This window comes from Tasmannia lanceolata, unplaced genomic scaffold (assembly GCF_043159265.1).
Source record: "Tasmannia lanceolata isolate RefF3 unplaced genomic scaffold, GAP_Taslan_0.1 ptg000013l, whole genome shotgun sequence".
Taxonomy (NCBI): Eukaryota; Viridiplantae; Streptophyta; class Magnoliopsida; order Canellales; family Winteraceae; genus Tasmannia; species Tasmannia lanceolata.
The window spans coordinates 50,867,288-50,920,033 of record NW_027518690.1 but is presented as its reverse complement, the minus strand read 5'-3'; the positions used below and the strand labels follow the sequence as shown (position 1 = coordinate 50,920,033).

Below are 52,746 nucleotides of genomic sequence, written 5' to 3'. Positions count from 1 at the left end.
GAATCCAGACTGTAGACTTTCTGCGTGAAAGGGAGATGATGACTATTGATCATTGCGCTCTTTGCATTGAGGCTGGAGAATCGACGGACCACATCTTTATTCATTAAAGGATGGCCGGGCAGGTAAGGAGCCATATCTTGAGAAGATTCAGGATTTTTTGGGTCTTCCCTGAAAAGCTTATAGATGTCTTGGAAGGTGGTTGGTTGTCTCGTGGCCATGGAAGAAAAAGGAAAAATTCTTTGGAACGTTTCATTGCTGGCAATCTTGTGGGTATTATGGCAGGAAAGGAATGCCAAAGTGCTCGAGAGATGCTCTAAAAATTTCTCCTCTCTCTCTACTTTAAAGTGCTTGTTCTTGTCTAATATGGGGTAAGGATTCTCTTGTGCTTTATGTTTGTGTTTGTCTTTTACCAATGTAATGGGTGGCAAGAAATTTGTTTTAGCATATATCATCACCCAAAGGTATTGTTGGAGTGGGAACCCCCACCGTTGGGGTTCCTTAAACTGAATTTGATGGATCCCGGTCCGGCTGGTATTGGTGGTGTGCTGAGAGACAATGTTGAGTCTGTCATTTGGGCTTTTGCGAGCCCGATAGGATCCAATGATGGAAGCGAGGCGGAGGTGAGGGCTGGCCACCAAGGTATTAAGTTATTAGCTGCTAGTAGATGGTACAAAATTGTGGTGGAGGGGGATCCCCTCAACATGATAAGATGGCTTCGCAGCTCTCAGAGTCGCCCTTGGAGATTTGATCATTTCCTTTTTTTTATGAGATTTGTAACTAGACGGTGGTATTGGAGCTATCCTTCCATCATGTAAAGAGGTCTGCGAGGTCTGCAAATGAAGTTTCAGATACCCTTGCGAGGGGAGGGGTTTCTAGGGAGGACACGATGATTTACCCCCTTGAGTTGATACTTGCTCCCCATGTCTTTTGTTGTTTTATATCTATATTTTCTTTATGTATTTTCTTTATTATTTTGTTGTTCTCTTGTAGTGACCATCTCGGTCCACTTATTCCATCAATTGAAAGCTCTAGCCATCCAAAAAAGGGAAGAGAAAGTTTCTTCAAGTTTTTGGTCACCGGTTCTTTTCTTTGGAGTTAATCTTGGATTTTTCTCTTGGGTGTTTTCTCGGTTTCTCTTTGTAGGATCTTGTCGGACCATGTAAATCTTGGTGTTCAACTTGTGGGTTGTATTAATTTATCTTTTATCTTTTCCATTTAATTTGTGCACGATCGGATTGGTTTTGCCTGACGAATTTTCTCAATAAGTGGTATTAGAGCTCAAGTTAAAGCGATCGTTGAGGCCGGGTGGAGTGATCATGGGTGTTATGATTGGATCGTGGTTACAGTGGTAGTTGAAGGGTAGAAAGATTATCCAAGAAATTTTCATTCGAGACAGAGCTTCGCAACGAGGGTGATCTAAAATGACGATAAAATCAAGTACTACCGGGTTCAACATCGACAAGTTTGACGGAAATGGTAATTTTACCCTATGGCAGATGAGGGTGAAATACATCTTAGTTCAGCAAGGATTAACTAAGGAGTTAAAGGAAACAGATGGGGAGCTAGAGAAGATGATAGATGCCGAGTGAGAAGACACTGCGTTGAAGGCGGTCAACACAATTCGGCTATGTCTTGCAAATAATGTTATGTTTAACGTTATGGAAAAAGAAAAAAAGTGCCTAAATTATGGGAGAAATTGGAAAAGCTTTGCATGTCAAAAAGCTTGGCCAACTGACTATATCTAAAGAGGTAGTTGTACGAGTTGAAGATGTAGGAAGACAGAAATTTTATGGAACACATTACGGTATTCAACATGTTTGTGGGTCACCTCCATATGGTTGATAGAAAGTTAAAGGAAGAAGACAAGGCCCTTTTACTTCATACTTTGTTTCCTAATTTGTATCACAACTTAGTGTCGACTTTATTGTGTAGAAATGGCGAAGTTATAAGAAGTAATGACGTCGCTCTTATCGAATGAGATGCTGAAGAAATATGTTCTTGATGGGAGTTAAGTGCATGGACTAGTTGTTCACGATGAGAATCAAAGAGAAATGTTGTCTGGCAAGGGATTATGAAAAGGCAGTTCAAGATCCAGGTTCAGTTGAAAAGGAGTGCAATGTTATCGTTGTAGGGTATTCAGTCACATCAAGCGAGATTGTTTGAAGCGAGCTGCCTAGTCAGACAATGGTGCTAGGATACGGTGGTGACGGTAATGGATGAGCAAAGCGAAGTCATGGGGGATGTTCTCACAGTCTCCACATATAATCACACTTATCCTGATGAGTGGATTCTACGTCCCAAGAGACAAGGGCAGGTGTATTGTCCTTCGGTGACAGGTTTATTTGTGATGTCATGGGAATTGGTTGTGAAGATCAAGATTTTCGATGGAGTAGTCTATACTTTGGGTGGTGTAGTTAGACACGGCAAGAAGTGACCCGGACCTGCAGGTCGACTTGGCCCGCCCGTATTTTCCGGGTCCGGGTCACTCATTTGTGACCCGTTTGAAAATGACCCGCGGGTCCACTCGGCCCGAAAAAACTGGGCCGGTCTGGGTGGACCCACGGGTGCCCGTAGGAGAAGTGAAACAATGTTTTTTATTTTGGGCCTTTTTCCCGTAGTTTTTAGATTTTTTCTGTAGTTTTTCTATAGAGGTACCTTCTTTCGGTAGTTTTTCTAATTTGAAGCCTGTTTCCTGTAATTTTTCTCCTAGACCTTACCCTCATGATTATCATGAAGGGATTTGCTAGCCTCCTTTGCAGAAAGCTACTTCTGCCCACCCTTTGCATATGATGATAGCCATGCCACTGAATAAGACAAATCTGGCAAAAAGTCAACATAAATGGCATCATCAAATGATCACATGCAAAGGATGGATATGAAGTAGCCATTTGCGAAGGTGGCTAGTAAATCCCTATAAAAACAACAAAAGTCTTTAAAAAACAAAACAAAAAAAACAAAAATTCATTACCAAAAAAACGGGTAACCCTCAGGTGCACCCGGCCTGTATGGGTGGGGTCCGGGTCAACCATTTTGTGACCTGTAAATTTCCGGGACATTTTTTACCCAGCTCGTTTGACCTAGACACGTACGGGTCAGGTGAAACTTGGCCCGGCCCACCCATTTTCCAGGTCTAGGTGTAGTGTATGTCCCAAAGATACAAAATAATCTATTGTCACTTGGTCGATTGGATTCCAAGGGTTGCAGGCATTTGGCCTAGGTGGGCCATGAAAATCACAGACTGTTGTATGATTCTGATGAAAGGAGAGAAGTGTGATAGAATATATCGTCTAATCGGGGACACAGCGACTAGTGTTCCTAAGGTCTCGACGGCTAGTTGGAAACAGAGTGGTAATGCGTGCACGCGTTGGGTCTCATTTGCAGTTGGTGCATGTTTTCAGGCTACATATGATGATGAGAAGGATGAAGTACCTGTGTTGGGAGGATGGAACGAGATCCCTCTATAAGGTTGACTAGGTGAGTCAACGGGTTATCAGCTATACTCGTGCATTGGCCATGTCTTCGGAAGGCCAGTGACAGTTTGCGGTAACCAAAGTTTTAAATTTCGGTTTCAGTACCGATTTCGGACCCCACCGAAATCCGAAATTTCAGGCCAAAATTTGGTAATAATTAAAAAACATCTTTCGGACCGAAATTCTCGAGATTCCGAAATTTCAGCCGAAATTTGGTAAAGTCTGAAATTCAGAATTTCGCCAAATTTCAGTTTCGGTCTCCACCAAAATCTAAAACCATGGCGGTAACCACGGACTAGTGACAATAATGAAAAATCTCCCGGTGGCTGGAAAACAAGCAAGGTGGAGATTGTAGGAAAAGTTTCTTGTTTCCCAAGATATTGTGTCGTTTCACAGTAGGAAGGAAAAAATAGAAAGTTGTTTTTTAGGTTTTAGAAAAAACTAGGAATTAAAACCCATTTTCTCCAACGAGAAAGGTGAGGCGGGAAGAAACTTTGACGACTAGAGAATGGTATGATAGAGAGAGAGAGAGAGAGAGAGAGAGAGAGAGAGAGACCAAAATCTGGAGCCCACCGAAATCCGAAATTTTGGGCCAAAATTTGGTAATAATTAAAAAACATCATTTCAGACCGAAATTCTCGAGATTCCGAAATTTCAGCCGAAATTTGGTAAAGTCTGAAATTCCGAATTTCGCCAAATTTCGGTTTCGGTCTCCACTGAAATCTAAAACCATAGCGGTAACCACGGACTGGTGACAATAATGAAAGGTCTCCCGGTGGCTGGAAAACAAGCCAAGGTGGAGATTGTAGGAAAAGTGTCTTGTTTCCCAAGATATTGTGTCGTTTCACGGTAGGAAGGAAAAAGTAGAAAGTTTGTTTTTTAGGTTTTAGAAAAAACTAGGTATTAAAACCCATTTTCTCCAACGAGAAAGGTGAGGCGGGAAGAAACTTCGACGGCTAGAGAATGGTACGAGAGAGAGAGAGAGAGAGAGAGAGAGAGAGAGAGAGAGAGAGAGAGAGAGAGCTTCTTTGGGTTTTCTCTCATGGGTTATTTTCTTTCGGATTGCTCTTGGGTTTTTCTCTCGCATGTTTTCTCAAGTTTCTCTTGTGTATGATCTTGGGTGAGAGGGCAAGGAAAGGATTGCGGGTTTGTGTGTAACCCTAGTATATTGTTTTCTCACAGTAGAAGATTGTGTTCTCACCCGTGGATGTAGGTAGCTTGCCGAACCATGCACATCCCGGTGTTCATCTCCTGGCTTGTGTTTACCTTTTATCCTTTTCGTTTAATTTGTGCATGAACGAATCAGATTTGCCTAACAAATTTTCTCAGTAGGGAGGAATAAAAAACCAAAGAACTTGAGTGTATGCACGAATATTTATAGGAATTGAAGAGCAATTTGAATGGACACTTTTCTTCAATTTGTAGACACCCCATTTTGACAGCGCCCTAAACCCGTGTATCCGAATGAAATCCCGAGGTCAGGCGGAAAATGAATGGAATTAATCTGAGCCTAACCCGATTGGCAGTTGGAAATCTCAACCCGAATTTCACGAATCAACCCAGGTCGCACCCCAACCCGTGTCTCGAGCTCGAGCCGGGCGTAGCTTAAAGAAATATAAAAGGGAGGGTGAATTAGCAGGGCATGGGTGTGTCAATACTAGCTTACCATAGGCAAATCAAAAAATTTTTATTTTATTCCGCCCCCCCTTTTCTACCCGAGCCCCCCCCTGTAAGGATAAGAGTAGTTAAAATACACTGGATAGGGCTGTCTAGAGCAAAAAGGGGGGGTCAATCATATCATTCCTCAAAATAAGGGTTTGGGCAAAGAGGAAATCAACCCATCTTTAAGGGTATTCTTGGATGTTCTCATTGCTTGCTTGAGAAGCAATGAGTCTAAGCCATAGGATCAAAGAGGAAAATGTATGGGTAGGATGAGGTGAGGAAGATATTTTCTAGGGTTTGTAAAGGCAATGGAGGAGATCAAGGGTGGAGATCACCCAAGGAGAGGAAGATGCCCCATAGAGGGTTAGGATTAGAGTTAGGGATTCAACCCTAAGTATAAAACAAAGAGGGTTCTTGCATGAAGGAGGAGGCTTAATTCAAAAAAAAAATAAAAAGAAAAGAAAAATCAATCAACAGAGGGGAGGGAGGTTTTTCTTTCAAAGAAAAAAACCAAGAACAGAGGGAGGGGAGCTGATTCTCGTTGAAGAAAACACAGAGAGAAAGAGGCAGAGAAAAAAAAAAAAAAATCCGCAGCCGCCACCTTCTTCTCCGGCAAGCTTGCCGGAATCCGGCAAGCCTACCCCCCACCTTCTTCTTCTTCCCTTCTTCCATTGCCAACCACCACCACCATCCACCCACAGCCGCCACCTCCTCCTCCATCCTCTCCATTCTCTGCAACCTCCACCACCAGCAAGCTTCCCCATCCTCCACACACCTCCACCATCGTCTACCTCCAGCCACCACCACCCAACCCTTCGAAAATCCCCTCCATCTCCATCCTCACCTCCCTCCAAACCTAAAACCGAAATCCCCTTCCTCTACACCCCAAAAAAAACGAAACCCATTTCAAATTAAAAAAAAAAACCAAAAAGCCACCACCGGACTATTACCTCTGCAAATCCGGCAAGCCTCCCCCTTTGCCTCCACCAACCCACCTTCTTCCACCTCCAACCCACTCCACCGAGCCACCACCTCCATCGGCCGCGACCTCCACCATTGCAGCCACCATCATCAAAAAACAAAAAAAAATCCGAAACCCATCCACCATTAAAACCAACCTCCACCGCACCAGCCGCACCAGCCGCCATCCTCAATCCCCAAGACCCAAACCCATTTTCTCCACTCCATCCACCTTCTTCCACCTCCAACCACCACCACCCTCGAACCACTTTTTTTGAGCTCCAAACCCCATCCCCATCGATTCCGGCGACTTTGCCGGAATCCAACCCACCGGCCATCCTCTCCTCCCTCATCTCCATTGACCACCGCCACCACCGGTCACCCTCTGTCATTTTTCCGAACCTATTTCAAAAACCCAAATCATTTTTTTTAACCTCCCCCACAGCCGTCGGCTATCCACCCTTTTCCGGCAACCCCCATCTTCCACCACCTCCACCTTGCCCTCTCTTCCACCCAACCTCCATTAAACCACCACCACCTCTACCCCCCTTTTCCCAAAAAAAGAAAAAAAGAAAAAAACCCATCTTGAAAACCCACATCTGCCGTTCGCCCATCAACTTCACCGACCATCTCCGGCGAGCTTGCCGGAATCCGGCAAGCCTCTCCACAACCCATCAAGCCTCTCCACTCCCACCCCATCTCTGCCCCAACCCATCTCTGTTTTAAAAAAAAAAAACCATTTCGTTTAATAAGTTCGAGCAGAGAGAGAGAGAGAGAGAGAGAGAAGAGAGAGAAAGAGAGGGAGCTCGACCCTCAACTCCGTCTCCCCCAGTCGGCCTCTGCCCATCCACCAATCACCCCCATTTCCACCGATCATACCATTCTGGCATCCCGCCATCAGAACTGAGTTTGTAGCGATCTTCAGGTACATCCCTTTCTCTATTTTAAGATCCTATTTCAAAGAAAATAGTGCCTTCAAGAGATAGTTGCTAATTTAAACTTTGCTAGAGTCAGCCTCAGTTTTCCTTCATATATATTTTATATTTACATTTGTTTAGTATGTCACATGCTTTAGGTAACGATAACCGATCCTTCTACATTTGGATTTTTGTTTTGGTCATTGTTTGAGCGGTATCTGATCTAAGTACATGCATGTTAATTTCCGAATAATGGGGCATCTGATGTTGTGGAAAAGGTATAGAGGGTTGGTGGTGTAAGTTCATTTAGTTATTTCAGCCCCATGTTTCGGCACAGGTTCGGCCTCGTTGCTGCCCCTGTTTCAGCACTATACTAGTCCGTTGCTGCCCCCTGTTTCAGCACAGGCTCAGCCCGTGCCGTTTGTGACTCAGCCCCTGTTCATTTCTGTTTATGCTGATCTTATAATTTTAGTTCTGGGGAGCGCGGGTTCGGTCGCATTGATTTATGGTATATATTCTTTAAGAAATATATATGAATATGTTGGTCATTTTCATTAGTCTCGGGCCCAGAAATGTAGAACCTGTATTGAATCCTATCTTGCTCAAGGTCGTCCGAAGCGGATATTGTGTCAAAGTGCCCTGTGCTTGTACTTTTATCTCCCCTTTTTCTCACCAAAAAATGAGGTCAATGACATCCCCTTCCGCTTCAAGAGTTGTCCCATATGCCGGATTCGTCTGCTATTGAGCGCCATTATCTTTCGCTTTCCTTCCCTTTCGAGGCTTCTCTTAGTTTTAGAATTTTTCCCTAGATCTCAGGGTTCCCATTTTGTCCATCGATTTCAGAATTTTTCTGTCGGGTCTGGGCTATGACGGAATGTATCTTGAGCCAACCCCTTCCCTTCCTGCCTTAGAGTTTTCGCAGGTTAAGGGATTTCTTCCTCTTTAGAGTCAGTCCTAGAGGGTTTAGGAGTCTGTCCTTCCGTCTTTCAGAGTCAGTCTTCAGCATAGGATTCAGTCCTTCAGTCTTTTAGGAGTCTGTCCTATCATCATAGGGGTTAGGATTCTGCCGAACCCCTCATCAAGTCATGTGATTTTATCTGCTCCTGCAAGGTATAGGATGCTGTCCAACCCTTGCGGAGCTGTAATTCTGTTCATTCCCCCCCGCAAAGCATAGGATGCTGTCCAACCTTTGCGGGATATCGGGAGTCTGTCGTACCCTTATGATGATAGGGTCCTGTCTTCTCGTGTCAAAAATTCCAAAAAAAAAAAAGGCATTTCAAAAACACTCAAAAACTCAAAAACATCTAAAAATCAAAAACCTCAAAATCTCGAGTCATTAGGAGTAGTCAATTCCGAACTACGGATGGCTTGATCCCTAGCTGAGGGGTACGTAGGCAGCTCAGGCATGCTGCTGGCATCCTGAGTGCAGTCACCATTTTGCAAATATTTCCCCCAACTTCATAACTTTCACAACTTCAAAACCTTCCAAAACTACAAAAATTCTTCAAAATAACTTTACCAACAATTTTCAAAAGATCCTCCCATAGAGTTAGGAGTCAGTCCTAGGCGTTTGGGGGTGTCGTAGAGTGGGGAGTCTGTCCTGATTGTGTTGCTTTGTCATGTCCGGTCGTGTGAGTGTCCCTAGAGTTAGGAGGCCTCAGGTTGTGGTCGGTTAGACACTTAGTCGAGCCGATGGCTAGACTAGAACGCGCTTAGATAGCCCACGGTTTTCCTTAGGACACACAGCCTAGTCACACCTAGGGTGTAGGGTTCACTGGCATTAGTTAGGGCATACAGGGAGTCCTAAAAATCACCATGCACTTGAACTTAAGTAATGTCGCAAGAAGCTTTAAAAACTAGTCGGGTCTAGTTAATCGAGTCTAGGATAGCGGTTCTAGAGGGTTAGGCATTGTAGTTTAGCATAGGTCGCCGAACTACGTTGGCTCTGATTCTTCCCGAGGCTGGGATACGTAGTGCAGCTAAGATGGATGGCCATCTTGGTCCGAGTCAATTATCGCCTTAGAGTTTAGGGTGTGTCGTGTCGAGTCATTGGTTGTGCTGTATGTTTTGCTGTGTTTTCTTACTTTCATGTACAGATCCTATACCTTTAGATGTAGCATGCATGTGTGTGCCCACCAGAACTTAGACACCAATTAGGCATGGCACTCATAATCTAGCTATTCTTAGGTGACATCTTTCATTTCCTTTTTGTGCTTCTTATTCATCTCCGAGACATGCATGATTAGATAGACGTTATCTCGGAGATCTTCGTTCCCATTTCGCGTGATTTTCGCCCAAAATTCTTCAAAATTAATAATAAATGGCATAAGAGACCAGGTGCTCGCACTTGGGCGAATTGGGGGCGCCTAACCCCTTCCCCATTCGTCATCAGGCACGGACCTTTTATATATCTCTGGTTATCTGTTGCGACAGAGCACAGCATGGGATCCAGGGCCTACTTCCTTGGATGGCGACTCTTTCTTTGTTTAAGGTGCGTCTCGAATCCGGGCTAGTCCCCGAATCGAGAGGTATCTCACTTCACATCGCCGCTCATGCTGTGAGGGGCACTCTTTCGAGAGTTCCTTGGCGGAGCTCTCCTTCACGTGGATGATCCCGAGACTCGCGTGGGGGCACGTCCCCCGCCTCTCTCGGATCGGGTTCCACAGATTGGCGACTCTGCTGGGGAGTTCTTGAAACATTGCCTAACTCTGTAAAAATGCCATTTTAATTAATTTTGAAGAAATTTGGGTCAAAACCAAGCTAAACGGGAACTTTATCGTTAGAATCCAGGGGCACCAAGTAGGTGCGTAATTAAAACGAGGGATACACACACTGCACATCATGCATTACCATATTGTTTATTGTTTATTTCTTCTTTGTTTTTCATCATTATTGGCTCCACGGGATAGATTCAGTGCGTGCCCGACTGGGATGTTGTTACACCCTGATGGTACTGTTGAATCTATTTCCAAGCTATGCGCCGGTGCTGCAGCCGTAGACATTGGGCGTACTTTTGTCTACAGCAGCCGATGGGCAATGAAGCATACTATGTATAACATTGGGCGTACTTTTGTTATACATATTAAGTATGTTTCATACGCATAGTACCTTATAGATTGAGTCCGGAGCCCTACTTTGTTTTATATATTATGTATATACTTACTGACTTAGTGAAACCCAACTAGGAAGTACCTATGTTTATATAAGTATATTGCATTCATATAAGGGTCGGACATGTGTTGCTTACACATGTCAAGCCTAGAGTTTAGGAGCTCCGTCCCCTTTGTAGACTAGGGTAGTTCATTTTACATGGCTACAGCACGGTCCTAGTACACTCATCACTCTGTCTTGAGTCGAGACTTCCTTGACTCCGCTAGATTAGGATTAGGGCTGGTGCCCCTGGTTAGGATATGTGTATGTGTATATTTGTATACTGATTATATAGGGTTCTCCTCTTAGTTAGAGTCCCTCATTCTTTTCAATCAGTTATACCCATTCATTATTCAGATCTGGATCTGATCAGTGGCCTTTTGCTTGCCATTACCTTGGCCCTGCTTTGTCCTTGATCTGTTGATTAGGGGATTTGACTCGTTGTCATGAGTTCTCACCTATGGTCAGTCCTTCATTGGCTCACCTTTCTTCGGCAGCCCTATTTCGTTTTCCGATTAGGAGTTGTTGTTACCACCGCTATTCATATACCTTGGGTTGAGTTGTGGGAATCCTTTCTAGCGTCGTCATGCTGCCGGATTTTACCCAGAATATTTCTAGCATGACCGCTACTCTTCAGAGTTAGTTAAACCATGGGTTCACCTTATCTTTCTTGTCTAGCCGTTATGCTGTTGAATTTTTTGCAGCACATTTTGAGCATGACGGCTATTCTTTAGAGTCAGTTTTCCTTCTCCTAATTCCCAGGTATAGCCTTGATTTAGCTTAGAACCCATTTTTGGTGATATATGTTCGTCTGTATACTTGTTTCACCTCGAGATCTAGCCGATAGCTTATCGCTGTCCCTATGGCCATGGTCTACCATTATGATCCTCTTGATCGTAAAGTTATTGGTATTCAACGCCAGACTTAGATCCGGTTTATGACCTACTTCTGTCATCTTATGGCCGTGGTCTATTTTTCTGATCTATTGTTTACCTCTCATCTTGGATGAAAAATTCATTGTCTCAGACGGTATCCTTTTTATAAAACTGATTGCCGAGTTAGCCTTGTCATTTGTCTGCGCACAGTTATTCCTATTCCTTCCTGATCTTTGTCCTATTTGAATGATAGGTCAGATCATGGCGAATAATTTGTTAGATAAATGGATAGCGGAGACTGTTAAATCTTTTCCGTTAAGATGTGAAGAAAGGAGTGCGGCTGAGCATTTCATCGGTTCATTTACTCATCTGAACAGTCGCGGTATAGATTGGAAGTTTCTTCAAGCAGCTGCTGGATGTTGGGACCCTGTCTTCCATGTCTTTCGATTTGGGTCTTTTGAACTTTGTCCTATATTCGAAGATTGGTGTGCCTTGTTAGAGATTCCTCCTGGGGGACTTTGGATCCGACCTTCAAGCATAAGCTCCCCTCATGACCTTTTTTGCAGATTATTCGAAAATAAGATTGTGAGAACCCTGCATTGTTTAGCAGAGAAAGATGTGCAATTTCAGACCCTCATTGAGTTGTTTTCCAAAAACGTCGACCCAACTGACTCCCGTTTTCAGGAATGTCGACGTAATGCTCTAGTCTTTGCTGTCTTTGCACGCCATGTCCTTCGCAGAGACTCTAGTGCCGCCCCTTTCACTTTGTTGACAATAGTAGATCAGATAAATGAGGGGAGGAATCCTGTCCCTACAATGCTAGCCGAAACCTTTTATGGCTTAGACCTTATTGCTAGTAAAAAGGTACAGGATAATTTTTTCGGATGTGCTAAGCTGTTATATGTGTGGCTATGTGAGAAACTCACTATCCTTCAGCCACAAAACAGCATTGAGTACACCCTCAAGGGTTTTCATTCTTGGAAGACAAAGATTAAGCAACCCCAGCTTAATGAGTGGCGCCATTGGCTGAAGAATGTAGGGGAAGACCAATTTCATTGGGTGAGTCAATCCTGTCCAAAAATTATCACCAGCACCTACCCATACTCATTCGTCTATCTTATGGGTTTAGAAAAATCATCTTTCTATGCACCTTTGTGTTTCCCTTGCCAGATTAATGCAAGCTCTTGTGCTCCGAAGGTTATCACACCACCTAACTGTGAAGACCTTACTCCTGATCTCATTACATCCATAGTAGCTGCTTGGAGAGACAAAATCGTGGAGAGGAGATCTGCTTTCGTGTCTAAACTTCGGAAGGAAGGAATGTCTGGGGGGCCTGCAAGCCGAAAAGCTCGGATTGGTGAACCATGAGTATTTTCGGCATGAAATTATCATTTCTTTACTGTCTTCACTTGTTTTACTTGAACATAATCAAAGTCAAAGATTGTAATCCCGGTCTCATTATAGATGAAAATATAGAGAAAAGAGTTTTACTTGATACATGTTATAAGCAGTTGGCGATTCAAAGTTTCATCAATTTTTATGTTGCCAATCGTTGTCGTTGTAACCTGTCTCGATTTAATCAATGCAAAGTGTGTTCCTTTTCTTTTCTCTCTATTTGTGGAAGCTACCTGATTTCAATTATCAAATGTGCAATCTAACTTATTAACTTCCATTCAGGAGTCTTAGCGGGACATCATCGCTCCTAAGAAAGTCAATTCAAAATCGGCATGGTCCCGTCAGTCTTCAGATTCCAGGCTGAATAGACTTTCTTTTTCCCCAGAATCCTTTACTTCTCCTGCGCCGCTTCTCCTTGGTCGTCCGGAAATCCTTTCACCCATTTCACTTGCATCTGAATCAATGGAAGGGACCGGTAACAACAGTCCTGATACGAATGAGATGATGAAGGCTATTCTTCTTCAGCTGAGTGCCATGAAGGATGATATAGCCCTCCTGAAAAATGATCGTCTTTCTACCTCTAAAGACCCGGCCAATCAGCAGCCTTCAGTTATACCTTCTGTTCCTCTTGTTTCTCCCAGGCCAGCTGTATTGCCTGAAATCGAAGACTTTGATGAGGGCCAGTACGCAGCAGAGAACTGTCTTCCTAACCTGGGAAATCCTGATAAAGCACAGGAATTGGCTGACCAAATTGAGAAGCTGACTCGGGATATGGAAACCATGAAGTGCCAAGGTCCCAAAAATTTGGATATGTCTGAATTCATGATAGCTCCAGGGGTCGTACTTCCGCCCAAGTTCAAAATGCCAGACTTTGACAAATACGACGGAATGGGGTGCCCTCGTAGCCATCTTAAGTCAGTCATTCCTCTGTTGCAGCAGCACAGTTTATCCCCAGAGCAGATTGCTTTGGTGTTCCCTAGAACTTTGACTGGGACAGCGAAGAAGTGGTTTTTGCATCTGAAACCAGAAGAAAGCAGGACCCTTGAAGGTGTAGCCAACAAATTTGTCCAGCAATTCTCCATGGAAGAGGGGATTGACGTGACAAAAAGGGACTTGAAATCGCTGAAGCAGGGACCCAATGAGACCTTTACTTCCTTCATTCGGCGATGGAGGAGAAAGGCAGCACAAATGACCCACAAGTTACCGGATGACGATCTTATCAAGATTGCCATCAAGAATCTTTCCCCCTTTTACTTTCCTCATATGTCAATCCAGTACTTCAATGACTTCGATCATCTGATCAAGACCGGGACTAGGATCGAAGACATATTGGCTAAGGGCGGCCTGAGAGCTAGAACCTCCACCTCAGATGTCAGAGAGGGAAAAAGGCCTATGGCGCCTCCGAAGGAAGTTAACAATGTGAATACTGCTCGTCCAGTTAGGAGAGAAGGTCCCGGAGGAGTTCGTCCGGAAAGAACTGAGCCCAGACAATTCACTCCCTTACCATATTCCCTATCCGTGGCTCTCAAAAAGCTGTTGAGGGACAAGAAGATCACTCTACTAGAACCTCGAGAAGCCCCAAATCCTCTCCCGAAATATTGGAGAAGGGATCAGTACTGCGAATTTCACCAGAGTGTTGGGCATTTGACTGACAGATGTATGGCACTAAGGCATAGGATCCAGGATAAGATTGAGGCAAAAGAAATTGCAGTGGAAGCTCTTCCTAATGTCACCAGGAACCCATTGCCGACGCATACTATGCCTCCTCCAAATGTTTTTGCCATTCTTACTGAAGAGGTTGTGCTGGATCATTCCCGTATATGTGCCGTTATTTCTGATGAGCCGTATATCTTGAGATGGGAATCCGATGATGAGGAAGTTAAGCGCGAAGAGCCTTATGTCTTGTCCTCTGCGCAGGAAGTTGGGGAGTCCTCTGAAGGTCCTTATGTCCTCAGATTCGAGGGGGAAGAAGAGAAAAGCGAAGTCCCATATGTCCTTAAGCTTGAGGATGAGGACTTGCTGCTGTTGAACGATCCGTGTGATGAGGTTCGCCATGTTACCCGTGGTGGACGTTTCTTTAAGCCCCCTGAGTTGAGAGCAGAGAATCCCGCTGAGATTGCCAGAGCTGTTGAGAATCAGAATCAGAGGTTGAGTCCTGAGGAAGATGAGGACATTCTGTTGAAGCAGCTTAGAAAGACCCAAGCTAATGTTTCTATCTGGGGTCTGTTAATGTCATCCCCTAAGCACCGGCAGGTTATACTTCGTGAATTGAATACAGCGCAGGTGTCTGTGGATATAACCCCTGGTGAGCTGGTTGGGCTCGTATCTATGGCCAGATCAGCTATGACCGTGTCCTTTTCGGATGAAGATCTGACTCCGGAAGGTAAGAATCATACAAAATCCCTCAGAATCACCGTCGTGTGCAATAAGAAGAAGGTACCAGAGGTTTTGGTTGACAACGGGTCAGCTCTGAATGTATGTCCTTTGAGCACCGCTACCGCCTTGGGGTTTGGGCCGAATGATTATGTTCCGTCGGAGCAGGGGATATTGGCTTATGATGGGACCAGAAGGGACGTCATCGGAACCTTGGTCACCGAAATTGAGATCGGAGGTGAAATGTTTGACATAGAATTCCAAGTTCTAGATATCAAGACCTCGTTCTTTCTCCTTCTCGGCCGACCTTGGCTTCACAAAGTCGGAGTGGTTCCTTCCACTGTCCATCAGAAGCTCAAGTTCATCAAGGATAACAGAATTGTCACAGTTCGAGGGGATCCAGAACCAGAGGTTGGACAGATATCCCAAGAGCAGATCGGTTCAAGCACCATAGATGTCAGTCTGACTGGGTTTTCGCTTGAAGTCTCGACCATTACTACGGAAGAGGCTATGAGCGAAGAAATTCTGTTTATGTCCAGTGCAAATGCGCAGGTAGCCCGAATAATGCGCAAATATGGGTATATTCCTGGAACTGGTCTGGGGAGAAGTCTGCAAGGTTTAACTGAGTGGCCGGAGCTGAAGGTCGCAAACAATTTGTTTGGGTTAGGATATGAACCCACCAAGAAAGAGATCAGGGAAAGAAAGCAGTACATGCTGAAGTGGGCAGAGCTGCGTCGTCGGGGCCTAGAGCTGCCTATGGGACCGTTCAGTCTGTTGATGAATGGTAAGTACAGGAAAGAAGGAGCCGATCGCCCGTTCTATGGTTTTCCCGAGCCGTGGTTTGATGAGTCTGGGAAAGAGTTACCAGGTTTTGAAATCTTCTCCGCTGACGAATTGCCAGACGAGTACTTCCATGGACAGATTGTAGCTGTCGAAAAGCAGGAATCTGATTGGGCTAAGAACTTAGAGCCGCAGCTTCTAGACTCCCTCTTCGAGGTTGAGGCACCGGTCATTGCTATGATCGGAGAAGATGCGCGCTTCCTGAACCCTAAGGGCCGAATTACCCCAGCTGAGGTACCCCTCGATAACTGGACTTCTCAGGTCATTCCTCAATTAGTTCTTCAGTGTGGTCATGTTTCTCCAAAAGAGTCTAAAGTTTCTGAGTATGTGTCTGTTTCCGAGTCAAGTATAAAGTCTGTTATTTCTAACAATTCTTTGGATGCAGGTACCTTAGGAAGCTTAGACATTCCTGGTGTGGGTGGCGAGTCCTCCGGTATAGATGCTGTCTATGAAGATGAGTCCGTCATAGAATATACTGCAAAGTCCATACATAGTCCATTTGAGTAAGGTGTCAACATTTCAGTTGACGATACAAACTTTCTTTTTGAGCATACTGTAAAGCCTGCTGTGGGCCAATTGATCAATGATGTAAATTTTGATTCTATGAATGAAATGAAAGACTCGTTTCAGTATCTTCCTGTCTCTGACTCTGTTTCTGCTTCTCAAATTGATAAAACTAATAACAATGATCAAGACTCCCCCTCTTATGAGGACGCCGACGAAACTCCCCCTGAGATCAAACACATGATCACTCAGGAGGAGCAGCGTCGGGCTAAACCACTTGAAGAAGAAATTGAAATCGTCAACATAGGTGATGAAACCTTAATCCGGGAAATACGGATTGGCAAAACGTTATCCCCGGAGGAGCGTGAAGAATTAATCACTTTGCTTAAGGAATACAAAGAAGTTTTTGCTTGGTCCTATGATGACATGCCGGGATTAAGCGAAGACATTGTCCAGCATCGTCTTCCCCTAATCCCAGGTGCCAAGCCGAAAAAGCAAAAGCTTCGAAAATTAAAACCAGAATGGGAGTTGAAAGTCCATGATGAAGTCAAGAAGCTGTTAGATGCGGGCTTCATTCAAGTGGTTGAATATCCAGAATGGCTGGCTAACATAGTACCGGTGCCCAAGAAGGACGGAAAAGTCAGAATGTGCGTGGATTTCAGAGATTTGAACAAGGCGAGTCCCAAGGATGACTTTCCTTTGCCGAGCATCGATCTCCTGGTGGATAATACAGCTGGTCATGCTTTGTTATCCTTTATGGATGGGTTTTCCGGATATAATCAGATCAAGATGGCCCCTGAGGACATGATAAAAATTGCGTTCACCACTCCATGGGGAACATATTGCTACAAAGTGATGCCGTTTGGGCTGAAGAATGCAGGGGCAACTTATCAAAGGGCGGCTACCACCTTATTGCATGACATGATTCACAAAGAGGTCGAAGTTTACGTCGATGACATGATTGTTAAATCCAAGACTCGACCAGAGCACGCCATAGTCCTGGGGAAGTTTTTTGAAAGGATCCGGAAGTATAAGCTTCGCTTGAACCCGAGCAAGTGTGTATTCGGGGTCACCTCAGGGAAGTTGTTGGGATTCATGGTCAGCGAAAGAGGGATCGAGGTAGATCCTCAAAAGATCAAAGCAATCCAAGAGATGGAGCCGCCGAGGACCGAGAGGCAGATCCGTAGTTTCCTGGGAAAGGTTCAGTACCTAAGAAGGTTCATAAATCAGTTGACAATGACGTGTGAACCCATCTTCAAGCTGCTAAAGAAAAATTCTCCGAAGAAGTGGAATGATGAGTGTCAGGAAGCATTTGAGAAAGTCAAGCAGTGTCTAACTTTGCCTCCTGTCTTGTCGCCAGTTATTCCGGGCCAGCCACTGTTGCTGTACCTATCTGTCACCGACACAGCTATGGGTTGCATGTTAGCCCAGCAAGCCCCTGAGTCGAAGAAAGAAAAGCCTATCTACTACATCAGCAAGAAGATGCTGGAATACGAAATCAAATATTCTATCTTGGAAAAGACTTGTCTGGCACTAGTTTGGGCAACTCAGAGGCTTAGGCATTACCTGTTATCAAACAAGGTTCTCTTACTCTCACGGATGGATCCGTTGAAGTACTTGTTCGAGAAGCCCGCTCTCACCGGGCGAACATCCAGATGGTTGCTGCTATTGTCTGAATTTGATATTGCCTATGTGACCCAGAAATCAGTTAAAGGGCGTGTGATAGCTGAGCAGTTGGCTGATGCGCCTATAGATGAGAATGCCGTTCTGACGGCAGATTTTCCTGATGAAGAGATCATGGCTGTAGAAGAGGAGGTCCAAAGCACCAGATGGTTGATGTATTTTGATGGTGCTGTGAACAACCGAGGTCAAGGAGTGGGGGCAGTGTTGATATCTCCGAAGAAAGAGTACATCCCCGTGTCCATCAAGTTGCAGTTCAAGTGTACCAACAATGAGGCCGAGTATGAGGCTTGCATTGCTGGTCTCGAAGCGGCCTTGGCTCTGCATATTCAAGAGATAGATGTTTTCGGGGACTCGATCTTGATCATTTGTCAGATCAATGGTCAATGGAAAACAAAGGAGGATAGATTGATCCCATATCACACGCACCTGGATTCCCTGGTCAGAAGGTTCAAGAATGTTACATTTACTCATCTGTCGAGGACGAGAAATCATTTCGCGGACGCTTTGGCTACACTAGCCTCAATGTTGGATATCTCTGCATCAATGGAAGTTCAGCCTCTGGCAGTGCGGTTACAATGGGCTCCAGCGCATGTGAACGCTATAGAGATAGCAGCCCGATGTCCAGATGGAAAGCCCTGGTACATTGATATAAAGAATCTCATTTTAGGCCAAGGGCACCCCCCTGAAGCATCAGGAAAAGAACGGAGGTCTCTCCAGAAGTTGGCGGCTAACTTCATTATCTGCGGCAATGAGCTCTTCAGGAGGTCGTTTGATGGAATCCAGCTTCTTTGTGTAGATGAAGATCGAGCAGCTAATCTCATAGAGCAGACGCATGAAGGAGTCTGTGGGCCTCACATGAACGGGAAGATGCTGTCAAGAAAGATCCTGAGACTTGGGTACTACTGGCCAACCATGGAAGCTGACTGCTTTGCCTTCGTGAAGAAGTGTCATAAATGTCAGGTTTATGCGAACCTCATTCACGTGCCGCCTTCTGAGTTACATTCTCTGACTTCGCCGTGGCCGTTTTCAGTCTGGGGAATCGATATTATTGGAAAGGTGTTTCCGAAATCTTCAAGCGGGCATGAGTACATCCTGGTAGCCATCGATTACTTCACTAAGTGGATCGAAGCCGCATCCTTCGCTTCGCTGACTTCAGCCTCAGTCGCCAAATTCATTCGAACGAACATCATCTGCAGATACGGGGTGCCGCATGAGCTGATCTCAGACAATGGATCGCACTTCAAGAAAGAAGTGGTACACCTCTGTGAGGAGTTCAAGATCAAGCATCACAAGTCCTCACCATACAGGCCTCAGACAAATGGTGCCGTCGAAGCCGCAAACAAGAACATCAAAGCCATCATCAGCAAGATGACAGAAACGTACAAGGACTGGTCAAATAAGCTACCATATGCTTTGTGGGCTTATAGAACGTCGATCAGGGCCTCTACGGGAGCTACGCCATATTCACTAGTATATGGGATGGAAGCAGTCCTACCAGTTGAGCTGAGAATTCCTTCGTTAAGGGTAATGATGGAAGCTGGTTTGCCAGAATCAGAATGGGCAAGGGCCCGGTATCAGGAGTTGCAGATGATTGATGAGAAGAGGCTCAGAGCTCTGTATCATGTCCAGGGGTATCAGCGTCGAATTGAGAAGGCCTTTAACAAAAAGGTGAAGATCAGAGATCTCCAGAAAGGTGACCTCGTTTTGAAATCCTACAGGGCACCGGTCCATGATCCCCGAGGGAAGTTCAGACCAAACTGGTCGGGTCCTTACATTGTCGATGAAGTCCTGCCTGGAAAAGCCGTCAGACTCCTTGATCAAAATGGTGAAAAACTAACAGAACCCACAAACCTTGATCAACTTAAAAAGTATTATGCCTGAGACACCGGGAGGCCGTCCTTGGTCGATCTGAGCTTCAAAGCCAAAAATCCCATTCAAAAAAGAAGAAGAAGGGAAAAGTCAAATACCGTTTGCAAACCCTTTGAGCCAATAAGTGAAACCAAAATTTCTTTGTCACCCTCAAACCAGGGGCATCTTTTATGACTTACGTCATAAAAGATGCAAAGCCTGAACTACGCCATGACCTGATCCCTTTCCACAGGGTACGTAGGCAACCTGACAAACTCGGGTTCGGTCAAATCTTTCAAAGCTTTCGAAAAAAGAAAAGAAAAGAAAGAGACTTAAATCAAAGCAATCTCTACCCAAAGTCCCCAAGGGGCGAACTACGCGGACCTGATCCTCACTCTTTGGAGGTACGTAGGCTATCTGGAAGGGTCCAGATTCGGTCCAGTCAATGCAAACACTCTGATCCAGTTCTTTCAAACCCTAACCCACCTAGAAGTCCTCCTGGTGTGATAAGGCAAAGGTTTGTGGAGAAACAGAAAAAAGAAAAAAGAATAATGGAGTCTTAGACCCGCTAGACTGAAAACCCGAGAGGGCGGTCTAGGCAAAAGTTAGGGTCATTCGCCCGCTAAGTTGAAAACCCGAAGGGGCGGCTTAGGCAAAAAATCAGGGTGCAGAGCCTGCTGGATGGAAAACCTGCAAGGGCAGGCAGTCCAGGCAAAAATTAAGGCAAGCGGTCCGCCAGATTGAAAACCCAAAAGGCAGTCTGGTCATGGCAGTGACTTCTCGTAAAGGACTAAATTTCAGAAGCTAGCAAGACGTCATACCTGTATCGGCATCACTTCAAGGTCTGAAAAGTGCCGGCAAGGCTTCCTTTGATATTCCTCTAAGCTAGGGGTTAAAACCGAGCAATCCAAAGGGTATAATAACCATGACTAAATACCAGAAAGAGGCGTAATCACCTTAAAGCACGGTATTCAAAGAGTTCCAAGAGTGGTAAGCTGTACCATCTTAAAACAATTATCAAATTGAGAAGCAGATTCAGTCTTTCCTGAAAGTCAGTCTTGTAACTCGGTCGTGTATTCACCAAAAGTCCTTTGTCAAGCAGTCGTCAAGGTCATTTTTTTGTCAAGTCAAAGTCATGTACTCAGTCGAGTCAGGTGTGTCCCAAAATGACCTGTTTGGTCCAGTATCCTTTCAAAAAGCTGGGGTAGCAGGTACCAGAAACTGAAGTCGCATCTCCAGATGGCGAGATGACCTACATGGTCTAGAAGCGCGGCAAGCTCTCAGGCCCATTTGAAATTCCTGCAGCAGGCAGGAGGTTGAAGATGTGTCAAACAGAATCAGTCTGCTTGGAAGTTGAAAACCATTGCAACCTGAAGTTCTGATAGCTGGCAGAAAATTGAAAGTATTTCAGGCAGAATCAGTCTCTTGTGCATTTTGAAAGCCTTTGAGGCCCGGAGCCCCTGCAATTGGCATAAAAGTGGTAGACCTTTCAGCAAGGGTCAGTCTCTTGCACCTTCAAAATCTTTGTAACCCAAGTTTCATAAAAGAAAGCTTGAATCTGTTTGAGTTTTGTTAAGACTCCCGAACTGGAAGCGAAATTTTACTAGGGGCATCTTTTATGTCCTGACGAAAGTCAGACCATAAAAGATACCTAGCATGCATTGATGTTTGAGATATCAGTTTTAACGAATCAGGATTTGAGAAAACCTGAACGCATTTTTCAAATCAAATTTTCAATTTGGGAATGATCACGATGCTGTCTAATCATTCCCCCCTGTTCATCTGTCAAGATGCTGTCTTCTCAGATCCCAATTCAGGTTTGATCATGATGCTGTCTAATCATTCCGCTGTGTTGATCTGTCAAGATGCTGTCTTCTCAGATCCAAATTCAGGTTTGATCATGATGCTGTCTAATCATTCCGCTCTCTTCATCTGTCAAGATGCTGTCTTCTCAGATCCCAATTCAGGTTTGATCATGATGCTGTCTAATCATTCCGCTGTGCTGATCTGTCAAGATGCTGTCTTCTCAGATCCAAATTCAGGTTTGATCATGATGCTGTCTAATCATTCCACTCTCTTCATCTGTCAAGATGCCGTCTTCTCAGATCCTAATTCAGGTTTGATCATGATGCTGTCTAATCATTCCGCTGTGTTGATCTGTCAAGATGCTGTCTTCTCAGATCCAAATTCAGGTTTGATCATGATGCTGTCTAATCATTCCGCTCTCTTCATTTGTCAAGATGCCGTCTTCTCAGATCCTAATTCAGGTTTGATCATGATGCTGTCTAATCATTCCGCTGTGTTCATCTGTTAAGATGCTGTCTTCTCAGATCCCAATTTAGGTTTGATCATGATGCTGTCTAATCATTCCGCTGTGTTGATCTGTCAAGATGCTGTCTTCTCAGATCCCAATTTAGGTTTGATCATGATAACTGTCTAATCATTCCGCTTCGTTCATCTGTCAAGATGCTGTCTTCTCAGATCCCAATTTAGGTTTGATCATGATAACTGTCTAATCATTCCGCTTCGTTCATCTGTCAAGATGCTGTCTTCTCAGATCCCAATTTAGGTTTGATCATGATGCTGTCTAATCATTCCGCTGTTTTGATCTGTCAAGATGCTGTCGTCTCAGATCCCAATTTAGGTTTGATCAAGATGATGTCTAATCATTCCGCTTTATAATCTCCAAATCTCTGAGTGGCTTAATTAGAGGCTGTCTAATTATTCCATTCTGCAATTTGTGACAGTCTGTCTCGCCAATTCATCTTATCATTCCTTCTCGATGAGAATCTGTCTCGTCGATCCATCTCGTTCCTTCCGTTTGAAATCTTGGGCCAGTCAAAATGTGTTGTCTGTTCAGCTTTGGCATTCGCGCGACAAGCGCCCTCTGCCAAAGAGGGGCATCTGTAGACACCCCATTTTGACAGCGCCCTAAACCCGTGTATCCGAATGAAATCCCGAGGTCAGGCGGAAAATGAATGGAATTAATCTGAGCCTAACCCGATTGGCAGTTGGAAATCTCAACCCGAATTTCACGAATCAACCCAGGTCGCACCCCAACCCGTGTCTCGAGCTCGAGCCGGGCGTAGCTTAAAGAAATATAAAAGGGAGGGTGAATTAGCAGGGCATGGGTGTGTCAATACTAGCTTACCATAGGCAAATCAAAAAATTTTTATTTTATTCCGCCCCCCCTTTTCTACCCGAGCCCACCCCTGTAAGGATAAGAGTAGTTAAAATACACTGGATAGGGCTGTCTAGAGCAAAAAGGGGGGGTCAATCATATCATTCCTCAAAATAAGGGTTTGGGCAAAGAGGAAATCAACCCATCTTTAAGGGTATTCTTGGATGTTCTCATTGCTTGCTTGAGAAGCAATGAGTCTAAGCCATAGGATCAAAGAGGAAAATGTATGGGTAGGATGAGGTGAGGAAGAGATTTTCTAGGGTTTGTAAAGGCAATGGAGGAGATCAAGGGTGGAGATCACCCAAGGAGAGGAAGATGCCCCATAGAGGGTTAGGATTAGAGTTAGGGATTCAACCCTAAGTATAAAACAAAGAGGGTTCTTGCATGAAGGAGGAGGCTTAATTCAAAAAAAAAATAAAAAGAAAAGAAAAATCAATCAACAGAGGGGAGGGAGGTTTTTCTTTCAAAGAAAAAAACCAAGAACAGAGGGAGGGGAGCTGATTCTCGTTGAAGAAAACACAGAGAGAAAGAGGCAGAGAAAAAAAAAAAAAAATCCGCAGCCGCCACCTTCTTCTCCGGCAAGCCTACCCCCCACCTTCTTCTTCTTCCCTTCTTCCATTGCCAACCACCACCACCATCCACCCACAGCCGCCACCTCCTCCTCCATCCTCTCCATTCTCTGCAACCTCCACCACCAGCAAGCTTCCCCATCCTCCACCCACCTCCACCATCGTCTACCTCCAGCCACCACCACCCAACCCTTCGAAAATCCCCTCCATCTCCATCCTCACCTCCCTCCAAACCTAAAACCGAAATCCCCTTCCTCTACACCCCAAAAAAAACGAAACCCATTTCAAATTAAAAAAAAAAACCAAAAAGCCACCACCGGACTATTACCTCTGCAAATCCGGCAAGCCTCCCCCTTTGCCTCCACCAACCCACCTTCTTCCACCTCCAACCCACTCCACCGAGCCACCACCTCCATCGGCCGCGACCTCCACCATTGCAGCCACCATCATCAAAAAACAAAAAAAAATCCGAAACCCATCCACCATTAAAACCAACCTCCACCGCACCAGCCGCACCAGCCGCCATCCTCAATCCCCAAGACCCAAACCCATTTTCTCCACTCCATCCACCTTCTTCCACCTCCAACCACCACCACCCTCGAACCACTTTTTTTGAGCTCCAAACCCCATCCCCATCGATTCCGGCGACTTTGCCGGAATCCAACCCACCGGCCATCCTCTCCTCCCTCATCTCCATTGACCACCGCCACCACCGGTCACCCTCTGTCATTTTTCCGAACCTATTTCAAAAACCCAAATCATTTTTTTTAACCTCCCCCACAGCCGTCGGCTATCCACCCTTTTCCGGCAACCCCCATCTTCCACCACCTCCACCTTGCCCTCTCTTCCACCCAACCTCCATTAAACCACCACCACCTCTACCCCCCTTTTCCCAAAAAAAGAAAAAAAGAAAAAAACCCATCTTGAAAACCCACATCTGCCGTTCGCCCATCAACTTCACCGACCATCTCCGGCGAGCTTGCCGGAATCCGGCAAGCCTCTCCACAACCCATCAAGCCTCTCCACTCCCACCCCATCTCTGCCCCAACCCATCTCTGTTTTAAAAAAAAAAAAACCATTTCGTTTAATAAGTTCGAGCACAGAGAGAGAGAGAGAGAGAGAGAAGAGAGAGAAAGAGAGGGAGCTCGACCCTCAACTCCGTCTCCCCCAGTCGGCCTCTGCCCATCCACCAATCACCCCCATTTCCACCGATCATACCATTCTGGCATCCCGCCATCAGAACTGAGTTTGTAGCGATCTTCAGGTACATCCCTTTCTCTATTTTAAGATCCTATTTCAAAGAAAATAGTGCCTTCAAGAGATAGTTGCTAATTTAAACTTTGCTAGAGTCAGCCTCAGTTTTCCTTCATATATATTTTATATTTACATTTGTTTAGTATGTCACATGCTTTAGGTAACGATAACCGATCCTTCTACATTTGGATTTTTGTTTTGGTCATTGTTTGAGCGGTATCTGATCTAAGTACATGCATGTTAATTTCCGAATAATGGGGCATCTGATGTTGTGGAAAAGGTATAGAGGGTTGGTGGTGTAAGTTCATTTAGTTATTTCAGCCCCATGTTTCGGCACAGGTTCGGCCTCGTTGCTGCCCCTGTTTCAGCACTATACTAGTCCGTTGCTGCCCCCTGTTTCAGCACAGGCTCAGCCCGTGCCGTTTGTGACTCAGCCCCTGTTCATTTCTGTTTATGCTGATCTTATAATTTTAGTTCTGGGGAGCGCGGGTTCGGTCGCATTGATTTATGGTATATATTCTTTAAGAAATATATATGAATATGTTGGTCATTTTCATTAGTCTCGGGCCCAGAAATGTAGAACCTGTATTGAATCCTATCTTGCTCAAGGTCGTCCGAAGCGGATATTGTGTCAAAGTGCCCTGTGCTTGTACTTTTATCTCCCCTTTTTCTCACCAAAAAATGAGGTCAATGACATCCCCTTCCGCTTCAAGAGTTGTCCCATATGCCGGATTCGTCTGCTATTGAGCGCCATTATCTTTCGCTTTCCTTCCCTTTCGAGGCTTCTCTTAGTTTTAGAATTTTTCCCTAGATCTCAGGGTTCCCATTTTGTCCATCGATTTCAGAATTTTTCTGTCGGGTCTGGGCTATGACGGAATGTATCTTGAGCCAACCCCTTCCCTTCCTGCCTTAGAGTTTTCGCAGGTTAAGGGATTTCTTCCTCTTTAGAGTCAGTCCTAGAGGGTTTAGGAGTCTGTCCTTCCGTCTTTCAGAGTCAGTCTTCAGCATAGGATTCAGTCCTTCAGTCTTTTAGGAGTCTGTCCTATCATCATAGGGGTTAGGATTCTGCCGAACCCCTCATCAAGTCATGTGATTTTATCTGCTCCTGCAAGGTATAGGATGCTGTCCAACCCTTGCGGAGCTGTAATTCTGTTCATTCCCCCCCGCAAAGCATAGGATGCTGTCCAACCTTTGCGGGATATCGGGAGTCTGTCGTACCCTTATGATGATAGGGTCCTGTCTTCTCGTGTCAAAAATTCCAAAAAAAAAAAAGGCATTTCAAAAACACTCAAAAACTCAAAAACATCTAAAAATCAAAAACCTCAAAATCTCGAGTCATTAGGAGTAGTCAATTCCGAACTACGGATGGCTTGATCCCTAGCTGAGGGGTACGTAGGCAGCTCAGGCATGCTGCTGGCATCCTGAGTGCAGTCACCATTTTGCAAATATTTCCCCCAACTTCATAACTTTCACAACTTCAAAACCTTCCAAAACTACAAAAATTCTTCAAAATAACTTTACCAACAATTTTCAAAAGATCCTCCCATAGAGTTAGGAGTCAGTCCTAGGCGTTTGGGGGTGTCGTAGAGTGGGGAGTCTGTCCTGATTGTGTTGCTTTGTCATGTCCGGTCGTGTGAGTGTCCCTAGAGTTAGGAGGCCTCAGGTTGTGGTCGGTTAGACACTTAGTCGAGCCGATGGCTAGACTAGAACGCGCTTAGATAGCCCACGGTTTTCCTTAGGACACACAGCCTAGTCACACCTAGGGTGTAGGATTCACTGGCATTAGTTAGGGCATACAGGGAGTCCTAAAAATCACCATGCACTTGAACTTAAGTAATGTCGCAAGAAGCTTTAAAAACTAGTCGGGTCTAGTTAATCGAGTCTAGGATAGCGGTTCTAGAGGGTTAGGCATTGTAGTTTAGCATAGGTCGCCGAACTACGTTGGCTCTGATTCTTCCCGAGGCTGGGATACGTAGTGCAGCTAAGATGGATGGCCATCTTGGTCCGAGTCAATTATCGCCTTAGAGTTTAGGGTGTGTCGTGTCGAGTCATTGGTTGTGCTGTATGTTTTGCTGTGTTTTCTTACTTTCATGTACAGATCCTATACCTTTAGATGTAGCATGCATGTGTGTGCCCACCAGAACTTAGACACCAATTAGGCATGGCACTCATAATCTAGCTATTCTTAGGTGACATCTTTCATTTCCTTTTTGTGCTTCTTATTCATCTCCGAGACATGCATGATTAGATAGACGTTATCTCGGAGATCTTCGTTCCCATTTCGCGTGATTTTCGCCCAAAATTCTTCAAAATTAATAATAAATGGCATAAGAGACCAGGTGCTCGCACTTGGGCGAATTGGGGGCGCCTAACCCCTTCCCCATTCGTCATCAGGCACGGACCTTTTATATATCTCTGGTTATCTGTTGCGACAGAGCACAGCATGGGATCCAGGGCCTACTTCCTTGGATGGCGACTCTTTCTTTGTTTAAGGTGCGTCTCGAATCCGGGCTAGTCCCCGAATCGAGAGGTATCTCACTTCACATCGCCGCTCATGCTGTGAGGGGCACTCTTTCGAGAGTTCCTTGGCGGAGCTCTCCTTCACGTGGATGATCCCGAGACTCGCGTGGGGGCACGTCCCCCGCCTCTCTCGGATCGGGTTCCACACAATTGTACTTTTAAAATAATATATAGCGTAAAGAAAATAACTAAAATTTGAAATTCTAAATGACTTTTACTCTTGAATTAAAGAAATATTCAACAATTATTGGGTCAAGAACTTGAAAGCTTCGTATACTCGTACGAGTACAATCTTGAATAGAAGGAAAACAATCATTTCGAAGGACCGGTATCTTTTTTAGGTGCCAAAGAAATCAAGAAGCACTATTGCAAGGAATTCAAAATAATTTTCAAGACTCCAATGTGAAAACTCGATCTCAATCTTTTGTGAGCTTACCTCACTTTTCGTAAATGTATTGTTTTCCCCCTTTTTCTGACACTAATTCTTTATTTTCCTTCTTCTATCTCTTCTTCCTCCCCTTTCTCTCTTTGATTTTTCTTTCCTCCTCATCCTTCTTCTTCTTCTCCTTAATCTTCCTCTTCGGAGTTGAAGTGGTGGTTGGCGTTGCGACAGATAAGGTAGAGATGGATGGGTTATGGAGAAAGAAAATGAAAATGTAAAATGAAATGCAAACAAGTTAAAAGGGCAAAAAGGTCTTTTGCCTCATAGATGCCCTCCTAGTGTAAAAATGACTTAGGAAAATATAAAATGAAATATAAACCAAGTTAGATTGAACAAATGACTCTTTTGCCTTGTACAAGGCCCTCCTAGTTTGATATGATTTGAAACTGTCACCCAACTATCATGGGAATTGTAGCTTGTAATTAATTCTTTTCCCCCATTTCTTAATGTTACCATCGTAACAACATTATATCTTGGGAAAATTACATTTACACCCTCTCTAGTTTCTGACACATTCAACTCTAACCCTAACTTTCAAAACGTGACAAGTACACCCCCTAAGGTTTCAAAACGTGACAAGTGCACCCCCTCCGTCAACAGTCCGTCAGTTTAACCTGACGAAAAGATTAAAACTAACCATGGTTAATATTTCGAGGACAAAAATACCCTCATTTGCAGAGGGATTAGGGTTACGCCATTTACCGCTGCCGCCGTCGCCATTTCCTGCCACTGTCGTCACCTCCACCACAGACAATGAAAGCCCACCCCATGGCTACATCAAACCCACATTTCAAGAAAAAAACATTGATAAAAACAAAAAAAAGACCTAAAATATTAGGGTTTATCTGCAAATCATGATAATGGTGTGAATGAAGACAAATAAAAGTCCTAAATCGAGGGTTTATGTTGAGAAATAAACAAGTGTTTGAATCAAACCCTAATTTTCAGTTGGGGAAGACGAGGGCATTTTGGTCATTTCTGCCTCGCCATCTACTCTGTCATGTTAAAAAAAACTTCAGGGGGTGTACTTGTCAAATTTAGAAAGTCAGGGTTAGAGTTGAATGTGTCAGAAACTAAAGGGGGTATAAATGCATTTTTCCCTTATATCTTTAAATAAGTTTAAAACATGTAGCAAACTTTTTACAAGCCATTAATACAAATAACTGATAATTTTCATAAATAACAAGATTTATGAAACAACCAATTACTCCAAAAGCTCAATTTATTAGAGCAGGTGTTATTTAATCATTTTTACTTCAGCACTCCCCCTCGCATGTTACCCCTCTTTTCTGGGTGTTGGCCGCACATGTGGGTCTCTCTTCTGGTTTGGCTGTACACGTAGATTTTTAACATCAACGAGTTGTTGGGTTTTAAACCTAGGACCTGACGTGGGGCAATAGCACTTATACCATGTGAAACAACCAATTACTCCAAAAGCTTAATCGATTAAAGTATGTGTTATTTAATCATTTTTTCTTCAACAACATTTACAGGGATTTTTTATAAACTTCAGACTAGGGTTTTTTTTGTGATAGTTTCCCCTTATTTTTATGTTAAGAGGAGGAACGTTTTATTTTGAGTAGAGTGTGACCTCATTTTACTAAATAATGTGACTTGTTGTTAGCATAATTGTACATAGACGATCAAAAACTATATGCAGACAACAATTCACATTCAAACCCAGTTAAAACTACCCATTTTTGGTTGTGAATGTGGAATGCTCCCTACATTTATATATAGCTACAGAATGTCTTGCAGATGTAGATTTCCTTATACCTATGAAATACAAAAGATACATAGTTTGTAGTTGAAGGATATAATAGCTGGGGAAATGCAAAAATCCCCACTCATTTCCAAAATCTACACAAGAGATGGTTAGATCATGCAATAATAAAAGGTTAAGACAAATATTTGGGCCATTGGTAACCCGATGTAGGCCGTCAAACAGCGCCACCTTATTGTCTAACCCATCGGATCAACGGTCTCATCACCAAAAGTGAGATATGACCACTTTCGCTATTCAAAAGATTCGTCGATATCTCCTCAGTGAACAGTGGGTGTCACATCACATGGCAGGTTTATGATTGGTTCCGTTGAGAGGTAACATAGCAGTGGCATTGTCGTAAATTCGAGGAAAAGTAGGCTCACAAACGCGATCCGTGCGGAGTCCTTTAAATCATCCATAACCGTTGATAAGGTAAAGATCGGACGGTCAGGTCTCTTCGTGACTCCCGCGCGGATTCCAAAGTTTTGAACTCTTATTATAAATTCCCACCCAAAACGAAACCTAGACCATTGCATTCTAAAACCCATTTTGCATCACGCTCTTTGCTTTCCTTTCCTTTTCATTATCTCTTTCTCGATGGCGCGTACAAAGCAGACGGCAAGGAAATCCACCGGCGGGAAGGCCCCGAGGAAGCAGCTGGCAACGAAAGCCGCCCGGAAGTCAGCTCCGGCGACCGGAGGCGTGAAGAAGCCCCACCGATTCCGTCCGGGAACGGTTGCATTGAGGGAGATCCGAAAGTATCAGAAGAGCACGGAGCTTCTCATACGAAAGCTCCCTTTCCAGAGGCTGGTTCGTGAGATCGCCCAAGATTTCAAGACGGATCTTCGATTCCAGAGTTCTGCAGTTGCTGCTCTCCAAGAGGCTTCCGAAGCATACCTCGTTGGTCTCTTTGAAGATACCAACCTCTGTGCGATTCATGCAAAGCGTGTCACGATTATGCCAAAGGATATCCAGCTTGCACGCCGTATTAGAGGAGAGCGTGCTTGAGAAATTTCACGGTTGGGTTTTGTATAGGATCGTTGTTGGTGGGGAATGTGTGTTCTGTTTCCTACTTCTTTCTACAACTTTTTTTTTTGTTTGTTTCTAGGCTGTTGGGGGTGCATGTTTTGTTGTTGATTTGAATAGGAAGTTTCCAATTGCTGCTTCTACACTGCTGAATTTTTCTTCTTTCTCATCCTCTCTGTAGACAAAATAGTCACCATAAAGCTCAACCCTAACGATTTCTACATTTCTGTCGTGAAATGATAAGCGCTCAGTATTGTATTGTGGCGGCCTTGAATTGCCCTTGTTTTGATTGCAGGAACTTTTGTAAAAGTTTGGAAAAGTTTCAGAATTTCAGATTTTCCATTCCTTGATTACACACACACACACAAAAAAAGGTAACTTGAACCAATTTAATTTGCTTTTCATTCACAAGGACCTGTAATTTAGAATGATTTATTTCCCATGAAGCTATTGATCATCACGAATAATTTTTTTCTGAAATTACTGAAATTTTGGTAATTTTAGCTGAAATCTCGGGAAATATTAAATAACAAATTGATGGGATATAAAAACGGTGCTATTCCCAACTACTTGCCACGTGTTGTCCATGCACTAATGAAGCCTGGACTATCACGAGGAAAGGTGTTGATAAACAAAAAATGACAATGCCGTGCAATGAAACCTAAACCACTGTGATGAAAAGTGCTGATAAATGATAAGATCGTGCGATTGTGACATGTGTTACTTTTTTGCTGTCCAAGCCTCATCATCACAAATTATAGAAGGGATTATCTAGCAAAATCTTGCGTACTGTTGAAACAGGAGAGTGATCCAATCCTGCAAAGGAAGATTTTCTTTCCATAATGATGTCTGTACTCAACCTCTTAAAAGAGGGGAGAAGGGAAGAAAAGAGAATTATTTTTCCAGCTCCCACAGGACAACCGGAAAAGAAAAAGGCAAGGCAACAGCAGAGGAGGTCGGGAACTTAATTCCACTCTTCCTATTAGTCCCCTTCGACTCATCTATCCACACACCAAGAAAAGAACCTGCACCTTGGCCTTGGTAAACCTGATCGAACCCTCTCTTCTCGCTGTTCTTTATATCGACTGGTCAAAGAATCTGGCCTTGGTAAATCTGACATTTTTTATTTGTAATAGCAGACCCCGCGGAGGCTCTCCACCGACTGCGCGATCGTAGATCCAAATTCTGAAGCCATCACAAATAAAATTTAGATTTTTTGGTGATATTCCATGAATTTTGGGGAAAATGAAATTTTGATTGAAATTTCCAAATTTTGACTGAAGTTTGGAAATTTCGGTCGAAGTTTTGTAATGTTTCCAGTTTACCCTATTTTGGTTTCGGTCAGAACAGAAACCCAAAATTTCGGACTGTAGTTTTGGATTTTGGTCGAAATTTAAAACCTTGGCTTTAAGAGATGGGTCCATGTCTTGTTATGCTGTGAAACATCTTTGTTAAGAGATTGGTTCCATTTTGTACTTTTGGATATCTCTAAACATTATTTGAAAAGAATATTTTACGCTTGGAGTGTCTTTTGCTTTTTAAAAACCAATTGTGATTCCAAAACTGATTATTAGACTCAATGTAAAATGAATAACGGTTAGTTCCATTTAATCACATGCAAATAATGATTGTGATAGTTTTGGCACTGTTGTTTTGGACATACAGGGTCACCACTTACTAAGTTGGCTGTGGCCCCGCCTTTAGCTATTGTCATTTAGTGCATACACATCTGTCAACTATCTGATTATGGTTGAATGGTTTTAATCAATTTTACATTGAAATTTAGATGGAAGTGCTCTTTCCTCCTCCAAATCCAATTACTTAATAATTTAGGTGTTGTTTGGATACAGCCAAAATGGATCCTTAGAATTAAATCTAATTTGCAAGACCATTAAAGCCAGTTTAGAGGCTATTACCCAAGATAAATATAACATTAGCAATAGAATACTGATATCTGCATGACCAATTTATTTTTAATAGTGGGACGAACTGACCTTATCTTACATCTCTTAATTGGCTCTGCTGAAAGCTCTTTGGGGAACTCTAATAGGCTTACTGAGGGTAGGTTAAACAATAAAAGACGAGGCAAGTTTGCCGAATTATCAAAAGTAGAGAAAGCAGATGCTAGATGTCGACCGAAACAGATTTGGATTCTTTGAATAGAGCAAAGAAGGCTCACTGCTGGCAGTCCGCCCTCCTTGCTGTCTCTCTCAGTTGCTGATAAAGATTAATGGTTGGGTGGTTGCTTAGTGGCTTAGAACACAATGTCTAAGATCACCAGTTAGGTCTTCTAAGACTTACTTTCAACGTTAACACCCCATCCCTCGGGTACAGAAACCCAACTATAACTTGAATCCATCTTTAAAATTAAAGCTTTTAAGAATTAAGTATCATCCTTAGCTCAGTATTACATTGAGATTAAGATACTAATCTCTCTGTAGGAAGTTGATGTTGGCATGGCTTACTAACGGTTAGGATGAGCACTAACATTTATTTGGTTGGAGGTGAATTGTTGAAAAATGATGAAGGATGCAGTAGGTGCTAATATAGAAGAAGGAAATTACGGTAGCAAGGGGTATGAGTGACGTCATTTTGAAATAGAGAATGGCGTTTCCGTCAATTCACGAAGAAGCATGCATAGGGTAGAGACTAGAGAGGGTTGGCTCACATTTATGGCTCTCTCGCTCTCGCCTGCTTTCCGCCCACATGAAACGCTTCCCGTTTTTTGTCCGCATACGTTAATAAAGTAGGTCAACGGTCAATGGGCTTGAGAGCCAACTGAGATTTTATTAAAAGGGCTTTTGTCTACCTGTAACACAATTTAACAGGCAAAGATTGGTGCATTGTTTTCATAACAACGAGCAAGAGAGAGGGAGAGAGGGAGAGAGGGATTTCTCGAACCCAGGTATTGCCATCTCATGTGCACGTTCTACTTCCAGGCACTGCTTTTTGGCTTTTTGGACTCTTCTTCTGCGTCTCTCTCTCTCTCTCTCATCGCCCACGTGATCCCTTTTTTTTTTATTTTTTATTTTATTATCTATCTTTCTTTAACTGATTCCTTTATTTATGTTTGCAACGGAAAAGTAGTCAATAACGTGATGATCAGACCCAAATAGCCTGTTGTTTCTCACATATATCGAAATTGCCCCTCATATCAATGCCCCCTCTTCTCCAATGAGAAACTCTCTTTTGCGGCCTCTCCTCTCCCTCCTGCACCGTCTCTCTGTTTTCGCTCCTTTCCACACGGCTTCTGCATCTCTGTTTCTTACAATACCTCATTCATGTCGACAATCACATTGTTGTGAAAATATCATCATCGCCCGTGAACATTTTTAACCGCTGCTGCTTGATGTCTGCCATCATCGAAATTATCACCCCGAGTGAGGATATTTTAGTAATTTCAAGTGATTAGCAGCCTAAAAAAGTGCAACCAATCACAGAGCCCATTAAAAAGCACTCTCGTTATAAGTATGAATGAGCAGGGGGGTTTTCGTCAACTTAATCAGACAATTATATCGCCTCGCTTCTCCCATCTTTATTCTTTTGCGTCTGCTACATCTGTAACTGCATCTCCTGCAACAACAGCCACAGAAAAGAAAAGAAAAGAAAAAAAGGCTATAGAGAGCTAAAGGAAAAGAAGAAAAGAGGGTCTTTTTTCTTCCTTTCTTGTGGGGTTTGGGTGATGGGAGAAGAAGAAAATGGAAGGAGAGAGACCCCATCGAAGCAGTAGCGAGCTCTTCATCTGCTTCACATCCAGAGCCTCTTCTTCTTCCTCCTCCATGAAACTCTCCTCAAAATCGATTCTGAGCCCTGGTCGAACGGACAAGCTAAGAGAACCTTTGTCTTCGCTTCCATCTTCTCTCAGCCGAAGACTAAAGAGCAATGGCAGCATCAAAGGAGGGCATTCATCGCCTATGTTTCCAACGGGCAGCAAGAAAAAGGGCTGCGTGTTCGAGACGCCTGAACCTTCTTCGCCGAAGGTCACTTGCATAGGGAAAGTTAGGGTTAAAACGAAGAAACACGGGAAGAAGATGAGAACGAGATCGAAGAGGATGGGTGAGGTTAGTTTCAGGAAAACAGAGCAAGGGCAGCAGCAGGAGAGTTTGCCCAATAACAGACATCATCAGAGATGGGTTCATCTGCCTCTGAGCATTTGCGAGGGACTGCGTGCTTTTGGCTCCGAATTCAACTGCTTTTTACCATGTGGGGGTCGATCTTGGTGTGGCTCTAACGCTGCAATGGAGAGGCAGAAAGGGGAGAAGAGGAGGACGAGTAGCTCTTGTGGGGTGGTTTTTGCCAAGTGGTTGGTGGGTTTGCAGGAGGGCGAAGTGGAAAAGAAGAGGGAGATGGAAGAGAATACAGGGTTGGTGGTGGCCCAGAAAGAAGATGATCAAGAGAAGCGAGAGGCGATGGTGGAGGAGAAAGGAGAAGAAAGGAAGGAAGAGATGGAGGAAGAGGAGGAGGAGGAGGATGTAAGCATCTGCATCCCTCCGAGAAATGCTCTGTTGTTGATGAGGTGTAGATCTGAACCTTTGAGAAGGTCTTCATTCGCTAGCCGCTTCTGGGATTCTCCTGCTCCAAAAGAGGAAGATGAAGATGATGACGAGGGAGAAGAAGAAGAAAGTGGTGAGGACGAGAGAGACGAGGAAGAGGAAGATGAAGATGAAGTGGTAGTACAAATCTCAGAAGAAGAAAAAGAAGAAGACGAGCATAGAGAGGAGGAAAGGTTCGAACAAGAGGTTTCAGCTGAAGTAATTGAAGAACATGAGAACCCCCAAAATGGCAAAGAAAAAGAAGATCCCGAAGAAGAAGAAAAAGAGGATGAAGAAGAAGAAGAAGAAGAAAAGGTGGAAATAGTATCTACAGGTGAAGGTCTTGATGAACCTGAAAGCAAACTGGGCGAAGAAAAAGAGGAAGAGAAAGAAATCCAGTTGCAGAAAAGCAAAGAAGAAGAAGAAAAAAAGGTGGAAATAGTATCTACAGGTGAAGGTCTTGATGAACCTGAAAGCAAACTGGGCGACGAAAAAGAGGAAGAGAAGGAAATCCAGTTGCAGAAAAGCAAAGAAGAAGAAGAAGAAGTAGTAGAAAAGGAGATAAAGGAGAAGGAAGAAGAAGAGAGGAGATCAAGCTATTGGTCTTCTCAGGCCGTACAATTAGTGGAAGAAGTAACAGCAACAGCTACATTGGAGGAAGAGGAAGGAGGGGAAAAGTCAACAACAACAACAACAGCAGAGGAAGAAAAGGAAATGAGCGAAGAAAGAGTTGGTGCTGAAGAAGAAATGTCAATAGAAATGAGCGAAGAAAAAGAAGAGGAGAGAGAAAAGGGTCTGCCGGACTGCCTGCTGTTGATGATGTACGAGCCCAAGTTGTCTATGGAGGTGTCCAAGGAGACGTGGGTGTGCAGTACGGATTTCCGGCAGCAGCGGAGGCCTGAGAAAAGAGAAAGAAAAGGGAAGGAAGTAAAAGAAGAGGAATCCCGGAGGAGGATGAGCGTGGATTGTAAGCCTACGCACCCACCCCATGCCCCTTCCATGGCTGTGGCCATCGAGCAGAAGCTTTTGAACTCCGAGCCGTTCGTGCTCACCCGCTGCAGGTCGGAGCCCATCAGCTCTTCCTCCTCCACCAACCTCCCGCCGGATCATCCCTGCTTTTGGAAGACCCGCGACAAGCTGCAGCCCCATCGCCCCTCTGTCGGCGCGGCTGGGCTCGGCTTCTGAACCCGCTCTCTCTGTGGCTCTGCTTTTGTTTTTTCTACAAATGGGAGCTGCCGTGGCAATACGGCACTGTCTTCTTCTGTAATTCTGTACATCTAACTCTTTTTAATGATTTTTAATTCTATTGATAATGATAATCTCCACTCTTCTCTTCATTAGGAAAGTGTGGTTGTTGAGGTGTGTTGTCTCAGTCTCTTGGTAGTGAGTGTGAGTCCCACTCCTCCCCCCCACCCCAACTACCCTACTTCCTATTTGTGCAAAATATGGGACCCGCGCATTTAGGATATCTTGTCTTCCACTATGTTTTTACCAGCACCTGTGGCCCTGCCCCCCCTGACGACACAAGCATGGTGGCTTCATTAGATATCATATGAATCTGTATTTCTCGCCTAAAACTAGATTTTGAAGGAGAAATTCAAAATTAGAATCTGTCTCTCACCCTTCCCTAATTATTTATTAGATACTAGGCGTCCAAATCGATTTTGACAGGAATGCCCCCACTCACATGTGCATATATAGAATGCAGAGTGAATGGGTTGGACATTATGAGTGCAACCCAACCGTTCAACCCCTTGCTTTGATGATCGTGTGATTGTAGACGCTTGATTCACGTCCTTGTTTTTTGCAATCCTTTATTATAAGTTCAACTGACCAGACTATCATTAAGTCCCACCAAAGTATGTGACTGTGACCCTAATTATTTTTTAAGGAAAACAATACCCAGACTTGCATGTTGTAAGCTAGCTAGTACCAAACAACCCACCCTTGTATGATAATGGCATCTTTGTCATTCTACAAAAAATTAACTGAGTTTTTTGTTCATGAAAACATTGTTATTAATGTATGATTGTCACAAGTCTGGCCTATTTCTCTGTGTCTCATCCCCATCCATAGCCAGGATGACTGGAAATTTGATCAAGCACGATAATGAGCAGTTGATTTTTGCATGCCTCAATAATATCTCCATTTCATCTCGATCACCAACCACATTTACTACATGTGCGCTCACCCATGGTCATTTTCGTTGACTTGTATTGATTCTTGATTAATAATCTTAAAACCGAGTTCTATCACTTCATCAGTCACCCAAAGTTATGAATTCAAAGCCTCATGACCTACTCGCAACCTTGGATATGGTTTAAGAGGGCCTCCCTTGCTGAATAGATGAGGAAGCTTCTGTTGATATTGAATAGATGGGGAAGCTTCTGTTGATCTTAAGAGGGCGACTGACTTATGGCCTCGTGAATTAATCTTTACTCTTGTGGCATAACTCTTCGGGGAAACTTACCTTTGCATTACTTATATGACAAATCAAACCACCAGGAGCCTATTATTTGAACCTGAAAGATTGGATATCTAGCATTTCCATTATTAGTAAGCTTTTGTTTCAAAGATGTTGATGCATTTTTTGGTGATGGTAGAGCACCTTTACTAGGAAGGCTAGTACTCATAGATTTAGTGGCAGTTCTATGAATTGGAATGCCAACAACCACCTTCATTGCAATGACGTTAACACCGTCTTAATGAGTAAACTACGAATTGGGCCAAAGATTCTAGAACTACAAATTTGAAATTTGGCTATTTGAATAAACTATGGTTACAAGCAAGGTTTTAAATTTTGACCGAAATCCTAAATTTGGGTCCGAAATTTCAGGTTTCTGTTGAGACCGAAACCGAAATTGGGTGAAATCGAAATGTTACAAAATTTCGACCGAAATTTCTTTTTCCCCGAAATTTTGGGCCAAAATTTAAGGAATATCTCCAAAAAATCTGATTTTAATTCATTATTCAATACTATCCCGAAATTTTATACCCTATAATGTTACAAAAGCTTAAGCTCACCAACAGTTTCCTATATATATATATACAGAGGAAACTGTTGCTCACCAAACTTATGGTGAGCTAGCTTGCCCAATCACATGGGTCCCACATTTTGGGGAGTGATCCAAACCATTCATTTGCAAGGCCTTATCATAGATAGGGGGTGTACCAAAAATCAGCTCCATAGGATCATCCTAACCCCTCCATTTGTGGAGGACAAAAATGGGGCAGATTTGTGTCTGTCCATTTTTGTCCTCCACAAATGGAGGGGTTAGGATGATCCTATGGAGCTGATTTTTGGTACACCCCCTATCTATGTAAGGGACTTTCAAATGAATGCTTTGGATCATCCTAACAAAGTGGGCCCCCATGTGATTGGGCAAGCTAGCTCACCAACAGTTTCCTCTCTCTTTTGGCAAAGCTGAGGGAGGGAGAACTTAGCCTTGCAAATGCAGGCATGAAGGTACTCCTTGGAGTAGATAAGTCCCTTACAATAACAGGTGGGGCCACATTGTTTGGGTGATCCAAAGCATTCATTTGATGCGCGCTCACATAAATAGGGTGTGCCCAAAAAATAAATCAGCTTGAACACTAAATCTTGGACTCTTCATCTAACTTCTTCACCAAAGTTTGGCCCCCGAAAAAGACGTGACGATACCATCTCTGTCTTCCTGCTTTTGCTTTTTTTTTTGCAGCGTGTTGTGCTCTATAGAAAAGTAAAAAGACTCTGCATGACCATCAATAAAGATGCTTTTACCCTACCAACAGATGGAGACCGGTGGGCGCACACCAAAATTCATAAAAAGCTTTACGAAGTCTCAGACAGATTGAAAAAAGTAAAAAGGATACAACTACAAGTGCCCAGTTTTTTCAGAAACAGAACACTAAATCCCGTCATTTTAGAGGAAGCGAGGATGAGAACATCTACACGTCTTTTCTGTTGATTATAAAAATAATGGATTGTCGTTTTATTAATGTCGGGGCCTGACTGGCAAGAAAAGGAAAGAGAAAGTGAGATTTGATTTAAAAGGAGAGCGAGACAAGGGTCCTTTTGGCAAAGCTGAGGGAGGGAGAACTTAGCCTTGCAAATGCAGGCATGAATGCTCTTATCATACGTCCCAACTAGTAGATCATCACTTCACTTGTGTGTTGTGGCTTTGATGGGAATCGATCTCAACGCAATGGACGATGCTCTCGATAACCCTGTTGCTAATTCTCCGCATTCTCTTGCTCCTGCTTCTTTCTCTTCTCGCTCCTCCGTTTGTTTGGACCTATGGCACGCCTGCGCTGGACCACTCATCTCTCTCCCGCCAAAAGGGAGCTTCGTCATGTATTTGCCTCAAGGCCACTTGGAGCAGGCCACGGATTTCCCACCGTTTGTTAACAATCTCCCTCCGCACGTCCTCTGCCGCGTAATCCACGTGAACCTTCGTGTGGGTTTTCGTCTTCGATCTCCTCTTTTTGTCCTTGAGAATTTCCCTATTAAAAAAAAAATTCTGTTATGGGTTTTGAATTTTGGGTTCTCTCATCCTTGGAGTTTGTAATTTGGGTAGAGCTTGGTGTAAAATGTGTGGATTTTGGTCATTTTTGCTTACAGGCGGAGGCTGCCACAGATGAGGTTTACGCACAGGTCTCTCTGGTTCCTCAAACTGAGGTTGGATATTTGCCTGTTTATTTTTCAATTTTCTATCTGTGTTTGTTTTTATCCACTACACTACTCTAAATGCGATTATTCCTTTCTCAAAAGCCATACGGCATCTGCATCTTACAAAAATGACGAAATTGTCAACATGACCCATTCTTTTCTGAAATTATCAACAAGGGACAAAATACGTCTTGTCAGTGAAAGCTGGATGAAAATGCCCTATTTCAGGGATTTGATAAGCCCATTCGGAGGCTTAGTAACCCCATTTTTTAAACTAGATAACCCCAATCCCAGAGGCTTGAAAACCCCCTTCCAAAACTCCAATACCCTCGGCCAATTTTCAGGGACTTGATAAGCCCATTCGGAGGCTTGGTAACTCCATTTTTTATACTAGATAACCCCAATCCCAGAGGCTTAAAAACCCCCTTCCAAAACTCCAATACCCTCGGCCAATTTTCAGGGACTTGATAAGCCCATTCGGAGGCTTGGTAACTCCATTTTTATACTAGATAACTCCAATCCCAGATGCTTGAAAACCCCCTTCCAAAACTCCAGTACCCTCGGCCAAATTTCGGGGACTTGATAAATCCGTTTGGAAATTGATAACCCCATTTTTTATACTAGATAATCCCAATCCCAGAGACTTGAAACCCCGCTTCCAAAACTCCAGTACCCTCCTTCAATTTTCAGGGACTTGATAGGCCCATCGAAATTGGTAGCCCTGCTTTTGAGAGTTGCTAACCCTCTTCTAGAGAGTTGATAAACCCCTTTTGCTACAAAACCCCCTGCCTATAGCAACTCTTCTATTGACATTAAAACTCTGCTCATGGTAGAGATAACAAAAGAAATGGATATTGTATTCATTAAATGTGCTTCATGTATTACATCCCAATTTGTGTCTTACAAAAAAATTTAAGTAGATCAAAATATGTGTAGCCATTCATGTGTTACATCAAAATTTTCTTATACAACCATTTCTCTTCCAAAAAAGTGAGTGAAGCCATCCATGCATTATCTCCAGAACACACCCTAAAATACAAACCGCTTAAACCCTAAACAAGATAAATAAAAAACAGAGGAATGAAAAATAGTTCAAAACCCTAAAAAAAATGAAAAACAAAACCTAGATACAGAGAGATAAATGGTAAGAACTCAACTTTCAAGTTTCCAAAGCTTGCCAGCAACAATGGTGGCTGACTGAGGAAGAAGATGACTTGTAGGGTAAAAATAAAAAAGGTGAAAATGAAAAAGTAAAAGAAGAGGGAAGAAGAAAAAACAAGGTGAAAACGTGTTGTAAATGCCAAAGGGCATTTTCGTCCAGCTTTTACTGACAATACCTCATTTGTCCCTCGTTGATAATTTCATAAAAGCATGGGTCCTGTTGATAATTACGTCATTCTGTGTCCCCCATTGGTAATTGTTTCTGTAGAAAATAAGGAGAGCAAAATAGGAAACATAGATTAGCATAATTGGAAAAACATAAAATTGAAACCTACTGCAATATGAAAATCTAGTTGAATGGAAAGCATCTTAAAAAAGGAAAACCGGTTCTAACAAAGTACGTAAACCTTTTTCCTTTCTTTAATTCCATGTTCTTTACTAATCTGGCGTGCTACTGTTCTTCCTCTCGAAAAATTTGAGGTTGATTTTACGGGGCATTTTTTTTTTGGTGCAGCAGGTTGAGAGGAAGTTGCAGGAAGGAGAGGTTGAAGGAGATGGAGAAGAGGAGATTGAGGGTTCAAGTAAGTCGACGACTCCCCATATGTTCTGCAAGACCCTCACTGCCTCCGATACGAGCACTCATGGAGGTTTATCTGTCCCACGTCGAGCTGCTGAGAACTGTTTCCCTCCCCTGGTAATTAGTTTTCACAACTCAATTGTCATCATTTTTAGATATAATAGAATCAAGCCGAAAGGACTATCGGAACCGATCAACCTTCCAAGATTCTAGTTGGGTTTGCCTAAAATGGTCTTGATTTTAGGACTGCATGTTAGTTGAGAAGGTCTCATTTTGTTTACGCATCTACTTTGTTGTAGGATTATAAACAGCAAAGACCTTCACAAGAACTCATTGCGAAAGATTTACATGGCATCGAATGGAGTTTTCGGCATATCTATAGGGGTAAATGCTCTACTAATTCACAATTAGTATCATAGAGTGTAGAGAGAGGAAGTACCTATTGACTATTGTGTAGCACAGGAATTGTGTAAGTGGACTACTGACCTCTGAAACTTTTGTTTTCTGTGCTAATAACACTCTTCGACTATTGCTTTTTGTTAGTTGTGGCATTATTCAGTACAACTACTCTTATTGCTCAAAGAATGTGTTATTTTTGCAATGATATGAATGACTGAAATTTACTCGTTTTGGGACAATTGGAACATCATAGGATCGCATGAAAGAATGAATCTGATGCTTTCAACTGTATCACTTACGTTTAGGAAATTCCAAAAAATTGATATTTTGTATAAGATATCTTCAAATACTACGACATCTTTAGGAAACAAATGACAATTTTCACGTTGCTTTCCCGATGTCTTACATGAGATGGCATATGGTTTCAGAATGCAATTTTCTAGGACTAATGGGAAGAACTGCAAGGCTTATCTAATTGATTTTACATTAGTAATTTTAGGTTTGGCATCGTTTTACAGGTCAGCCACGGAGACATTTGCTCACTACTGGATGGAGTGCATTTGTCAATAAGAAAAAGCTCATTTCAGGAGATGCCGTGCTCTTCCTTAGGTACATATGACAAATGCAATGCCAATCTATATTAAGAGTTTTTCATTCGCATGATACTCTTCTCTTTTTTTCTCTGTTTTTTCTTTTTAGGGGTGAAGATGGAGAATTGAGGTTGGGAATACGAAGAGCAGCCCAGCTTAAAAGTAGTAATCCTTATTCAGCCCTTGGTAAGCAGAGGTTAAATGTTAGTACCCTTGCTGCTGTGGCTAATGCTGTAGCCACAAAGAGTGCATTTCACATTAACTACAACCCTAGGTATGGGCAGTCATTTGTTTAGTAGTCTTTTAGGAAATTTATCTAATATTTGAATGGAGGTTGTGCTAGTGAAAAAATTGTATTTGACGCTGGCAAGATTGTTTAAGAAATTGGATTTCCAATTACTTATTTCCACAGCATATTGGAAATCTGATTTTTTTCACTGTCAGTCGCTGATTTGGAAATCAAAGGATTTGATCCGGATCCAATTCACAACACAAAAAGGCTGCAAATGTGAGAAATCCAAATCAAAATCTTCTCGGAATCCAAACGGGCCCTTGGTGCTCTGTTTTTTACCCTGTTGGGGGGTTGGGTTCTTCTTGATTTCACCTCTAACTGTAAGCACATGTTTCTCGCTGAAAATGCCTTCACTGGCCCATCTAAGTTTCCTGTCACTGTTTGTTTTGCTAGTATTTGTGCAAATATATGCAGACTACATGTGTAATAGTGATGATGACGTGGCAACATTTATCTCCACATCTCTCCTACATCCACATGATGACGTGGCAACATTTATCTCCTCATCTCTCCTACATGGCTACATCCACATAGATGGATAACATTCAGTGGTTTAGTGCTAACTTCTAATTCTCAGTTGCATCCTAGATTGGCCTCATAGCCACTTGGTAGGTATTCTAATTTTTTTTGGGTTGAGGAGGGGGGGGGCGGCTGGGATTGTCAACTGCTATTGTGATGATGGGTTGTATTGATTAGGGACAGAGGTGGACCAAAGAGGCTTGACAGCAAGAATATGATTAGATTGTCACACTCATGCTGCTCGGTTGGCAAATAATATAAGAAAAAACAGGAAAAATCTTTGCTTTTGAAATTGCATGAATATAACCATTCAAAAAAAAAAAAAGAAATTGCATAAATAGAAACAGGAAATGGTTGAGAAATCACATGGGAACTGTACTCTATGAAATTATTATGTTAATAAGAAATGCAGGGTGCTGTCTCTCTGAAATTATCATGTTAATTAGAAATGCAGGGTGCTGTCTCTCTGAAATTATCATGTTAATTAGAAATGCAAGGTGCTGTTGTAAATTGTACATTATCAAAAATGTAAAACATGTGCTATCGGATACTGTGCATAGGTTCGGGACACCCTTGAATTGCTGTGGCTTCCATTGTGCGCAACAATGAAATTTTACATTGCACACTTTTTCTACGTGCGAGTGGCTAGAGGTGCTCAATCAGATTCAAGTTCGAAGCATTAAAACTAACAATACACAGCTGCAACAAAAAATAATTAAATCTATCAGTGATATTAATGATGTAACTTTGTGTTTAAAGAGGAAGAATATTTTCTTATCATGTATGCTTTATTTCAACATTTAACAAGTACGTCAGAAATAAAATAAACTGTTCTCAACCAATACATCATCTCCTTCCCTGAGGAGATCTGTGTATCCTTTTTTTTTATTATTGTGTTCTTGTTTGTTTTTGTTTTTGTTTTGGTTGTGTTGTGTTTTATTGTCTCGCTGTTTCTCTTTTGTTTAACGATATCTTCATCATCATTTTTTTGAATGACAAATAGTAATTATATTAAAAAAAGGAGGTCCACGACCGAGATGTTTGAGGCTACATAGAGAGCAAATACAGAAAAATAGCGAAAACTATCACGGAGGTAAAAAAATAATAAATCTCCATAGCAGCCCTACTAACACCCGATCGAGCAAGCCTATCCGCATCGCTATTTGCCATTCTTTTTACATGATATCTTCATCATCAGTAAAAAAAAGTAAATAAACAAAGTACGATTGTATGACAGTATGGGCAAGAAAGTCTTTTATAGAAATAAAAATACTAAGCCACAATAATAGTTATGGTCGCGTTCTAGTAATGATACTGAGTTGATGACAATTAGATGGAAACACGGGCGTAAAGTTTTGAATGAAAGAAAAAATGGAAGGTAGCAAATTGTCTTATTTTTTATTTCTTTACTTCTGTTATATAAAAGCAAACTGCCATTTCCAATGTTTTTTATTCTCTCTCTCTCTCTCTCTCTCTCTCTCTCTCTCTCTCTCTCTCTCTCTCTCTCTCTCTCTCTCTCTCTCTCTCTCTCTCTCTTGCGTGCATCTCATGCACTTTATTAGTAGGGTATGGAAAAGATTTATAACACAACAAACTATTGTACATGGAAAGTGTCGTTTTGCTATCCTAATGTGAAGCACACCCCTGCTAATGACATTTCCCTGGCCAAGACATTATTTTCCTAGTTGATCACTGAGCCTTTTTAGTTATCATTGCTGCCGTTTGCCTGCAAAGATGTCAAGTAAAAGGTGTCCTGTCACCTTAATCTCAAGGAGATAAGTCTTCAGGCTGGTCTTTGGTGAGGGATTGGTGAGAGTTGCATGACACATGAGGAATCGTATTCCGAACTACGGGATATATAGAGCAAGATTGTTTTTTCTTGAGTTGTTCCATCTATATAATAACTGATGAATCGAGAACTTTCAATTGGAACTGACTCTGTCAAGTGGTATTTTTCTGATCAATGTATCTTACAAAAACTGAAACTTAGGTAAGTGCTTTATAAACATGTGTACAAACTCTGCCCTCTTCCTTTCTATTTGGCTGCATTTTATTTTCTCCTTTAATGAACACTTTGTATAATGCTCTTGATATGTGCTTTGAAATCTCATAGTTTGGGATGCCCATTAAAGTGCTGCAGCCTCTAAGCATTTTGTTAATACCCTGTAGGGCCAGCCCATCAGAGTTCATTATACCCTATCGAAAGTTCTGTAAAAGCTTTGATCATTCATTTTCTATTGGAGTGAGGTTTAAAATGCGTTTTGATACTGAAGATGCAGCAGAGCGAAGGTTTGGTTTACTTTAACTAGGTCATGCACTTCTAAATCTTTATGTATCACTTAGATTAAATTCCAAGAAATGAATAGTTTACCCTCTTTTTTTGTTTGCAGGTACACCGGGGTAATAACTGGAATTGGTGACATGGATCCTCTCAGATGGCCTGGTTCAAAATGGAGATGCTTATCGGTATGCCTCCATGTTACATAATTTTCTTTGGTTGGTTTCATAAAAAATAAGTTCCTACATTGGTTGCACAATTTGTTCTATTTCACCAGTTAAATGCCAAGGCACAATGAAATGCTTTTTATTCTTTCTTTTGGATGCTTGCATGGCATTACATTTGACTTTGCTATGGGCAGTCACAAAATATGTGGTTCTATATGGTGTGTCTACTTTTCCATCCTTGGTTTCTTCTCACAGGGAGCATAGTTATACACTTATACTAGGACTTCATTCATTACAAGTGGATCACCCTTACACTCGATTTCCCTACTCACTAGTTCATCTGTTTTGCTACTGTTTTTTTTTTTTTTGCTAGCATTATTTGCAAAACACTTATGATTTGACCCTGAATTTTGTATCTGACCATGCTTCTCTATTAATGATGTGACAATCTTTAGTTTTTACCACTCTTACAGGTAAGGTGGGACAACAGTGTAGAGACCAATAGACAGAACAGAGTTTCTCCATGGGAGATTGATCTGTCTGGTTCAGTCACAGGTTCCAGCAATTCATTAGCTCCTCCATCAAAGAGAACCAGGATTAGTCTGCCATCGATCACAGTAGATTTTCCTGTTCCTAGTAGGTTCTTGCCCACAATCTACAAGCATACTTTGTCAATCTCTTGTTTTTCTCTGCAATATAACAAAATCCTTGTTCCCAACTTGCTTACAGATGGGAGTGGGGTTTCAGACTTTGGGGAACCTGCAGGGTTCCAGAAGGTCTCGCAAGGTCAAGAAATTTTGTGTTTTAGGACTCCATATGATGATATTGATGTCTCAAATTGTCAACAGTTGGAAATTAGGAGATGCAATCCTGTTGCTAACAGTTCCCGGATAATTGGGATGGGAAGTAGTAGCAGGATCCCTCTGCAAAAATCAGATAGCCAGGGAGAATCCGCTAGATTCCATAAGGTCTTGCACGGTCAAGAAATATTTCCATGGAAACCATCATATGGAGTTCATGCAGATAGCAGGGTTCAAGAAAATGGTGGGTTAGGAATATTTGAAGGGGTCTACATGTCTAGCAATGGAAGCAGATGGCCCCCACTGATGCAGGGATACGATACTCAAGTGCAACCATCTACACCACTGCCCAAAGTTTCTTCACCATCTTCTGTGCTAATGTTTCAACAAGCAAATGGTCAGGTTCCATGCTCTAACTCTGCATGTGATGTGAATGATTTGAATAGAGGAGATGAGAGTAGCTATATTGGTCAGTTTGACAGTTCCGAAGTAACAATTGGGAAGCATGCCTTCTCTCCTTGTCAGCCCCATTATGTGAGGGAAGATCTGGCAAGCGTTTTCCCATTGTATCATATGTCTAACGAGCATAACCAATCCAGGACTGTGCAAACTCCTGTACATGTTCCTAAAGCAGATTCTAACGATAGGCAAGGAATATTTCCCACTGGTAAATCTGGCTGCCGGCTTTTTGGTTGTTCCTTAACCAAAGAAACTACTGTATCAAGTGAAGCGGGTGCCACTCTGATCACCTCTCCATCTTCAACTGAGGACTTGGATTTGGAAGCCTCTTTTCTGCGCTCTGCTAATAGTATCGGTTGGGGGACTGCAGAAAAACAGTTGCATTTGAAGTCCCAAACTTCAATTAAAACTACAGTTCGGAGTAGCACTAAAGTAAGCTTCCTTTATGCACTTATGTGCTTTTACTTTCAATTGCTCTTTACTTTGTTATGAGATTAAAACTGCAGGTTCACAAGCAAGGGAGTGTTGTAGGCAGGGCAATTGATCTATCGAAGCTTGGTGGGTACAATGATTTGATCTGTGAGCTGGAACGGTTATTCAATATGGAAGGGCTTTTGAATGATCCGGAGAAAGGATGGCAAGTTGTTTACACAGATGGCGAGGATGATATGATGCTTGTTGGAGATGATCCTTGGCAGTAAGCAGATGTTATCAGATCTGTTCTTCCTACTTTTTTTGCCCTGTTCGTATGAGATTGTGCCAACCGATTGTGAGCCCCAAACCTATTATTGGACTCAAAATTACGTTTAATTTTGAGACCAATAATAAGTTTGGGGCTCACAATCGGTTGGCACAATCTCAAACAAACAGGGCCTTTATTTTAACTATGCACAACCTGATTAAATTCAGCATTCACGACTGCAGGGAATTTTGCAACATTGCCTCCAAAATTCTAATATATACTCGTGATGAAGTGGTAATGATGCCACCTGGAGTGGTACGTGATGATGCCCATAGTTGCTCAGAAGAAGCACCCCACTGCAATTGACATATCAAAGTTGTCTTTGGCATGCCATGATTACTACCCGACGGTAACCTGAATGTATCTCTCCATTTGTTTTCACTGTTGAAGAAATATTTTCTTTCTGTTTCCCGTGAATCATTCAGCATTGACAAACGATTATTGAAAATTGTCTACCTGCCAGTTTCATATCTGAGCCTGCTGAACACTGTACTGAAGTTAATCTCATGGATCCTTAAAGCAAAACTTCATTTGACTTGATTAACATGCCGTTCTTTACATCAATTGGCAGAATATTGAACGTATTGTTTCTGTCACTTTCCCCTGCCTACTTTTACTCAGTTGGCATTTCCTTCTGTTTCCTTAGTACCCACAACTTATGGTTGATGAAGTAGATTTACAAGCTTTATGATTGGTCTCCTATCAAATTGCTTGGTGAAAGGAAGAATAAGAATTAGCTAAAATAATATGGAACTCAATGTAGTTCTTTACTGATTTTGCCTTCATGTGTAAAATATCTTATTTAATTATGAGTTTTGAAATTAAAAACCAAGGCAATGAGCTTATGATAGAATAAAATAAATGATAAAAGGAACTGTGATGGTAAGAATAATTTTTGATGCAGTTAAGAATAACAAAAAAGACAGCTCACCGAAATCAACAAATTCCTGAAATAGATGGTGGTGAACAAAAAGGATAGTGGAAAAAGGACAACCTTTATCTGAAGCTGCACAACCAAATTACCGAACTAAATAAGTAGATGGAAGTGGAGACAGGTGAAGAATGACACCCCACCCCCAACACATCCTATTCCCCATGCTCCCCTTGAAACTGCATCTTTGGAATAGAAGGGAAATGATAAATTTTAGGGATAACATTATAAATTCAAGGTCCCTAAAAATAAAACTTGAACTGCGGTGATCCAAATTACGTTTTTTTCACGCATAATCAACTAATGGAACAACATGGAATTCTGGAAAACAAAATTTCCTAACTTTTCCGAAAATTCCTGCAATCTAAAACAGGGCCGACAACCTGTTTGGATTGCAAGAAAAATAAATATTTCTGGCAGAAAATATTTTCTTTGGAAATTTTCTTCTTTTCGCAATTTAGAGGGAAATAATATGAAAGTACCCTCTAAGTAAAAATTGAATAGGGGCTGTTCAAATCATCTATTTTCGTGGGTGAAAAAAGAGTTGGAAATTTTAGAAATATTTTTCTTTCCAAACTTTTCCTGAAAATTCCTGCCATCCAAAGGGAAAATCTAATAAAAAATCTGTAGGTAAACATAAAGATTTCTTGGGAAAGGATATATGATTATCTACATACTTTGTGTAATTGAATTGACTGCTATCCATAAAGTTAATATTGGCCACAACCGCGTTCTATGTTTGAAAACTAAAACAAAATGCTGGATGTGGAAATATCTCTTTTAAGCAGAGAACTAAAAGAAAATACATATTTAGATGAGTAGATGAGTAAAAGTAAAATACCAGTCGACCCGAGATAACACCCTGGAAATTTAAAACTAAGAAGACAAAGTCGGTAGATTTGTTAGAATATGTGAGATCTCACAATCAGATTATGTTGAATTCACATTGTTGGAGCACCATGGTGCTAGATTAGGCAAGTGGGTTGAATGGGGTAACCTGGCTAGATTAAGTAGCTAGCTTAAATTAGCAATTAGGTTAATCTTAGTAGGTAGGATTTCTAGAATTATCTCTTGCCTTGGTTATGTTTATTTCTTTCTATGTTTATCTTATATGTGTTCTATATAAGCACACGTTGAGATCCATTGTAATTCATCAAAAAATAATAGAAATTCTTCTCATAATTTTCCATGGTATCAAAGCATAACGATCCTAGCTTGGCTTAATCGTGAAATTTGTTTTCCGGCGGACGGCTATATCGGCCGTCTGCCCGGCCCCGTTCAATCTCTTGTTTTTTTTGTTTTTCCTTAATTGACTCATCTATTGCCTTGTTTCATCTACTAAGTTTTTTTTGTTTTTTTTTCATGCCCTCGGCACTCGCCGACCGCACACCCCCCTAGGCGTTTGCACTTCCCATCGGTGGGCTCAACTCTTCCCTTGCCTTTTATTGTCTTCATGGAGGCTGTTATCACTATAAAATTTTCTTGTCATGGATTGGCATAGGTATGATGACCTTATACTATTTGGTAAATGTGAAACATTCACTAACTTTTGTTGTCAAGATGAGAGGGATGGACAGAGGTGGTGAAATGCATCCCCATTTTCATTCCAAAACCCCTAATTTTATAATGGTAGTGGAACATATACCCGTAGGATTGATCTTTATTAATCTCGGCTCTTCTTCTTCTTGTTATTTCTATCCGACTTTTCCCAAAGCCCATTAATGTTATGACTCGTAATGATGTATGAGTAGTCACATGCTAAAAATGTCTTTGTGCACTGGAGATGTGGGAGAAGGAACAATCCGTACCCCTCATTCTTATATTTAGCATTCATTTAATCCTCTCACCTCAACTTATGTGTTAAGACCCAAAAATTGATAACCACACCCCATTTTTGCTATATGTACCCTTTTATTAATGCCTTGTCCATTTTTTTTGTCGATATTTGTTTCATCGTTTTAGCTGCTAATTGCCGCTCATCTCTTTGCCTTTTTTTTCTCTTCTTTGTTACCCATTTAGGCATTGGTCCATAGTGACCCATTTCTTGCCCATTCCGGCATTGGTCCATAGTGACTCAATTTTTGCCCATTCCGGCATTGGTCCATAGTGACCCAATTCTTGCCCATTCCGGCATTGGTCCATAGTGACCCATTACTACTCACCCATTAAGGCTTGATTCTTGTCTAGCCCATTGAGGCTATGATTTATTCTCATCCATCTCTTCATGGCAAATCACGGCAAATCAACAAGCGGCATCTTCTTCGGCAGTATACGTTTGGCAACAACATTAGGGCATTTTCATCATCAAACTTCGGCAGTGCACTTTAATCAAAAGATTTTATTTTCTTATGGGGAGAAAATTTTATTTTCTTATTGGGGAATTTCATTGTAATCAAACGTATGTTGATTTTTGAATCCACATACGTTTGAGGGGGCATGTTAGAATATGTGAGATCTCACAGTCAGATTATGTTGAATTCACATTGTTGGAGCACCATGGTGCTAGATTAGGCAAGTGGGTTGAATGGGGTAACCTAGCTAGATTAGATAGCTAGCTTAACTTAGCAATTAGGCTAATCTTAGTAGGTAGGATTTCTAGAATTATCTCTTGCCTTGGTTATGTTTATTTCTTTCTATGTTTATCTTGTATGTGTTCTATATAAGCACATGTTGAGATCCATTGTAATTCATCCAAAAATAATAGAAATTCTTCTCATAATTTTCCATGATTTTAGATTGATTGGGTTGGATTTTAGATTGATTTGAATAGGTGGTAGATTAAGCAAGAATGCTAGATTAAGTAACAAGATTAGATTAGGATTATCTCCCCAAATCATGTCATATCTTTTTCTATGTTTATCTTCTTGAGTGTTCTCTATATAAACACTCATTGGGCTTAATTGTAATGCATCCAAGAATAATAGAAAATTTCTATTCTCTAAATTTAACATGGTATTAGAGCCAACGACCTGGGCTTGACCTCTCCACAAGTGCTTCTGTTCTCCGGCGGACGGCCGGTCGGCCGTCCGTCCGGACCAACATTGATCCCCTTAGCCTAGATCTTGCTCCTCCTTTTTTTTTTCCTCGTCTTGCCTTCATCCAACGTATCCCTCTTTCCTTATTCTCTGCCATTTTATTTTTGCTTCCTCCACTCACGTAGAAACATCAAGAAGATCCAAAGTTGAAGAAGGTTTATCTTTTGATGCTGCCCAACTCATCTTATGCAAAAAAAAGAGTTGTATCCCTAATGTAATATTTGCACACCCCTTCCTCTTGTTCAAAGTGAAATCACCCCCAATATTTGATATCCGCCTCATCATTTTCCTTCCATTGCAACAATTGTCAATGTCATTTTTGTTTTACAATTCAATTGCTATTTGCTATCAAAAGCCGCTAGTTATCGCTTCTCTTTATCTTCTCTTCATTTTCATTCTCTTTATCTTTCAACTTCTATTTCAATCCTTGATTTTCTATTTCAGTTGAGGTGCCTTTTTTCGAGGTGCGTGCCTGAAATAGTCGCTCTACTCAGTTGAGGGGCCTCGATTCCTTGAGGTTCGTGCCTGAGAGAGCCAATTTCCATGAGTATCGGTACTTGCCGACCCATGATGTCTTGCCCATCAAGGCTCATTCTCGCCCATCAAGGCATCCTTTTGCCTATCGAGGCTTTGGTCCATTGTGACTCATTTCCAAAAGGTTCGGTATTCAAAACTGGCCTAAAGACTCACCCATTCCGGCTTGAGTCCAATTCAGTTCTTTGAGGCTCTGCGTGCCTCATCTTTCATGCGACACATTCTTCAACAACAGGCGGCAATTCATCTTTAGCAATATCAACAACAGGCGGACATCAATCGTAACAGTGTGCATAAAAAAAAATTCATTTCTTTTTGGGGATATCTATTGTAATCAAACGTATATCGATTTCCAATCCATATACGTTTGAGGGGGCATATTAGAGAATAAGATCAAATCGTAGATTGATTGGGGTGGATTTTAGATTGATTGTGTTGGATTTTAGATTGATTTGAATAGGTGGTAGACTAAGGAAGAATGCTAGATTAAGTAACAAGATTAGATTAGGATTATCTCCCCAAATCATGTCATATCTCTTTCTATGTTTATCTTCTTGAGTGTTCTCTATATAAACACTCATTGGGCTTAATTGTAATGCATCCAAGAATAATATAAATTTTCTATTCTCTAAATTTAACAAGATTGAA

At 42.3% G+C, this 52,746-nt stretch overlaps 5 protein-coding genes across 15 annotated transcripts; all 5 read left to right on the top strand.

The window, feature by feature from the left end:
- Window positions 1-11,110: 11,110 nt before the first annotated feature.
- LOC143891362 (uncharacterized) lies at window positions 11,111-12,402 on the top strand. Its single transcript, XM_077395947.1, has 2 exons — window positions 11,111-12,093; window positions 12,205-12,402. Exons 1-2 carry the CDS (start codon window positions 11,281-11,283, stop codon window positions 12,400-12,402), a joined length of 1,011 nt encoding a protein of 336 aa, XP_077252062.1. The 5' UTR covers window positions 11,111-11,280.
- A 2,908-nt stretch (window positions 12,403-15,310) lies between these two features.
- On the top strand, window positions 15,311-16,139 carry LOC143889340 (uncharacterized). Of its 2 annotated transcripts, none has more exons than XM_077393525.1 (2): window positions 15,311-15,876; window positions 16,028-16,139. In XM_077393525.1, the coding sequence occupies exons 1-2, from the start codon at window positions 15,313-15,315 to the stop codon at window positions 16,034-16,036; spliced, it is 573 nt and encodes a 190-aa protein (XP_077249640.1). In that variant the 5' UTR covers window positions 15,311-15,312; the 3' UTR covers window positions 16,037-16,139. The 2 variants fall into 2 exon arrangements, with proteins under 2 accessions (XP_077249640.1, XP_077249639.1); XM_077393524.1 differs by having other exon boundaries at window positions 15,311-15,903; window positions 16,028-16,132.
- A 13,788-nt stretch (window positions 16,140-29,927) lies between these two features.
- LOC143889338 (histone H3.2-like) lies at window positions 29,928-30,577 on the top strand. Its single transcript, XM_077393522.1, has one exon. The coding sequence runs from the start codon at window positions 30,006-30,008 to the stop codon at window positions 30,414-30,416; it is 411 nt and encodes a 136-aa protein (XP_077249637.1). The 5' UTR covers window positions 29,928-30,005; the 3' UTR covers window positions 30,417-30,577.
- Window positions 30,578-33,529: 2,952 nt separating this feature from the next.
- HCF243 (Serine/Threonine-kinase pakA-like protein) lies at window positions 33,530-36,303 on the top strand. Its single transcript, XM_077395254.1, has one exon. The coding sequence runs from the start codon at window positions 34,133-34,135 to the stop codon at window positions 36,149-36,151; it is 2,019 nt and encodes a 672-aa protein (XP_077251369.1). The 5' UTR covers window positions 33,530-34,132; the 3' UTR covers window positions 36,152-36,303.
- Window positions 36,304-38,809: 2,506 nt separating this feature from the next.
- On the top strand, window positions 38,810-52,027 carry LOC143890522 (auxin response factor 15-like). 10 transcript variants are annotated; one of them, XR_013255195.1, is made up of 14 exons: window positions 38,811-39,402; window positions 39,567-39,623; window positions 41,290-41,469; window positions 41,652-41,736; window positions 42,270-42,360; window positions 42,451-42,615; window positions 45,322-45,441; window positions 45,543-45,618; window positions 46,071-46,233; window positions 46,327-47,288; window positions 47,363-47,553; window positions 47,766-47,958; window positions 49,928-50,030; window positions 52,009-52,027. XR_013255195.1 is itself a non-coding variant. In XM_077395248.1 (13 exons), the coding sequence occupies exons 1-12, from the start codon at window positions 39,070-39,072 to the stop codon at window positions 47,902-47,904; spliced, it is 2,562 nt and encodes an 853-aa protein (XP_077251363.1). In that variant the 5' UTR covers window positions 38,811-39,069; the 3' UTR covers window positions 47,905-47,947; window positions 49,928-50,273. The 10 variants fall into 10 exon arrangements, 6 of the variants coding, with proteins under 6 accessions (XP_077251363.1, XP_077251364.1, XP_077251366.1 ...); XR_013255194.1 differs by lacking the exon at window positions 52,009-52,027 and having other exon boundaries at window positions 49,928-50,273; XM_077395248.1 differs by lacking the exon at window positions 52,009-52,027 and having other exon boundaries at window positions 47,766-47,947; window positions 49,928-50,273.
- The last annotated feature ends 719 nt before the right edge of the window (window positions 52,028-52,746 follow it).

Coding starts and splice junctions, on each gene's coding strand:
- LOC143889338 (XM_077393522.1), top strand. CDS start 30,006: ATGGCGCGTACAAAGCAGACGGCAAGGAAATCCACCGGCGGGAAGGCC.
- LOC143890522 (XM_077395248.1), top strand. CDS start 39,070: ATGCTCTTATCATACGTCCCAACTAGTAGATCATCACTTCACTTGTGT. Junction 41,737..42,269: donor TTTTCGGCATATCTATAGGG/GTAAATGCTCTA, acceptor ATCGTTTTACAG/GTCAGCCACGGAGACATTTG. Junction 47,554..47,765: donor GTTGGAGATGATCCTTGGCA/GTAAGCAGATGT, acceptor GATTAAATTCAG/CATTCACGACTGCAGGGAAT.
- LOC143891362 (XM_077395947.1), top strand. CDS start 11,281: ATGATAGGTCAGATCATGGCGAATAATTTGTTAGATAAATGGATAGCG. Junction 12,094..12,204: donor GGGAAGACCAATTTCATTGG/GTGAGTCAATCC, acceptor TTCCCTTGCCAG/ATTAATGCAAGCTCTTGTGC.
- LOC143889340 (XM_077393524.1), top strand. CDS start 15,313: ATGAGCGAAGAAATTCTGTTTATGTCCAGTGCAAATGCGCAGGTAGCC.
- HCF243 (XM_077395254.1), top strand. CDS start 34,133: ATGGAAGGAGAGAGACCCCATCGAAGCAGTAGCGAGCTCTTCATCTGC.